The 72,089-nt window shown below is 40.4% G+C and overlaps 3 protein-coding genes across 3 annotated transcripts; 2 read left to right on the top strand and 1 right to left on the bottom strand.

Moving 5' to 3' along the window:
* Positions 1–12,430: 12,430 nt before the first annotated feature.
* LOC114882244 lies at positions 12,431–17,686 on the bottom strand. Its single transcript, XM_029199128.2, has one exon. It carries the CDS (start codon positions 17,684–17,686, stop codon positions 12,431–12,433), a length of 5,256 nt encoding a protein of 1,751 aa, XP_029054961.2.
* Positions 17,687–40,559: 22,873 nt separating this feature from the next.
* LOC114882163 lies at positions 40,560–41,555 on the top strand. Its single transcript, XM_046289281.1, has 2 exons — positions 40,560–41,294; positions 41,376–41,555. Exons 1-2 carry the CDS (start codon positions 40,560–40,562, stop codon positions 41,553–41,555), a joined length of 915 nt encoding a protein of 304 aa, XP_046145237.1.
* Positions 41,556–41,568: 13 nt separating this feature from the next.
* Positions 41,569–48,237, top strand: LOC114882162. Its single transcript, XM_046289280.1, has 3 exons — positions 41,569–41,620; positions 42,763–43,840; positions 48,144–48,237. Exons 1-3 carry the CDS (start codon positions 41,569–41,571, stop codon positions 48,235–48,237), a joined length of 1,224 nt encoding a protein of 407 aa, XP_046145236.1.
* Positions 48,238–72,089: the final 23,852 nt, after the last annotated feature.

Here is a 72,089-nt window from a genome sequence, read left to right as displayed (position 1 = left end):
TTGTAACTACTGCGTTTCCCATGTATAACTGTGGGTGTATCTCAATTTTTGGTATAAAGCCTGTATTTGCATCTGTATTTTCTACTTTGATCGGTATTGTTGTTCTAGTTCTTGATGGTATGGTGATTAAAGGTTCTTGGAATGGTATGATGTAATTATTGACTATGAGTATAGATTTGGCATAGTCAATATTCGCTCCGCTGTTCTTGAAAAATTCCGTTCCTAGTATTCCATCGTGCGCTATTGGAAGATCCTCCACAACATGGAATATGGACTCTGTATCCAGCGCTTTTACTTCGATGTATCCTAGGGTTGAAAGATAGCCTTCGGTTATTCCATTTAATTCGAAGATGATGTTTGTATCAATTATTGCTTTATTTGATATAATATGTTTTTTTATAATATTTATATCTGATCCAGTGTCGATCATTAGTAATGCTACTCCTTGATGAAAGTTTTCACTTATGAGTTTGATGCTCGGAGGCTTTTTCGCGTAATTCGCTTTTAGACACAGGTTTGTTTCTTTACGTACCTGTGGTTCTTGAGTTGTAGCTTGTTGTTGTGGTTGGTTTTTAATTTTTTCTTGATATGCTTTTTTCCTGCATTGTTCAATAGTATGGCCAATGTTTTGGCAATAAGCGCATATTGGAGGTTGTTGCCTTCTCCAGTTTGCGGTGCCTTGGTACCAGTTATTAAGAGGTTGGTTCATCGGAGGTTGGTTGATAAGTCGGGTTTGCCGAAGGTTGATTTGCCGGATGTTGAAAAGCCGGTGGTTGTCCCGTTCCTTGGCGTTGATATGAAGGATTCCGACCCATATTTTGACGCTGGTTCACCGGGGTTTGGTTTTGTGGAACCCGGTTTGGTTGCATCCATTGATTCCTTTGTTGATTATAGTTGTTATAGTTGCTGTTGAAGTTATTGTTGTTAAAGTTGTTATTGTTGAACCAGCAATTTTGAATCGTATGTCCCGGGCGCTGGCAATGCTGGGAATATTTTGGCTGTCCCTGGATTGATGATACCTGCTGCTTTTGGAATGAACGGCTACTACAGGTGTTGGTACTGTGCCCGTATCCAAAACAGTTGCTGCATTGAACGGCCTGGGTATATCCCTCGGTTAGCTTCATCCTCATCATATTCTCTTTGTATTCTGCCTCGCCTTTGATAGCTGCGCTAATTGCTTCGTCTAAGGTGTCGAATTCGCAATTTCGCAATCGACTGAAGATTTCTGGTTTTATCCCAGTCAGAAATGCTTTGACAGCATTGGCTTCCGCAGATACATTATATTGCTGCGTATGATCAGGAACTTCGATTTCGTTGCAGTTCTGAATTTGCAGCAGGATACTGGAGACTCGGCTGCTATGGTTGACGACTGCTTCATTCTGTATCAGAGCCAATTTAGACATGTCTCCGTATAATTGTATCGATGAGTACAAAGGAGCAAATCGTGATTTTAATACCGTAATCAGCTGCTCGATAGTATTGTAGTCTCCACTCGATACGACTCTCGAAGCTTGTCCATATAATTTGTTTTTAATTAACTGGACTAGGCCGTATTCGGCGTTCGGTGAAATCATTCCTCTAGCATTAAGGCAATTCTTCGTGAATTGATACACGGATATGTTGTGGCCATCGAAAGGTGGCACTATGTCCGCTGCATCCCTTATGCTAATAGGTCGGTTGCCCTCGGCTGGTACGTTGGCTTCGTTATCCATCTTATAACTATTTATTAATGTATATATATATATATGTATATTTTTTTTTTATTTTTACGTATGTATATATATATATTTTTCTTTTGTTTATTATATATTTATTTTTTTTTTCTTTCTTTTATTTATTAATACTTATACAATTAATTGTATTTATGCTTACTTTCTAATTTGTTTTAAGAAAGGTACTAACGTCCGCTAAGAATTGTATTCTATTGCCACACTGTCGAACAGAAAATTTAAATGAACCGAACTGACTCGACGGATTCTACCTGTTACAATGATTCGACCAATCCCACCGCTGTCACTAAATTTTTCTACGTGTGACGTCCCGGAATTATTCGCGAGCACGCTACCGCACCGACGCGTAGGGAGAGCGGTTACCTAAGAGAAGGCGACTCGTATTTTTATATAATATAATAATAAAGGAAGGGATTATAGGTTCGGGTGGCACGCGGTAAAGGAGTAAAATCCAACGTTAATTCCTTTCTCAAATAATAAGTGAATTTATTCAAGAAATTATGTGTTGTTCGTTTATAATACGATAATAATAAAAAGGTAAGCAATATAAAAAGATAATATTGATTGTAATTAAATAATGAATGAATTGATGTAATTAAATATTGAATTGAATTAATGTAATTAATGTAGTTAATTAACAAAAGTTGCGCCCTGTTTTTAAAATACAAAAAGAAAATAATAGTATTAGTAAGGTACAATGAGTACGCCCTGGATTGAAAAATAGAAAGAAAATACAATAAAAGAAAATCAGATTATTAGTTACAAAAATAATTCAACCTAAAATAAAAATACAGAGGAAAATAAATTGATTAGTAAACGCGGCTCTAGATACGATTACAAAACTTTAAGTCTTGTAACGTGGTGACACCTGTGCCCCCCCGTTACAATCGCTGCGCTTCTCCCACCTCAAATCCCACCTAGAAATGACCCTTAACCCTTCTAACACCTCACCCCTTTTTCCCGCCCGCCGGTGTCGGGCCGATGGAGGCGACGGACAAGAGACAACAGGGATCACCCGCAAGAAGGAGCTACGAGGCCGGCGACAGACCTCCCACCCTCCAGGAGAGGAAAGCAACGCGGGACTTCGGAAAAAGAGACGAAGCGGCCCAGCAGCTGATACAAACGTCCACCTGGGGCCATCTGTCGCCGAGCCCGAAGACCTCAGTCCACCCGCCACGGCCGGAGATCCGCCAGCCCCATCGAACCCGAACACCGGCAGATCGACAATCGATAACCAATCTATTCCGTTGCCAGAAAAGGCCCCCTTCCTATTCCCCATCCCCTCCCCAAAAATCATCCCGCGACGGACCCGTCGTCGCGGCAGCGGCGACGAGCCGTCATTGAGCCTTAGGCTATCTAACTAAGCGAAAGCAGAGATTCCTGGCGAATAGCGATTATAGAGATTTTGGAAAGTACGATTGTGTGTGTGGAGTTTCAAGTAAGCCCTTCCGATATTATTGTAGAAGTTTGTGAGTTTCGGCAACGGCGATCTTCGATTGCGAACTTGTGTGTCCGCGTATCGCGCCGGTCATCCCCCGTTATATTTCTTGAAACCCTTTTGTCCAGCCCCCAACATTCCCGTTTAAAAGCATCCTCACGCGTAACGTAAACGAACTTCCAGAAACCTCCCTCACCCTGAGATCTTCCCTAACCCTCGACAAATCCTCCTTGCGTACTCCCCCGCGAGATTGTAAGGGCGTAAGTGCCACGAATCCCATCCCCTGTAACGACCCCCATTCTGTCCCTTTGTCCAAATTTTGATTGCCACCGCGAGTGGCTGGCGCCCAACGATTGTAACGAGTGTAACCCCAAATTTGGAGAATATAGAGTTTAATAATCTAGTGAGATTTTATAGAGTGAACCCCCGAAAGGGTCACAGTCTATAATTTGAATTTATAATATAATTTAATTTAATATAATTTAATGAATTTAATAAATCGATCGTTTGTCGGGAAATTGGCTAAGATCCGTTCTGACGCTGTAGGAGCTAGCTCGTTCGGCCGCAGTTCGGTTTCTGGGCAACTTAGCCGTCACTGAACAGGCCGCATCCAAGGAGCTTCGGCTTTCGCTCGCTCGTTAAGCTTGGTAGCGAACACTGCAGGACGGTATCCTCGCTCTAGAACCAGTGTACTAAATAGGCCGCATCCAAGGAGCTTCGGCTTTCGCTCGCTCGTTAAGCTTGGGTGCGAACCTAACACGTAAGAGAACCGCTGCGAACAGATAGTTGAGCGCTCCGGGTCCGAAGCGGAACCTATGCCGCCTTGCCGACAAAAGAATCTAAGGTTACTGAATTCTATATAAATCGTACCATAGACCCGTGTCGGACTACGATCAGAATCGAAGTGAAAAATCTTTGCGCGGCACGCTCGTATTTATACCGGAGAACTGCTGACGTAGCAGTTTTTTCTACCTGTATTTTTGATACCGAAAGTGTTTGGACTTTGACCTGCGCGTACGTGACTCCGTGCGTATCGCTATCTCTGTCTACGCGCTGTTGCTGTCTCTTTCTACTCTGCGCTTGTTCCTATCCCTTTCTACGCGCTGTTGCTGTATCTTTCTATTTATTTCGCGCGCTGTGTCGATCTTTTATCGACGCGGTAGAATTATCGACGCGGTAGAATTATCGACGCGACAATTATCGACGTATATTGTGAAGTATAAAAATTTTTGTGTTAAATATAAATATTAATAAATATAAGATTTTTAGTTATAAAATATAAATATAATTATTAGGTTAAATCATAGTAGTACAATAATAATTAAAATGAACTGTTACAAATTTTAATTATGTAAAAAAAAACGAAAATTGAATAAATATGTAATAAAGTTATCTTCGGTCCGATTGGTGGTGAGGAGATCGAATTAAAAACTTAACTGCGTTTCTCTGTAAGCCAAAAGAAACAACATTTACAGCTTTTAATTCAGGTACGTTAATTCCCTATAAACTAAATTAATACGTTTTCTGCCTTCTCTCTTCTCAACTGATTTGTCTCTTCTCTTTTGTCTCGAGACTCACTCCCTCTCTCTCCCTCTAACGCGGAAGATTTGAATCTAAGAAAGGCAACGACACTAGTATACGGGTGTCTTGATTTTCTTTACAAATATTTTAATAAATACTAATTATAAGGTTATTTCTTATTTATTCTTCTTCCTGCTGGATGTTGCCACAGTATCAACGATGTTGTTATCAAATGTACATTGATCTGTAGGAAGTGATCAGTAGATTACATTATATCTAATGTAGATATAGTAATAATGATATTGTAATTAAATGTATATTACATATCTAATGTAGATATAGTAATAACGATACTGTTATTATATATACATTGATCTGTGGGAAGGGATCAGTTTATTACATTATATCCAATGTAGATATAGTATCAAGGATGTTGATATCAAATGTACATTGATCTGTGGGAAGGGATCAGTATATTACATTATATCTAATGAAGATATAGTAATAATGATATTGTTATCAAATGTGCATTGATCTGTGGGAAGGAATCAGTATATTACATTAGATCCAATGCAGATATATTAATAACGATACTGTTATTATTCGTACATTGATCTGTAGGAAGGGATTAGTATATTACATTATATCCAATGTAGATATAGTACCAACGATGTTGTTATTAAATGTACATTGGTCTGTGAGAATAAATCAGTATATTAAATTCCATCTGATGTAGATATAGTAATGACGATAATGTTATAATCTGTGCATTGATCTGTGGCAAGGGATCAGTATATTACATTATATCTAATGTAGATATAGTAATGACAATAATGTTAGGATCTATGCATTGATCTGTGGGAAGGGATCAGTATATTACATTATATCTAATGTAGATATAGTAACAATGATATTGTTATCAAATGTGCATTGATCTGTGGGAAGGAATCGGTATATTAGAATAGATCTAATGTATATATAGTGATAATGATATTGTTATTAAGTTCTTATTACATATCTAATGTAGATATCGTAATGACGATAATGTAACAACCTGTGCATGGATCTGTGGGAAGAGATCAGTATATTACATTATATCTAATGTTGATATAGTAATAATGATATTGTTATCAAATGTACATTGATCTGTGGGAAGGAATCAGGATATTACATTAGATCCAATGTAGATATAGTAATAATAAAATCCGTGCGGGGTTACTGGTCCCCCATCGGACGCGTCCCCAGGTGGCGGATAGGGGAATGCTCGGCAGATATGCAGGGCAGTCGGGGAATAAAATACCGATTGCGGGCCAAAAACCATAATGTGAAATCCAGCACGCGTCTGTTCTCGTATCGAGCGGCGTGCTGGTAGACGCCTGTTCCTCATGTCTGTGGAGCGGCCGTTTAATGCAGATATAACTCCCCGGAAAGGTTAAACCATCGAAAGACTACTTAGCTGAAGAAGTAGTATATTTACCTGCACCTGTGAGGATGCACGAGAACCTGAAACAAGGTAAGGAAATTATCTGAATATACTTAGCTGATCGTGTATGCTTCCAGTTATGGTAGTTATGGATGGCTTTAAAGCTATATGACGAATACGGCTAGTCTTACTGGACAAACTCTATAAATTTATATTATGGATTATACACATAAAGGAGAGAAGCGTTACGGTGCAGCGGTACTGGGTAGCCCCAGTACCGGCTCGGCGGGAGTTGGGTGTACAGGCCCCCCCCGAGTCGTTATCCAGCAACTGTGCATCGCAGGTGGTGAACCGTCAGGCTCCTGCGATAGAAACTGCTACTGGCGAAGAGGACACTTGTCGCAGCACTCATAGGGAGGAAGAAGTCTTCCTTGACAAACCTAGGGTTACACGAACTCCTCCTGATAAATGGAATTCGAGATACAAAGAAAAGGAGAGAATCGCAGGAGGTAAAGACGAAGAAGAGAAAGAACGAGGGCAAATTGGTCGAAGTTCAAGGACGAAAGGCCGCGAGGACGAAGGAGAGGGTAGGAAGATTAGCCTCGAGGAAAAGATGGAGATAGGTTTAGAGACCATGGCGAAGATAATGGAAGCGATCATAGATCATAACGCCATGATTAAGAGTTTTATGTTGAAAAGTACAGATGTTGCCCCTGAAATGAGGGATGCATCCATTACCATGGGACGTTATCTAGAAAAAGTAGCGGAAACAATCGACCGTATGAGATTTGTAAACACTCAATACAAACAGAAAATGGTGAAAGAAGATGATGGTCAGAGTCAGAAAATCATGGGCATACAGACAGAACCTACATCACCAGGGATAGCTGCACAGACGTCGGGAAAGAAGAAACCTGTAAAGAAGAAAGACACCTATAAAAACGCATCGACACAGACGAACCCAGAAATAGAAGGATCACTCACATTGGTGCCTGAATCAAGCCTAAAAAGGAAGGACATTACTCCTCCAATAGAAAACGCAGGTAAAAAATCCAAAACTCAAGCAAGCGGCCGTGTACCACTGAGAAGAAATGACAGAAATAATGTTGCCGAGATATGCACACCTAGATCTGAAGAAGTGATAGAGGCAACGGACTCTGAATGGGAAACGGTGCAACCGAGGAAGACAAAAACGGGAGCCGGGCGCGGAAAAGTCATCGAAAATAACCTGCAGGTAGAGGCAGAAAAAACTATTATCACGGCGAGAATGCGTAATACCCCCAGTAGGAAATTTAATAGACCGCTGGCGATTGCGGTGCGCTTTAAAAAGGATGTTTCTTTTGCAGACGTCCTGAAAAGGGTTAAGGAGGCTGCCGGCCTCCCCTGAGGGTGTTCAATCGGTAAAACAAACCCGTGCTAGCAATCTCTTGATTGAGTTTACGCCGAACACAGATTTAGAAGGCTTCAAGAAAGTTATTGATGGAAAACTGGGCCCGGATATTGAGGTAGCGCGCCTCCAGCAGAGGATGGATGTTGAGCTGAAGATAGAGATGAGATTATGGAGGCTATCAAACACGAGATAGAAAATGACGTCGCGGAAATCGAACTAAAGGTTCTAAGGATAGATCCTAGGCAGAACAAAATCGCCATTATAGAGGGACCTGCAAACTTGATGATGAAATTAGTGAGGAAATCCAAAATAAAGATAGGATGGACCGTGGTATTTGTGAAAGAGATACCAAGGCTTCTTAGGTGTTTCCGATGTCATGACTTTGGACACGTGGCGATAAATTGTAAAAACGTAAAAAGCGGTACAGGCTACTGCAGAAGATGCGGTAGTATCGAGCACCAGATGCGAGAGTGTACGGCAAATCCCAGATGTAGATTGTGTCAGGAAGATAATTTACCGGAGGAGAGGCTAGCCCATGTTGCAGACTCTGTTAGGTGCCAAAGATACAAGGAGGCCTTGAGACAGAAAAGGCAAAATTAATATTTTGCAAATCAACTTGAACCACTGTAGGTCAGCAAATGACCTACTTCAAAGGACTGTGGAAGAAGTGGAAGCGGATGTAGCGGTGATTACGGAGCCATATGTTGTCCCGGACTACTGGTTCGCCGACGCAACTAAAAAAGCGGCAATTTGGGTCACTATACGCGGATTAAAAAATAGTAGGTGTATAACACCTATTGTGTCTGGAAAGGGCTTTGTGATTGTCCGGGTAGGAAACTTTTATATAGGTAGCTGCTATGCATCGCCAAATTCCTCAATAAATGATTTTGAAGATTTTCTTGCGGCACTCGCCACATCTCTAACGACCCTAAGGAAAGTAAAACTGATCATTATAGGAGATTTTAACGCGAAATCCCCGGCTTGGGGCTTGGATAGATGGTTGGAAAGAGGAAAAATACTGCAGCAATTTTGCGTAAACCTTGAATTGCTACCCACTATAACAAGAGGAGGTAATACTTGCGACAGGGGCGCAGGATCTAAAATCGACATTGTGTTATGTAATAGGGCTGCCCTAGAACTTCTGGAGGATAGCGAAGTGCTTTCTAAGTACTCCGCATCTGACCACCGTTACCTTCGACATGTTTTCAGATTAAATAAAGAAAATAAAGACGAACAAGAAAAATGCCCTTTTGACTTGAGGAAGGGTAAAATTAATGCAAAAAAACTAGTTGACCTATTTATCGAACACTATGCGAACGAAAAGTTTGAAGGCTTACCCGTTGTAAATACACCTGAGGAGGTAGACCAATTTTTAGAGAAACTTAAAATTATGGCGGACAAGTGCACAAGTTAGACAATACATTTGTCCAAGATAAAAATGCCAGTCCCTTGGTGGAACGAAGAAATTGCGCAAAAACGAAAAAATGCACATAGAACCCGTAGAAAGTTTACGCGTTGTATACGAAAAGATGACCCAGATGACCTAGAGAGAGCGCTAAATGATTATGAGAAGGCAAAAAAAGAAATGAGTAGTTATCAGAAATGCTAAAAGAAAGAGCTGGAATAAACTATTAAACTCCGTCGATAAGGATATATGGGGAAAACCCTATACTACAGTGATACGAGCCTTAAGGAAAAAGACACCGCCGGAAAAACTAGATAGGGAAAATATCCACAAAATTGTAAACAAATTGTTTATTACCACCCAAACGATAGGAAGTAGTGATTCCCCTGTGGCGAGTACAAGTGATTGTCCGGAGCCCTGTAATGAAACATCGGAGCTGACATAGTATTCCCTGAGGAAGAAGAGTGCATTACGGAAACGGAAGTAATTGCAGCAGCTAGACGCTTGAAACCAAATAAAGCCGCGGGACCTGACGGTATCCCAACAGAAGTTGCGAAAAAAAATAGGTATTTATGCATCTAAGTATCTTAGAACGGTATTTAATACATGTTTTAGAACAGGATATTGGCCAACAAGATGAAAAACGGGCAGATTGGTGGTGATACCGAAAGGTAAAGCAGACGCCTCCTCACCGAAAAAAGCGTACAGACCTCTTTCTGTTATTTCCAGCTTAACAAAGATGCTAGAGTATATCGTCAAAGAAAAGCTTCTCCGGTCGTTACAGAAATACAATTTTGGAAAAAACCAATATGGCTTCCGCAAAGGGCTGTCTACCCTGGATGCGATGACACAGGTACTGACCCTCTGGGACCGCGCCCGAAAGAAGAGGAAGCATTGCCTAATGGTTCTCTTGGATGTGCAGAATGCCTTCAACTCAGTCACCTGGGAAAGCATTGCAAAGGATGCGAAAAGGAGAAAATTCCCACCAAAACTTAGAAGATTTCTAAATAGCTACCTAGACGACCGATGGATCTCGTATGAGGCTGCAGAAGGTGAGACAAAATTCCAGGTGTACGGGGGCGTTCCGCAAGGTTCCGTCATTGGCCCGCTGTTATGGAACATGGTGTATGACGGCCTCCTGTGCATAAGATTACGAAGAGACGTCTACTTAATTGGCTATGTAGATGACATTGCCATCATCATTATAGAAAAGGACCTGAATAGGATAACGGAACTCGCAAGACTTACCATTCAAGACCTAACTGAGTGGTATAAAAAAGAGTGGTTGGTGCTTGCACACCATAAAACGGAGTCTATCCTACCAACGGGCAGAAAGGTGCCGCGAGACCTGACTATCTGGTGTGAAAATACTCAGATCCAAACAAAAAAGGAAGTAAAATATCTAGGTGTGACTTTTGAAGCAAACTCTACATTTAAGACACACTTAAAAATCGTTACCGATAAGGCATATGAGTACATAAACACACTTTCGCGACTTATGCCCAATACTGCTGGTGCAGGTACCACCGCAAGAACACTCTATTACAAGGTCATAGAATCTGTAATAATGTATGCCGCTCCAATTTGGGCTAGAGCCATAAAATTTAAGATAAATATAAAGCTCGTACGTAGTACGCAGAGGTCTGCGTTACTAAGGCTGATAAGAGCTTTTAGGACAACGTCGTTTGAAGCCCTTTGTGTACTGGGCGGTCAACTACCCCTGGATCAGCTGGCCTTGGAGAGGGAAAATATATTTGAAAAAGGGAAACAGTAAAACCAAAATGATAATGAGGACTCACCGGAAACATTCGACGAAAGAAAAAAATCCTTAGTAGTGTGGCCGAACGAGTGGAACGCGTCTATTAATGGTAGGTGGACGTACACCCTTATACCTGACATTAGAGAATGGCTTCTGTGGGGCCCTGAAATTTTAAATTACCACTTGACACAAGTGCTGACAGGACACGGATGTTTCGGTACCTACCTTGAACGGTTTAGGAAACAAAATAATAGTATTTGCTGGTTCTGCCCGGGGGTGGTTGACGATCCAAGCCATTTCCTTTTCTACTGTGACCGCTGGGAAGCAGAGAGAGACGCACTCAGAGCCCAGACCGGTGGTATCTTTACTATAAATAATTTGATGATACTTTTAAAAAACCCAGCAACGCAAACATTGGTGGTAGACTTTGTCACAAAGAACCTGAAAGAGAAAGAAGAATTTGAAAGAATGCTTAACAGAATATAACCAAGATAGGGTTATAGGATATTATGGTTAAATGCTGAAGCCGGATAGCTTATGCGGCCCTCTATTCTCTAGGAATTTTATATATTCGCCAGGAATATACTCTGTGCATATTACACTAAATGAGATAGACCAGTTTTCAGTTACGTCAAATGCAAATCCCGTTGGAACGGAACTGTAAGTAGAAAAGGCACATAAGTTTTCAGCTAAACAGGAAAACTGTTTTAATTCCTTTTCACTTTAAGCGCAAAATACGAAAACTGTTCAAGGGACACTGTTACGTCCGGGTTGATTTTCCATAACCCGATCTTGCCTTTCCTGTCTTGTGCGCAGCACTTGGAAGAAGTTCCCCTACGGGAGGCGCAAGGAAGGGCGCTTTCTTGATTTTTTCCCATTTTCGTATCTTGTTCGCGCTCCCCCTGTTTAGAACCGCGCTCGCTAATCTGCACGTTCTTGAATTATTGCACTTCGTGCCGTCTGAGGACTGGTTGAAGGACCACCCACTGATGTGGGAAAAATGCACTGATACTGATTTACTAAATTTAATCAAAACTATCCTTGGTCGGTTGCTCTGGCGTACAATGTGTCTGTTGGAAGGAAAAGCTAATTCTGAGCAAAAATCTGCCACGATGGCCTTTAGTAAAACTCGCTCTCCTTCCACCCTCGTCGAGTCGGCCTTAAGGGCGGTTCTTGTTGAGGTGGAACTGACCTATCCGGAGACACCCCTTCCAGTGCGCCCGAAGCGCGATATGTCCCTGGAGCGGGGGTGACTCCGTCGTTTGTAACAGCCGGGAAAATTCCGCTGGGTCGGCTTGGTGGTCTGGTGGTGAAGGACCGTTACCGTGGCTCAGTAATAAAAACCCTAACTAGGCGACCCTTTGGAAAGTGACTTTACGATATATTCGTCAAGCAAAAACTGCACAATGGCTGACCTCTATAAGCTGAAGGATCCTAAGTGCCACATCCTGGCTGCAGGCCGGCCTGCTAAAGAAAATAGTACAAGGGACTAACGGGCCCGAAAACTAAGAATATTTTGACCATATCATAAATTCAGTTCCCCGCTGTTTTCCAAACATGCCGCCCACCTTGAACATGTATCACATGTTCAACATTCTATCTCTATATAATGTAAATGAAATATTGAATTCTAACACTAACATGATACATTTGTTATACTACTACGCAAACTAAATATAGATAAACAATGGTATGTATATACTAGACTACAGGTAACACAAGGTTCACAAAATTTGCGTATTTGCTAATTATAGTTCGTGTACTTCACTGACAGTGCCCTGATAATGTCGTATCTTCAGTGTGGTCCGCATCACAATCCATAGGCAGGATGCACAGCTTTGTGACAGGTCGCTTGGTCGTTCCAGTGGAGGTTCTAACAGTTGCCACTCTCGCAATGCCGTCTGTACCTGGGTGCAGCTGAATGCGTGCCAGACTCCATTGAAGAGGTGGCAAATTATCCTCCTTGATGAGAACCAACCGATCCACCGCTAACTTGCTAGTGGACTTGCGCTGCCACTTGTATCTCTGTTGCATCTGATGTATACATTCATTTTGCCAACGTTGCCAAAAGTGCTGTAACATCTGCTGGATTAATTGATATCTGTTGAGGCGGTTAGTTTGGACATCTCGTAGATCTTGAGCTGGCAAGGCGTTCAGAGCAGTGCCAATTAAGAAATGACCGGGCGTTAATGGAGATAAGTCTGTTGGGTCTGAGGAAAGTGGAGAAAGTGGGCGAGAATTCAAACAGGATTCAACTTGCGTCAGTAATGTATACAATTCTTCAAATGTCAATTTCTGATCTCCGATAACGCGTTTGAGATGGTGTTTCGCGGATTTAACCGCTCCTTCCCACAAACCACCGAAGTGTGGTGAATGTGGGGGAATTAGCCGCCACTCTATAAACTCTTGATTTAATGCGTTCGTTATTTTTCTATTGTGTTCTTTATTTCTGAGTAACACTCTAAGCTCGTCTAACTCATTACGTGCACCAACAAAGTTTGTACCGTTGTCCGATACGATATACTGACACCGACCCCGTCGCGCAATGAATCGTCGAAAACAATTAAGAAATGCGTCGGTACTTAAATCGGTGGCTAATTCTATGTGTACGGCCCTGGTAACGAAGCACACGAAAATGCACAGGTATGCCTTTACTGAAACTCTACTTCTGACCCTTTCCTTTGTGTAGAATGGGCCTGCATAATCGACCCCGCAGGTGAAAAAAGGCCTTGCCGGAGTTACCCTAGAAGTGGGTAACTGACCCATTTGATAGACTTCGTTTGTCGGGTTTACACGAAAACACCTTATGCACCCTCGTATGATTCGCTTTACATTATTTTTACAAGCCAGGGGCCAATAACGATTACGCAATGACGCGATTACTGCCTGACAACCTGCGTGCAGCAATCGATGATGTTCGTGTATAATAATCAAATCAGTGAACGGGTGTTTCGATGGCAATATAATGGGTTGTTTTCTATCTTGACTTATCGGGGCATTTTGTAATCTTCCGCCCACCCTGAGCAAACCTTTATCGTCTAAAAATGCGTTCAATGATAGAAGAGAGGTCGACTTTGGAAGTGATTGACGTGATTGTAAAGCTATTATTTCCTTCTCAAATGCCTCCCTCTGCACCAGACGTTCAAGAAACGTTCGTGCCTGTCTTAATTCGTCTGTTGTTAACAGATCCATATTTGGAACTGTTGAGATGACTCTTTTCTCATCAAGTTTAAGTCGTGCATTCTTGATAAATCTCAAACAATATGCAGTCACTCTAAGCAAACGCGTATAGCTCGAAAATCTAGTAAAAATACTATTATGCTGATTCACTAAACTAACCATCACGCTCTTAACCGTTCGTTCTTCTGGAGGGTTTGTGCACTCATCTAAAAAATTGGGCCATAAGTTTGACTCCTTACTCAACCATGATGGACCCGACCACCAAATTTTCGCTTGCGCTAACGCTGTTGGTTTAACGCCTCGCGAAATAAGATCAGCAGGATTGTCTCCTGACGATACGTGCCTCCAGAGGCCACTCTCTGTGAGCGTTTGGATTTCTGACACTCGATTGGCCACGAAGGTTTTCCACTTATGTGGTGAACTTCGAATCCAAGCAAGCGCTATTGTTGAGTCTGTCCACAGATGTTCTCTAACGTTCACCGAATTCAATGCGACTTTAACCTTTTCCACTAACTGTGCTAATAATAGCGCACCGCATAATTCTAACCGCGGAAGGGAAATCGACTTAAGAGGTGCCACTCTAGACTTGGCGCACAATAAAGTTATTACCCACTGACCTGTCTTATTTCGGGACCGCAGGTAAACGCACGCACCGTAGGCCCTTTCTGAAGAATCTGAAAATCCGTGTATTTCTAACGGTATTGTAGTGTCCAACTCAACTGAGACTGCACAACGCGGAATTCTAAAAGATGATACCCTTTCAAGATCTTGACGATATTCCAACCATTGAGAAAACAACTCCTGAGGGATGGATTCGTCCCAACCTACTTGTACCTGCCATAAACGTTGAAGAATCAATTTTGCTGTAACCACAACAGGACCGATTAAACCCAACGGATCAAAAATCTGAGCAATATCCGATAATATACTTCGTTTTGTCACCCGCCTACTAGTAGTAGGCATAATTGTGAAGCCTAATTCGTCAGTGGTTGGTGCCCACAATAGACCTAATGTCTTCGGATCTTTATCTGCTGTGATCTCTTTACTATTGCCTACACCATCCGAAGCCATATGGATGTTTGGACAATTAGATGCCCACTTACGAAGATGCATACCAGCTTGAGACAACACTCTTGTAATTTCAGTTTTCAATTTTTGAATTTCTAACGCGCTTTGTGCCCCCGTCAGCAAATCATCCACATAGAAGTCACTGATTATGATTCTGCTGATCTCTGGGAAAGTCTGAGCACATTTTAGACCTATTTCCTGTAGTACGCGTGTTGCTAAAAAAGGGGCGGAAGCAGTGCCGTAAGTTACTGTGTTCAATTCGAATTCCTTGATCGGAGATCGAGGATCCGATCGCCATAAAATTCTCTGAAACCGCCTATCCTTTGGATTAATTAAAACTTGTCTATACATTTTGGCTATGTCGGCAGAAAGGACATATTTATGTTGTCTAAATCTGATTAAAATTGAAACTAAGTCACTCTGAATTGTTGGTCCCACTAACTGCGTATCATTTAATGATAGCCCTGATGAGGATTTTGCCGATCCGTCAAATACGACGCGAACCTTCGTTGTGGTACTGGTCGCTTTAGAAACGGCATGATGTGGAAGATAATATGTCGGTTCTTTGTTATCAGGACACTCTGAAATGCGGGACATATGACCTAACATCTCGTACTCCTTCATAAAATCAACATATTGCTGTCTCAAGTCTGGCTGCCGTGTTAATTTCCTTTCTATCGAATAGAGGCGCCGCACGGCCTGTTGCCGCGAATCGCCTAAATCCCTAACGTTATTCTTGAATGGTATACTAACTATGTAACGTCCATCTACGTCCTGATATGTCGTCTGTCTAAAATACGATTCACATTCGTCATTAAAGTTTTTTCTCTGTACATCTACCTCCTCTAGAGCCCAGAATTTCTCTACCTGCAATCGGAGGTCATTATACGTAACTAAGTGACACACGCTGGTCGCCGACCGATTGTGGTTTGGCCAGGTAAAAGCGCCACCGAGAACCCAACCGAGTTGCGTTTTCTGATAAATTATACCTGAGCGGCACTTATGCTGACCGATGCATAACAATGCCCAAAACAGGCCGGCTCCGATGAGCATATCTATTGGCCGGGTAGTATTAAATTCCGGATCAGCAAGTGCTACATTATTCGGAACTTCTATCAATTCCCGTGACAATGGAAGACTGGGCATGTCTGCTGTAATAGTGTCTATAGACAAACAATCTAAGCTAGCCTGATAATTATTATGTCTTGAATGAATTGTCATTTTCGTTCTACCTGTGATTGAATTTACAACCCTTCCTAAACCAGTTACAATTGATTCTATGGGAATCGGTGGGAAGCCGACTCGTTTACAAAATGCGTTCGTGACAAAATTCGCTTGAGACCCCGAATCCAACAACACTCTACAATCATGGACGTGGCCACGATCGCCCTTAACATGAACAATCGCAGTCGACAGCATTGTATGATTCGACGCACTGCTTGCTACGTGTGCTACTACATTAGGTATTTCGTTGGATTTGGATTCCATGGTCGAACTATCGCTTGATTGTATGCTCGAAATATTACTTGATTCTGCGGTCGAAATATCATTTGACTTCGCGGGTTTGTCTGGATGCCTATCAGCGCGATGCAATAATGAATGATGTATTTTACCGCATATTCTACAATGAGTACGAGTACACGCCTTGACCCGATGTCCGGACTGTAAACAATTAAAACAGACTTGGGCCTGCTGAACAGCTTTAGTCCTTTCATCCGCGTCAAACCCCTTGAACCTATCACATTGATATATTGGGTGGCTTCCCTTACAAACGCCACATACGTTTGTATTGATTACGTGTGAAACTAACGTGCTTGACTTCTGACTACCTGAAGCTCGGGGTCGCTGATCAACCCTCGGCGCTGTTACCTGAGCATGGATCGCAACATTTCCTAAATACTTAGATCGCTCTTCAACAAATTCTGAAAACTGTACGAAGGAAGGCATTTGAGGGTCAGAAGAAATCTTCTTTTCCCACTCCCTAATGGAGATTGCATCTAACTTCCTAGATAGGAGGGGAACGAGAAACGTGTCCCAACTATCCACTGCTTCCTCTAGTGATCGCAAAGCATTTCTGTGATTATAAGCATCATCTATGAACTGACGCAATGCAATTTCTGACTGTTTCTGAACTGGTTTTAAATCCATTAACGCGTTGACATGATGTCTTTTAAGATCCTTTGAATTCTCATAACGAGCCGTTAAGAATTCCCACGCGACCTTATAGTTTGCCTCTGATACGCCCAACGATTGGATGACTCGAGCCGCGACCCCTTGAAGCGACGAATTCAGGTAAAGAAATCGCTGAACATCTGATAAGGTCTCGTTTTGATGAATTACTGATGTGAATGTATCGCGGAATTTCACCCAATCACTATAGTCGCCATCGAACACGGGTAACTGAATTGTAGGTAATTTAATACTACATGGTGCGTTGTTGGATATAGAACTAACTGGTGTATCGCGACGTTGATTTGCACCAGATTTCTCAATATAAGTCTCTACCTCATCAATTAAATCAAAATATGAAGTCTCAAAAAGCTGACGCTCCGACTCGTGCAACGATTCGATTTCGGTTCCTGCTACAAGAGTTTCTATCTTGGTTTGAACTCTATCAAAAGCCGCAAACAATTTTGTATTCGCTTCTAATCGCTTCCTAAGTGACCCTATCGCAGTGTTACTCGCAGACTCATTAAAGAAGTTTTTAAATCGCGTAAGCACAGCCTTAACTGTACCGCGCTCGTTGACTAACGCTCTCAACTCAGCATCCATCCTGAATTACTGACACAAGTAGGAAAATTAGGACTCACTGTAAGACGGGATACTACTCTGTGCTGACGTCGATCCCCTCCACGATGGTTGACGTTCCTGGTATGCTGACCGTGGACCACGAATGATGTTGATCCGACTGGATCACAGCGTCCTGAATCTGTAGTTTTGTGTCTCCTGATTGAGACCCAATGTGCTTCTTCTTCTATATCATCGACCTCTGAGCAGCCTAATGGTGTTCGAATCCGCTGTTATAGCTGGACTGATGAGTTGTAATCCTTTCACTTTGCCGATGTATCCGACTCGAAGGACCAATGTTTAGAACCGCGCTCGCTAATCTGCACGTTCTTGAATTATTGCACTTCGTGCCGTCTGAGGACTGGTTGAAGGACCACCCACTGATGTGGGAAAAAATGCACTGATACTGATTTACTAAATTTAATCAAAACTATCCTTGGTCGGTTGCTCTGGCGTACAATGTGTCTGTTGGAAGGAAAAGCTAATTCTGAGCAAAAATCTGCCACGATGGCCTTTAGTAAAACTCGCTCTCCTTCCACCCTCGTCGAGTGGGCCTTAAGGGCGGTTCTTGTTGAGGTGGAACTGACCTATCCGGAGACACCCCTTCCAGTGCGCCCGAAGCGCGATATGTCCCTGGAGCGGGGGTGACTCCGTCGTTTGTAACAGCCGGGAAAATTCCGCTGGGTCGGCTTGGTGGTCTGGTGGTGAAGGACCGTTACCGTGGCTCAGTAATAAAAACCCTAACTAGGCGACCCTTTGGAAAGTGACTTTACGATATATTAGTCAAGCAAAAACTGCACAATGGCTGACCTCTATAAGCTGAAGTATCCTAAGTGCCACATCCTGGCTGCAGGCCGGCCTGCTAAAGAAAATACTACAAGGGACTAACGGGCCCGAAAACTAAGAATATTTTGACCATATCATAAATTCAGTTCCCCGCTGTTTTCCAAACACCCCCTAACTTGTGTCTCTTCGTTGAGTGCGCTGCACTTGAAAATATTCCACACGAGGAGCACAAAGAAAGGGGTTTGAGATTAAAATAATAATTCTTCTTTTTTTTTTCTTATTAGCTTCAATAGTTCAACCGTTAGTATACCAAGTTCGTGTACCTCGCCAGTGCGTAGCACTTGGAAATAATCCCAGGCGAGGCACACAAAGGAGGCTATATTTAGCTCTTTCAAATAATACAAAGTCAACCTTCCCTTGGGATGATTGCCTAGTCGAAACTGCGTAGTTCGAAAACTTAGAAAGTCGAAACCGTTAAGGGAGAGGTATCATAAACATCCTTCGCCGCGCGGTTAAACAGTGCGACGCACTTGGAAAATTCCCAGCTAACCGCGCCGTACAAAGAAAACTCTTGTTCTACCCTACTAGCGAGATACCTCTCCTACCTGCGAAGCATGCGTCAGCCGACCCTTCCACGAGGAATGAATGCAATTAAAATCGAAAGCAATTAGTATGAAACGGAATGAAACTGTTGTATGACTGTGGAATGCGAAGGTTTGCGTGACAACCGCTGACGTTTGAAATTGTCGACCGACGTTCAAGAACGTTCGAGGCGAAGATCGACCAAGGCAATAAACATCGACAACGAACTACAGCTAACCGTTAAACGTAGAACGTTTAGAAAATACGGAAATCGTTAAAAATTGATGTACGCGGAACTAATAACAATTAAATGCAGTAACGTATTTGCATACATCCGCGATTCGATAATAATTACAAACATCTATTGCCTTTTCCGTAAACCGCCGAAACGCGAATAAGAACGGTATAATTTAACATTATTCATTTATTAGTTATTCAATATAGTAAGTTAACCATCCATTAAAAAGGCTAGATGTTCTTCGTTACCGAAATATCATTTATAAATATCATTTATAAGAGCCTCTTTGATTAATAAATTAGAACAAATAAAGTCGTAATAGATTTCGAATATTCCAGAAGTATAGAAATTGCGACGCACTAAATTCACGAAGCGCTGTAGGGGTAAAAAGAGAAAGACAGTCTGCGATAGACAGAGTCGGAAGGAAGGTCAAGAAGGGATGAGAACTCGGGAAACGCGGCTAGACAAAACCAATACGCGCGGGCATTCCCCTTCGACACGTACCCTGATTTGCCAAATGATGTCCCCACTTTGGGCCCATGATCGCGGGTCGAACCCTGAGATACGATCGCTTGACTGAGGCAAATCACTCTTCGTCAAAAAATCGTGAGGTACGTGACGGGGAGCCCGTGTTCGCGTTAAGCAATAGTTGTCGCGTGAAAATCGTAGCAATTAGCTGTCCGGTAAAGTCCTTGCAAAAGGCAGAGTGCCGGGAGATTGCAGTTCTCGTTTCCGCGGCAAAGACTTCACGAATACGTTAAATTTCATACTTTTCAATATCTATCTTTTCTCTTTCGTTTTTAAATCGTTCGTTAATTAATATTTTTCCTTTTTCCGCGTCGCGTCGTTTTTCGTATATAATTTCGTAAATTATCGTTTCGTTTCCGTAACAATAATACCGTACAAAGGCCGATCGCGAACGCGTAGTGCGTGACAAGTTCTCATCTTTTCTTCGCCTTCCAGATTTCCAGACAACCAAGCAACTAGCGATTACCAGACAATTTATATTATCGTGCATTAATTTACATCGAGCTTGGTAGGTTATCTATTTCATTTTGTCCAATACGACGAATCTGGATTTAGTGAGGCAAAACGGGCGATCTTGAAACCGCGTGTTCTGGAAAATTCCCACGAGATCGTTCTGTACAACATCGTGTTAAGGTATCGAAGACATTTCGCAATTTTTAATAATAATTCCGTTTGCGATAACGAGAGGCGGCCCACGAAACCGTTGGTTTTGGAAGTTTTTCCCCTTGGGATCGTTTCCTCTCACCGCTTATTAATTGCTCATCGAAATCGCCGCTCGAATCATCTTAAAATTCTGTTTTACGATTCAGTAGATTTCAATATTACCTAATTTCGTCTATCTTGTTAATATATATATCTAAATTGCATTTTTCTGTATTTCCAACAGCTCGAACTCTGTAAACCAATTCATTTACTGTTATTCTTTTCTTTTTTAGAAATTATATTTCTTTTTGTTACACATAACTAGTTTCAGATTCATATTTAGTTTAACACACTTCCTTCCTATACATTCACGATAACCATCTTCGCACAAATTCGCACGAGGGGCCCGTATGGGACCAAGGCATTGCCGAACTCAATAAATAAATTCAGAATCTTATTATAGAAATTAAACGATTCTTTTTAATTGTTCCGATCGTTATCGACCTAACATCGTCGAGTGCGATTGGGACTGGTGGCAGCGATAATACCGTTCTCAACCGCGTATTAATCATCCAAAGGAAAGGAAATAATAATATAACTAAACACTTAATTAATTTCTTTTCTTTTTATATTTTGTACGTCGCGCGCCGTATCACGCTCGCGACGTAACAACACCAAATCTAAAATTCCAAATAGATGCAAATAGATGTAAATTAAAAAAAAATAGATGTAAATAGATGGATAACGTAGCGACGGCTTTGAGTACCAGTTGAAGATAGTGGAAATTATTTGGTTAAATTAGTTTTTATTATGGAATTACTTATAACTATGTTTTGTCTCTTTTTGACTAGACAGGAATTAATTTCTTTCACCTCTCTTTTACCCTTTTTCTATTAGTTTTCTTTTTTTCTTTTTAAAATTCTGACAAAATAGCCAAACGCAGTTTTCAGTTAGAACCTACTAGGAATCAGTACAGGATGGTTTTTCCTCCCTAACCTCTAGGGAGAGAGTAACCGGTAAAGGAGGAAGTACACCCACAGGAAAAGAGAGGATAGTAAAAGTAAATAAAAATATTAACAAAAGAGAGAAATAGGGTAGAAGCGCTTCTCTACACAATCACTATCGAACTAGCGAAATGGTCGCGAAAAAGGTAGATAGCCACAACAGAAATCCCCCTGAAGAAATGCTTGATAGCGGTACCGGGGGATGAGTATGGGCGTGCAGGAAAGTGAAATCGAGGAGGGTTTTTTAGTGGGCAAACCAAGGGAGCCTCACAGTACCGGCTACACAGCATCCAAACGGTCTTCGTAATGCATTTTTCCCCTCGTAAAAAAAAAAAAAAAGATATAGTAATAATGATATTGGTATTAAATGTACATTGGTTTGTGGGAAGGGATTAGTATATAACATTATATCCAGTGTAGGTATAGTATCAACGATGTTGTTATTAAATGTACATTGATCTGTGGGAAGGGATCAGTATATTACATTTTATCTAATGTAGATATAGTAATAGTGATATAGTTATTAAATCTATATTACATATCTAAAGTAGATATAGTAATAACGATACTGTTAGTATATGTAGATTGATATGTGGGAAGGGATCAGTATATTACATTATATCTAATGAGGATATCGTACTAATGATATTGCTATTAAATGTACATTGGTCTGTGGGATTAAATCAGCATATTAAATTACATCTGATGTAGATATATTAATAATGATATTATTATTAAATGTATATTACCTATCTAATGTAGATATAGTAATAACGATGTTGTTATCAAATGTACATTGATCTGTGGGAAGGGATCAGTATATTGCATTATATCTAATGTAGATATAGTAATAATTATATTGTTATTAAATGTATATTACATATCTAATGTAGATATAGTAATAACGATACTGTTATTAGATGTACATTGATGTGTGGGAAGGAATCAGTATGTTACATTATATCTAATGAAGATATAGTAATAATGATATTGTTATTTCATGTACATAGTCCTGCGGTATTAAATCAGTATATTAAATTACATCTGATGTAGATATGGTAACAACGATACTGGTATTATATGTACATTGACCTGAGGGAAGGGATTAGTATATTACATTATATCCAATGTAGATGTAGTATCAACGATGTTGTTATCAAATGTACATTGATCTGTAGGAAGGGGTCAGTATATTACATTATATCTAATGTCGATATTGTAATAATGATATTGTTATTAAATCTATATTACATATCTAATGTAGATATAGCAATAAGGATACTGTTATTATATGTACATTGGTCTGCGTTAAGGGAGCAGTATACTACATTATATCTAATGAAGGTATAGTAATAATGATATTGTTATTAAATGCACATTGGTATGTGGGATTAAATCAGTATATTAAATTACATCTGATATAGATATAGTAATAATGATATTGTTATTAAGTGTATATTACATATCTAACGCAGATATAGTACTAGTGATATCGTTATTAAATATATATTACATATCTAATGCAGATATAGTAATAATGATATTGTTATTAAATGTATATTACATATCTAATGCAGATATAGTAATGATGATATTGTTACTAAATGTACATTGATCTGTATGAAGGAATCAGTATAATACATTATTTCTAACGTAGATATAGTAATAATGATATTTTTATTAAATGTACATTGATCTGTATTAGGGAATCAGTATATTACAATATATCTAATGAAAATATAGTAATAATGATATTGTTATTAAATGTATATTACATATCTAATGCTGATGTAGTAATAATGATATTGTTATTCAATGTATATTACATATCTAATGCACATATAGTAATAATGATATTGTTATTAAATGTACATTGATCTGCGTGCACAGCACCTACGTGCATTTAGCGTAGAGAATTTGAATTGATCTATTAAACAAATTAAACTTTGTGGAATGAAATACTTGGATTAATAACAGCAACGGACTCCGAAAATAGATCTTTTTCTATATTTTCAGCATTCATTCAGACATTGATGAGGAAATTACAACCAAAAAATTATGCAGTAGAAAAGTTGAATAGATCCATTAAAGAAATTAAACAGTGTGGAATAAACTAATAGGACAAATAAGAATAACGTACCCTGAAAACAGATGCAATTGCTTTCTCGCAGGATATATCTGGAAATATGTTTGAGGTAAAAAAAATATTAAAACATATTTTTTTCAATACATTCTTTATTCCAAATTAATGTTGTTGAGTATAATGTAGCAATATATAATAATATGATTTCTTCTTCTTTATTTGGAATGTTTGATCAGACACGGAGGGGAAAATTGCAACAAAGATATTATGGAGTAGAAGTATTAAATAGATACAGTGGAGAAATTATTCAAGAGCAGTATTAAATTAGATTAGTTTGTCTTGCACGTTACAGACTTTAAATACAATGTAATACCAGCATATTTCAACAAAATAGTTTAATAAAAGTAGATGAATCCCTTAAACTTTAACTTCCTATTCTAATTTCCTTAATATAGAGTTTAAGTTACAATTCACAGTGTTTTCTTCTACTTTCAAATAAATAGTTTTACCAAGTAATAATTTATAAAAAAAATAATTTGAAACAGAGTTTCTATTTCATTATTCACTTGTATCTTTTTTATAGCGCTTGTATTGTTTACAAATCTTGAATTTGTCTCAAACGAGTAGAACAGTTGTATTGAAATATTCCATTGCTAAGTCTTATGAATATAAAGAAGACTTATGGACAGAACGTTGGAAACTCTTTTCCTCTCTAGTCAGTCATATCGTTATTGGTAAATATAATCTGAGATCTTCTACAATGTCATTCACGAAATTATCTTGAACAATTATACTAGATAATATTAATTAATGGTAGTCCAACAATGTAGTACGTTAACAACATTTTATTTTATTGATAATCTGGAGTACTTTTCATTTATTAAACGAGGAAAGGTGATTATCATGGTTGATAAGTTGCTACACAGATGACATAATGGAATAATAAAAACTGAAAAAAAACACGCATTTTCAAGAATGTTCCTTTTTTATATTGGACACACTATTATTATTGTAATAACATTATTGACATTATAGACATAACAAATCAGGCACCTTCTTACGAGCATTGGTTGAATTTCATTTTGAGAGACATTAAATTCTTAACCTTTTTTAATACTTCAGTAGTATTTGATGTGTAGAATTCAAAAATATCGATTGTATGCCATTGTTTATGCTATTATGATATTAAATCTATTAATCTAAATTAATACATCCATATATATTTATTCCGCGACCCGATCTCATCAACAGTATTTAACACGTAAATTCCAAAAACACTAATTTCATGCTTTGTAATCCACTGCTTCTTTTTAACCGACTTCGAAAAGAAGGAGGTTACTCAATTCGATCAGTATGGATTTCTTTTTTTTTTTTTTTGTGTGTTCACCGATTACTCCGAGATGGATGCACCAATCGGAACGAAACATTTTACATCTTGTAGGGTATGTCTTCCGGTTGGTCCCATTGAAAAAAGATTTTTCATTTTTTCATTGTTATTGCAAAATACAGGAAGTTTTCTATGTCAAGATTGGACGATTTCAATGACCTTTTAATATGTTGTCGGGGACATGATTCTGAACAACTTTTTCATTATGCATAATTAACGGAAAGTTTTAGTTTCCGAGATATTCGTGAAAAACTATTCATGAGTCAGCATGCAGTCGCCGATTCTCTACTGTTTCTTATATACATGGGTACTCTGCAAGGCATGTACCGATTGCGATGAAACCTTTCACATCTAATAGGAGATATTTCCGCGATATTTCACTTGCAAAAATTTATGTAATTTGTTATTGTTAATAACTATTCTGATAACTTGTATGGAACTTGTTATCGTTAAAAACTATCGTTATTGCAATTAACCAATAAGAACGGTAAACCACCTTACGGCATCCTACAAATACTGCTCGTTCCACTAAAAAGTGTGAAAGAAAATAATTTTTAACAAAAAATACAACCGACTTCGAAATGCACTAAAAAGTGTTACGTCGCGAGCGAGATACGGCGCGCGACGTACAAAAATAAAAAAAAATAAAAATTAATGATTGATACGCAGATGAGAAACGGTATTATCGCTGCCACCAGTCCCAGTCGCGCTCGACGATGTTGGGTGGATAACGATTGGAACAATTTAAAAAAAGAATCGAAAATTTAAAACAAGATTCTGAATTTATTAATTGAGTTCGTCAATGCTCTGGTCCCATACGGGCCCCTCGTGTGAATTCGTGCAATAAGGTAGGCGTGTTAATAAAGGAAATGAAAAGGGTATTTGAATGCAAATGATTAGAAATAGAATATAGGTAAGATGTGTATAATTCTGAGAAAAATAATTACAACAAAACGGTTCGGTTAACAAAATGTGTGAGCTGTATGGAATATATGAATAAAATGTTAGAAAATAATATGTTAGTACGGATATTAAATCAATGTGATTGAATGGAATGAACTTTTAACAGAAAATTAACAAGAAAAACAGTGTTGCCTCTAAATCGTGATTCGAACTTCGGTGTTTTATTTTATTATATTTTTACGATCCGAAAGAAGACGGTCCCAGTAGGATACTTCCAGGACTAACAGTCTCGTGGGCCGTCTTCATGCGCGTATAGACGGAAAATTATTTTAATATATAGATTCTTGGTTACCTCGAATTTTTGCGATTAGAACGGAACGATCTAGTTGGATACTTCCACGACTAGTAGTCTCTTAGATCGCCGTTTTGCCCTCACTCGACACCAGATTCGTTGTGTTAATAAAGATATAGAATGCAACTCACCAATTCGATGTAATATGAACGTATAATAATTGCAATGAATTTTGTATACGGATGCCGTGGTGATGGTCTAGAAATCTGGAAAAATCGAAGAGAGGATGAGAACTAATTGCACACGCACTACGCGTTCGCGTTTGAGCCTTGTTACGGTGTGACGGACACGAAATACGATTACTAATATACGAAATACGACGCGACGCGGAAAAAGAATATTAATTATTAGCTAACGATTTAAAATGAAAGAGAAAAGGATAGATAATTGAAAAGTGTGAAATTTAACGTATTCGTTTGAGTCCTTGACACGAAAATCGCGAATCGAAACACTCTCGACACACTGCCTCATTACACGGAGGAACTTTGCCGAGCAATCTAATTACACGATCCCGTAGACAACTCTGTCTCTACGGGCTCCCCGTCACGTACCTCACGATTTTTCGACGAAGAGTGATTTGCCTCAGTCAAGCGATCGCATCTCAGGGTTCGACCCGCGATCATAGGCCCAAAGTGGGGACATCATTTGGCAAATCAGGGTACGTGTCGAAGGGGAAGGCCCGCGCGTATTGGTTTTGTCTAGGCGCGTTTCCCGAGTTCTCATCCCTTCTTGACCTTCTTTTGACTCTGTCTAATGGTTGACCATCTTTCTCTTTTACCCCTACAGCGCTTCATGAATTTCGTGCGTCGCAATTTCTATGCCTTCTAGAATCTTCGAAATACTTCTATTTGATCTTATTCGTGTTACGTCCCTAGTTATAACCCATTTTCGTCTTTCGCCATTCCAAAGAGGTCTTGCTCTGGAATCCGCAAACCATCAGCGTTTTCTCGCTTAGCGACGACCGCGATACGAAATCAGGGAACTTGCGAAATGCGATGGCGAAAACCCTTTGCTTGCAGGTTTTCGCAAGCAAAGAGCGTGACCTACTCCCCTTTTGGGAGTATAAGTTATCGGTGCAACGCAAGTACGCCAGTTCCGTGATAGCGTCAAGCATAGACCGAAGTTCTGTCCGTTCGTGACCCGCAGTAGATCCGCGTTCAAGGCTACTCGAAACCAGGAAGATCATCGACGACGTGCTCGGCCGACGGTTCAACACGAGTGTATCGCCGCAATCTGAGATAGCAGATTCATAATTGGACCAAGTCCAGGAGTGCACCCGTGTGCTGTGCAGGACCACCACCAACCGCTTGTATCTCCAAGGTCGAGCCGTAGCCACGCGCCGCGAGTCTAGTGTAACGTCCGAACCGCGAACATAGCGTAAAACGAGACCTCTCGAGTGAATGAACTGTGAGTGAATACAAGAACGAACGAGTGACGTACAACACCTGAAGTCAGCAAAGGGTATGTAACGACAAACGAGAATATATATATTATTGAAAACCCATACACGTATCAACAATTACTAAACGCCCTATCCTGCATCCTTTATTACCCGCAAGGAAGGTCAAGGTACTGTAACCGTGCTCTTTCTCCAAGAGCACGTTTCCGTGGGATATAGATGGGGAGTGAAATAAAGAGGGTACGCTCAGATTGTGTGAGAGGAAAAATGAACAATAGATTTATTTCTTCCAGTCACAGTACAATTTATGATGAGTTATTGCATCGGAGCAATCCGATCGCCTATCGTTGTCGGTTAGCGCCACGGCGTGTATAAATAGACTTTAACGGCGCGACCGTCCTTGACATTCGAGGAGACGGATAATCATAGCTTGCACGCGAACGGAATTTTAACGGTTCTCGCAGAGCTACACTTTGTATAACGCGTTATTCAGCGTATGGGCACCTGACGTCGAGTTCCTTATTGACTCGAATATCTCTAGTGCAACGCGGGCACCGATTTTCTCACACTTCTCATGGCTCGCTCTCTCAGATTCTCTTACCTCGCGGATTCGTGAATCGGTTGGTCAGAGAAGCTGCGATCGGTTGCTCATGGGCATGGAGGTAATCTCGGAAGCGAGAGCAGAGCACGATGGTCGTAACTGCTGCTCTGCTTGCGGTGAGTGCGTCTGTTCGAGTGATTCTACAACGACCGAAATTGCGTCTGTTCGCATTGGAGGCTCGACGACAAGTGCTCGTCCCGCCGATCGGCAGGCACCTCGCTCAGTGCTCTAGGCAGCGAAGGGGATCCTGCGCGTGCGCTCTCACCTTTTTGGAACGGTGGAAGGGCGGCGCCTTAGGCCCCTACATTATGTGCCGATTGATGGGACATTGATCGGTTACAGTACGCTTTAGCGTTTAAATCGGCAGAACCCAAAGATCAGAGTAACAGAGTAAGAACCACCCGTAAGGTGGGACGTAACATTCGCTTCTTAATTAACTAACGAAGCTTTTAGGAACGAACTCTGGTGTCGATTAACGTCTTATTTATGTTAATTGTTATAATATTCGCGTAGATAATAGTATTAGGGCTTTTTAATTTGTTCGACGTATTTTATAATCGATGTTCGTTTCATTATACGCATTTTCCGGCTTCCGTGACAAGGAAATTGATGTTTTACTTTTAATTAAATTCGGGAGCATTCTATTCGCATTTTTAACGCAAGTTCACGCATTGAATAATATATATATATACGTTAACATATTCTTGGAATTTATTCCAGAACATTGCTTGTAGATGCTTGGCAGTTTTTGTTGCCTATTCGTGACAATACGCGTTTACGATCCCCGTCGACCGTTGTCTCGAACGTTCCTAAACGTTCGTCGACGTTTTCAAACTCTCAGTGGTTGTCACGCAAACCTAATATGCGACGAAGAGTTTTAATTTTCTGTGGTAATGTCTCTTTATAATCTATTAGTATTCCAAAAATTAGTTTATTTTTAATTTTATATTCTGTGATACTGTCTTGTGGTTTAGAAATTTTAATCTTTTCATTTTCTATGAACTGTCTTGACTGTGTATCATCTGGTTGTCCTTCTTTATTGAAAAATATTATTACTGTGCCTTTTTTCATCCATAGCTGGTCTTCAGTTTCCTCAATTTTGAATGTGACTGGTCTATTGCTAATTATTTTTGGTTTAATTTGTTTCATTGTAGATGATTGAGTCTTTTGTTTCTTAATCTTGATAGGTGTGATAGGAGCTGATAATGTGTCACTTGAGGTTTCTTTTTCTATCTTTCTTTTTACTATAGGAGATTTTTCTCTTGTTCCTGAGGAAGAATCAATTCTAGGTGGTTCTCTGAAGATGTGTTTAGGTATGATTGCCTCTTCATTGTATTCTTCTATTTCATCTCCAATTACTATTATTACTACTATTGTTCTTTTTCTACAGGTGGTTTTTGCGGAATAATGTATTTTTTTCTTGTGGTAATTGATGTACTTCAACAGTGACTTGTTGTTCGTTGGGTTTTCTCCTCTTCCTGATCTCTTCAGAGGAGTATATTTTTGTTCTTTTTCTTGGTTTTGGTGGTTCTTCAGATACATCAGTTTCGTAATATTGAAACTCGTCTGAACTTGTATAATCTTCCTTAATTCTTTTTCTTGCTGTTTTGTCTGCTTGAGATGGGCTTCTCTCTCGTATTTTATCTATCCGGTGTCTTTTTCTTATTTCGACATCTGTGGAGTCATCACGTGGTCGTGTTAAACGTTTGTGGCTGATTTTTCTTTTTTAATATCTCGTGAACTTGACGAGGTTGTTGGCCTTGGTCTTCTTGGATACTGATGCCATTCTTTCCTTTTCTTATGTTGTTCAGACTCCGTTGTAGTTGTTGGTCTAGGTCTGGTTGGATACTGGTGTGCTTCTTTTTTCTTTTTAACTTCCCTCGATTCTGATGTTGTTGTTTGCCTAGGGCGAGTGGGATATTGGTGCCACTCCTTTTTCTTCTTGTGCTCTTTTGATTCAGACGTGGTAGATTGTCTTGGGCGAGTGGGATACTGATGCCACTCCTTTTTCTTTTTGTGTTTTCCTGACTCCGAGGTGGTCGTTGTCTGTCTGGGGCGAGTGGGATATTGGTGCCACTCTTTCCTTTTCTTACGCTTCTTCTTTGACCCAGACGTAGATGAGTGCAGCCTTTTAGCATGTATTTGTAGAGCGTTTATATCTTCGACATGATTTCTAGATAGAGCATCAGCGTTTATGTTTTGTCTCCCTGGTTTGTATTTAATTTCGTAATCGTATTCGCTCAATCTTAATTTCCATCTCATAAGTCTCGATGTAGGATCTGAGAGACTGTTTAGCCATATTAAAGGTTTGTGATCAGTGATTAGATAGAATTTTCTGCCGAAAATATATGGTCTAAAGTGGTTTATTGCGAATATCACAGCAAGTAATTCCCTTTCTGTTGCGGAATATTGTGTTTCCGGCTTATTCATTACTCTTGAGGCGTATGCTACTGGCTGATCTTTTCCTATTTCTCCTTGACTTAGAACTGCTCCCACTGCTGTTCCAGATGCATCAGTGGTTATATTGAATGGTCTTTCGAAGTCAGGATATTGCAGGATTGGTTCTTCGCATAGCACGTTTCTTAGGAATTCGAAAGCTTGCTGTTGCTGGTTGGACCACTCAAATTTTTGCTCTTTTTTCGTCAAATCAGATAATGGTTTAGCTATTTTAGAGAAGTTTTTAATGAAACGTCTATAATATCCGCACAATCCTAGGAACTGTCTGATATTTTTGACAGTCTTCGGAACGGGGAATTTTTGGACCGCTTGAACCTTTGCTGGGTCAGGTTTTACACCGTCTTCTGTAATTATATGACCCAAGTATGCCACTTCTTTCTTCAGAAACTGGCATTTGTTAGGTTGCAAGCATAAATTTGTTTCTCTAAGCTTCGTCATCATCCTGTTGACTTTTGTCTCGTGTTCTTTTAGCGAGCTTGCATAAATTACAATGTCATTGATGAAAACGAATAACTCCAGTCCTTGTAATCCATCTAAAACGTTGTTCATCAGGCGCTGGAACGTAGCTGCAGCATTTTTTAGTCCAAAAGGCATTCTGTTAAACTCGAAATGCCCGAATGGTGTTAAGAATGCTGTCTTGTGCTTGTCTTCTGGATGCATTGGTGTTTGATGAAAACTAGATTTTAAATCAAACACGGAGAAGTATTTTGCACTTCCTACTTGATCCAGGATATCAGTGATGTTTGGTAGTGGATAGGCATCGCTGATCGTTTTTTCATTTAGTTTTCGGAAATCAATCACCAATCTCCATAATTTGTTTCCCTGTGAATCCTGTTTTTTTGGTACTATCCACAAGGGGGAGTTAAATGGTGATGATGAGTGTTTAATGATTCCTTTTTCAAGGAGATCATTTACTTGGTGATTGATTTCATCTTTTAATGCGTGAGGATACCTGTATTGTTTTACGTTTACAGGCATCTCATCTGTCGTGATGATCCTGTGGTAGATTTTATTTGTTGCTGGGAATCTCTCTCCGTCAATATAAAATCTGTCGGCGTGCTCTTGTACTATATCCTCTACGTTGGCAAGTTCTTCTTGATTTAAGTGATCTGTTTGTAATTTTTCTAGAATTTGCTGGGCTCGTTTAGGTTATTGATGGGTTGTTTCTTCGTTTTGTGGTGCCTCTTCGTATTGTTGTAATTCAACTGTTGGCATATTAATTTCGATATCTTCTGCTCCAACGTTGATCGCATACAGAAATGCTATGCCATCTCGATTCGTAACTACAGCGTTTCCCATACATAGTTGTGGGTGAAGCTGTAATTTTGGGACAAAACCAGTTTTGATTTCTGTATTTGATACTTTTATAGGTATCATGGTTTTTGTCCTAGATGGTATTATTACTGCTGATTGTTTAAATGGTATTATGTTGTTGTTTACGATTAATATTGATTTAGCATAATTAATGCTGGCTCCACTGGTTTTGAAATACTCTGTGCCTAAAATTCCATCTTGTTCAATCGGTAGTTCCTCGATGATGTGGAATATGGATTCTGTCTCCAGTATTTTTATTTTGACGTATCCTGTAGTGTAAATAGAGCTTTTAGTGATTCCATTTAATTGAAAAATTACATCTGTATTTATAATAATTTCGTTCGATATTGCTCGTTTTTTAATTATATTAATGTCTGATCCTGTGTCGACCATGAATAATGCTTTTTGATCACTGAAGCTTTCGCTTAATAGTTCGACACTGGGAGACTTACATATTTCTCCTAAGTTTAGGTACAAGTTTGCCTTCTTACGTACCTGTTGTACTTGAGGAGTCTGCTGGAGTCTTTGGTTTCTGTTACGTTCTTGATATGCCTTTTTCCGGCACTCCTGAATTGTATAGCCGATGTTTTGGCAGAATTCACAAATTGGAGGTCTGGTTCGTGTCCAATTTTGACCTTGCCTTTGCGTAGGCTGGTTTCTACAAGTTTGGGTTGGCTGCGCAAAGTTCTGAGGGGCCCCTGGTCTTGGTGGTTGGTCCTTAAAGCAGCAGGTTTCCACGGTGTGCCCGGACCTCTGGCAGTGTTGGCAGTGTTTTGCCGTCCAGCGGGCCCTTGACATTGATTGTCCTTGGAATTGCTGACTGCAGCATACACTAGCATTATGCCCGTATCCAAGGCAGTTTTCGCATTGATTGGTCATAGTGAATCCCTGTGATAACTTAGCCTTTGTCTGGCTTTCTATATTCTCTGCCTCGGCTACAATTGCTGCGCTTATTGCTTCGTCGAGGCTATTGAAATTCTGATTTTTCATCCGGTTATATACCTCCTGCTTTAAACCGGTGAGGAAAGCTTTAATTGTATTATTCTCTGAGGATCGGTTGTATCCTTCGATGTTATCTGGGAATTCTATTTCGTTGCAGCTTTTAATTTGTAATAGAAGTCCTGAGACGCGGCTGCCGTAGTCCACGACTGCCTCAGTTGGTTCCTGTGCGATCCTTGCCATGTCGCCGCATAGCTGCATCGAAGTGAAGAGCGGTGCGAACCGTGATTTTACTACGGCAATCAGTTCCTCAATGGTGTCGTAGTCTCCGTTTAGTACCACTCTTGCTACTTGCCCGTAGAACTTGTTCTTGATTAATTGTACCAATCCGTACTCAGCATTAGGAGAGATTATATTCTTCGCTTTGAAACAGCTCTTTGCAAACTGATAAACTGGTATGTTGCGGCCGTTGAATGCTGGTACGATGTCTGCTGCATCGCGAATACTGATCGGTCGGCTTCCTTCAGTCGATCCGTTAGCTGATCCGCTGGCTGATGCGCTGGCTGGTTGATCGGCTGTCCCGTTAGGCATCTTGATGTTTGTTTATTAATATAGTATATGTATATATGTATTTTTTTTTCTTTTTTTTTTTAATTCCTCTATCTTAACTTTTATTTGTCTTTATCTATTTCTAGGCTGACCATTAATGTCCGCAGAGATACGATTTCTCCTTACCACTCGAACAATCCCACCGCTGTCACCAAAAAATATATATATCTACGTGTAACGACCCAGAGTGAGTTCGTCACTGCACCGACTTGTAGGGAGAGCGGTTCCCTTAGAAGGCGACTCGTATTCTGTGTTTTAGGGATTACGGGTTCGTGTGGTGTGCGGTTAAGGAGTGAAATCCAAACACTAATGTGCTAGAAACCGAATGAAAATATGTTTATTCAAAAATAAAAGGTAAGTGAATATCAATTTATAAAACAAAATCGCTAGTATCACAATAAGTGCGGCTAGAAATAGGAATACAATAAGAAATTATGAATCGTTCGCCCTAAATTGGGAATACAATAAGAAATATGTAATTAGTAATTAATATATGTAAGTAGAAATTAATAATAAGTAATTAATTGTAATAATTAATTATAATCGATAGCGCTAAAGCGAATGCGGCGTGGTCTTCTATAACAGTCAATACTCTGTTTGATTTTCAATAATGATTATGGAAACTAAATTCCAGAGGTTTGTGCTAGACTACTAGAATCCAGTTAACCTTTCCTATGGGTCGCAATCGCTTTTTGGTTATACCAGAGCTGTGTTAATCGCAGGCCGTTCAAGGAGCTCCGCTCCTCGCTAGCTCTTTACACTTAAATGTTGGCTTAGCGTAACTCCTGTGTAACACGTTGCGAACCGTGGATAGGAGGTCCACTGATCTGCAGTACTGCACGCCACCAGTGGAAGAGTAGGAAATAGCTGTAACTCACGCTCTATCGCTGCCTAAACAGTTCAGCGCAAGCTTTTCTCTATTGTTCAGAGTATTGTCTGCTTCAGACCGAGGCCTGAGAAGATCTGCTCTAAACCGTGCGGAACGCCTCTATTTATACTCAGATCTTGCTGAATCGGCACTTTTTTTTTCGCATAGAGTTCTTGGGGTAGCTGGGTTTTCCCCATCACGTGGTAGTCCAGCATCCCCACTCTAAAATTCTACCCCACCGTATGCTTACTGGGGTTGCGCTGGCGCGTGCGCGGTCAGACGTCGATAATTTATCGATAAACTGTTTTACCGTCTGACTTATCGAGTAATATAACAAACTCGGTTATCGACGAAAATGAAAATGTTTATTACAAAAATTTTATACATTAATTAATAATAAAAATAAAATAAAACACTTTGTATGAAATATAAAAATTAATTATAATAAAGAAAATGAAATTAAAAGGTACTGTGTTTGGTTATTGGGTCGTTACAGATGTTTTAAAGTTCTCGAAAGTCGACTGTTTCGAAAATTGTCGTTACTAAGATGTCGATCACCTGGCGAGGTTGTTGACACAATGACGTCACCTGTCTATGACTGACAGAGACGACATCATCGGGTCGTTGGCCTAGCGGACAGCTGACAGCAGCTGACAGTTTGAAAAAGTAAACACTCTCGGTTTCGACAGGAGCATAACAAAACCTATCTCTGTGTTTCGCTAGAAAATTTTGAAATATTGGAGATTATCAAAAAAAAGAATTGTAACTGGCACAATATATTGTCGGATTACATGTAATTAATATTATCTAGTACAATTGTCAAGAAATTTAGTGAATTCCGTTTCGTAAGATTTTAGGTTATATTGGCCTATGGTGAAATAAAACTAATTCATAATAATTGAATTTCCTTTTCTATCTTTTCTCCATAAGTCTTCTTTGAACAAGATCGTTTCTAAATGTTTTAATACCTTTTCTGATTGGATTGAGTATTGGAATATTTCAGTTGGACCGTTGTAGTCGGATAAAATGAATTTGGGATTTGTAAATACAATACAAGTGATACAAAATAGATGAAAGTGAAGAGTGAAGTAATTACAACAATATTACAACTTCTTTTTTTTATTTATGTAATTTTACTCGACAAATTATTTATTTACAGCTAGAAGAAGACAATGCGAACTGTAAATTAAATTCTAAAGTAATGAAATTGGAACAAGAAATTACAAATTAAGTCTCATTTTCTCCTAATAATTTATTTATTTAAAATATTCTGACACTATGATCTACAACACAAACTTATCTAATTTAATAATCCTCTTTTTTTGATAATTTGTTCAATGTATCTATCAAAATCTTCTACTCCATAATTTTTTGGTTGTAAGTTTCTCATCAATGTATGAATAAATGCTGAAAATAAAGAAAAAGAAATCATATTATTATTATTGATACATTGTACTCAACAACATTAATTTGAAATAAAGAATGTATTGAAAAAAATATGGTTTAATATTTCTTTTACCTTAAACATATTTCCTGATATATCCTGCGAGAATGTAATTGCATCTGTTTGCATAGTACGTTTTTGTTATATGTCCTAGTATTTCATTCCATGCTGGAAAGTATCTGTAATGTATCTATTCAACTTTTCTGCTCCATAATTTTCTGCTTGTAATTTCCTCATCAATATCTGCATAAATGCTGAAAATATAGAAAAAGAAATCATATTATTATATATTGATACATTGTCCACAACAACATTAATTTGGAATAAAGAATGTATTAAAGATAAAATAATTTTTAACAAAGAAAACATCCGACTTCGAAATGCACTAAAAAGTATAAAATAATTTCTATTTCATTTATACCAATATTCCATAGCTATTAATAATATCTACTTAATCGTTAAATAGGATACCAATTACATTTCAAAGTTTTCGGAGGCGGCGCAAAATTAAAAACTTTTCCTCTACTAGGAAGATCCTAACTCCGGCGTCGGCAACCTATGATAAATCATCTATTTGATAGTTTCAAGTAAACAATATTCAATGGGAATCAACAAACCCATTGCGAATTAACTATACTGCAGTTCACGAGTGACCGCACTTAACTCGCGCAGCTAGTGGCCTACTGAAGTCTAGGGAGATTTTTAATAGTGCGTGTGATTCCCCTTTACAGCGTGCTTCTTGCTATGCGTTCACATCATTTTTTTTTGCGACAAATAATAGAAATTTCATTGTATCGTGATACTTTACCATATAATCACCGGTTATCAGTTACCGTACGTCATATATTTCTGCCCACCATTTATATGTTCGCAAAGTATAATAAGAAGCAAGCTGTAGAGAGGAATAACACACGTTATTAAAAATCTCTCTAGACCTAGTGAGCGGCGCGAGTTAAGTATGATCTCTTGTGAACTGCAGTATAGTGCATGTACATCAGGACTGCTGCCAATTTCTCATATAATCGTTACAATTACAAATGTTTTCAGCCGGACCTATAATTTTTCTCTTACGACTTATTAATTACCAAGTTTGCCATACCGTAATCAAATCGTTATTGGCAGCATCATTTGTTCGGGTATTTTTAATTTTGCGCCGCCTCCGAAAACTTTGAAATGTAATTGGTATCCTATTTAACGATTAAGTAGATATTATTAATAGCTATGGAATATTGGTATAAATGAAATAGAAATTATTTTATACTTTTTAGTGCATTTCGAAGTCGGATGTTTTTTTTGTTAAAAATTATTTTATTTCACACTTTTTAGTGGAACCAGTAGTATTTGTAGGATAGTGTAACGTGATTTTGGATTTCTGTTGCTTAGCTAATAACCATAAACCGAAAAAAAAAATTGACCGAATTTAAGTTGTTAATAAACAACAAATTTCGTAAATTTTTGCAAGTGAGATCATCGCGGATAAACCTCCTACTAAATGTGGAAGGTTCCATCGCTATCGGTACATTCCCTGCAGCATAAACGCCGGAAGATATAAATGAAGTATTACGTATTTTGCGATAAAAGTCGTTAGGAATGAAAAAATACAACAATTTTTTTGCAGGACCAATTAGAATATATACTCTACAAGATACAAAATTTTCGATCCGACTGGTCCATCCGTCTCGCGGTAATCGGTGAAAAATGTAAATCAAGCATTACGTTCTTGCAAAAAAATCGTTAGCAATGAAAAAATGCAAAATGCTTTTCTGACGGGACCAAGTGCGACATATACTTTACAAGATGCAAGGAGTTTCGTTCCGATTGGTCTATCCGTCTCGGAGTAATCGGCGAACGTACGGCGCACGTACATGAAATAGTACGCTTTTCTGCAATAAAAAGCGTTCGGAATGAAAAAATATAAAATGTATTTTTAACGGGACCAATCTGCACACATACTTTAGAAGATCCAAAAGGTTTCGTTCCGATTAGTTCATCCGTTTCGGAATAACCGGCGAACATACATTTAGAAAAAAATGTCGTTAGGAATGAAAAAATGCAAAATATTTTTTTACGGGACCAATCGGGAGACTTACTCTACCAGACGCAAGAGGTTTCGTTCCGATTGGTCCATCCGTCTCGGAGTAATCGGCGAACATACATTTAGAAGCAAAAATCATTAGGAATGAAAAAACGCAAAATATTTTTTTACAGGACCAATGGGGAGTTATACTCTATAAGACGCAAAAAGTTCCGTTCCGATTGGTCTATCCGTCTCGCAGTAATCGGCGACCGTACGCCGCGCGTACATGAAATAGTACGTTTTTTTGCAATAAAAAGCGTTCGGAGTGAAAAAATGTAAAATGTTTTTATAACGGGACCAATCGGGAGGCATACTCTACTAGATGCAAGAGGTTTCGTTCCGATTGGTCCATCCGTCTCGGCGAAATCGGTGAACATACATAAAAAAAAAAAAAAAAAAAAATATACACATCGAATTGAGTATCCTCATCCTTTTCGAAGTCGGATAAAAATTAGATTTAATATTTCTTTTACCTCAAACGTATTTCGTGATATATCCTGCGAGAATGTAATTGCATCTGTTTTCAGGGTACATTTTTCTTATTTGTCCTATTATTTTATTCCATACTGTTTAATTTCTTTAATCGATCTATTCAACTTTTCTACTGCATAATTTTTTGATTGTAATTTCCGCATGAATGTCTGAATAAATGCTGAAAATAAAGAAGAATAAATCATATTATTATATATTGATACATTTTACTCAACGACATTAATTTGGAATAAAGAATGTATTGAAGAAAGTAAGGTTTAATATTTCTTTTACCTTCAACATACTTCCAGATATATCTTGTAAGAAAGTAACTGCATTCAATTTCCACATGTTTTTCACTATAACCTATACTTGTCAAACGTTACACATAACCATTTGACCTTAGATATATGGAATCATATACTTTGGCATGCATACGCATACAAATAGCATCGGAATTTAAATCGACAAACAATACCACCATCTGCCGATTTCCAAAGGCATTGATTATAAAACATATGGCGTCCAAATGGCACGAATCCAAATGGCACGACGTCTAAACGGCACGGCGTCCAAACGGCACGACGTCCAAAAGGAACGCGTCCAATCTGTCCGGCGTCCAAAAGGAACGCGTCCAATCGGCACGGCGTCCAAAAGGAACGCGTCCAATCGGGACCGTCCAATCGGGACGCGTCCAATCGGTCAACGTCCAAGTGGGACACCCCCAAAAATGGCAGGTATGTCGATGACATTTTTGGTGGCGCAGATACCGCAGAACATCTACAGGACGTTGCAAATCAGCTGACGCAGTTGTGTCAAGCGGGTGGTTTTCCACTCGCAAAATGGCACTCCACGAGCAAATCGTTGCTAGAAGACGTCGCACCAGAGCAGATCAACGCAGCAATCTCATTCGACGACTGCGCAACCAAAATTCTCGGAATTAAATGGATTCCACATCAGGACACGCTCAACTTTTCAACCATATCAGCCACGCAGCGCACGCAGTTTACAAAACGCCTCATTCTCTCCGAAGTAGCTCAACTCTTTGATCCACTCGGTTTTGTTGCACCTGTAATTATCAGAGCTAAAATTCTTATTCAAGAGCTTTGGTTACAGGAACTCAGTTGGGACGACACGCACCGTCCACGGGTACCCAAGTTTCGCTTGTCTGCTCGAAAACGCGAGTGACACCACTCAAACGTCTGACCATCCCGAGGTTGGAACTCACCGCAGCGCTGCTACTCTCTAAACTGATACGGCATGTTCACGCTACTTTGAACATGACCGTCTCTCAGACATTTTTGTGGACGGATTCAGAAGTCACGCTTGCATGGATCAAAACGCACCCCTCCAAATGGAAGGATTACGTTCGCAACAGGGTAATCCAGATCCAGGAGATTACGCAGAACTTGCACTGGAGGCATGTACCAGGATCATCGAATCAAGCTGACTGCGCGTCAAGAGGCATGGCGACAGAACAGCTTCAACAGCACTCGCTTTGGTGGACGGGACCACCCTGGATCACGCAAACGCAGAACGCATGGCCCACTCAGACCAGTGTCGACGCAGACGAGCTAGGAGCTCCAGAAGCTCGTGCTATGGTTTCACTGCACACGTCTAACGCAAACGTAAAGGAATATTCATGGGATTTAATCTATAAATATTCTTCTTTTCACAGATTACTCAGAATTACATCTCTCTGCCTCAAATTCGTGGACAAGCTGCTAAAATGATAGGACGCTTCGCCCACACACGCTATCTCAGCAGCTGATATGGAAAGGGCCAGAATCTACTAGATTCAGGCCACGCAGTCCACATTCTTTCAAAACGAACTCGCTGCATTTGCCAAAGGAACAACGCTTCCATCGACCCATCCGTCCACGCGGCTCACCGCTTACCTCGACCATCAAGGAATCGCCAGGGTAGGCGGACGCCTCCAACATTCAGAACTCTCGCACGATGGCAAACACCCTGTCATTTTGCCTCGTGATTCACGACTCTCTGCACTTCTCATCGACCACGCACATCTTCAGACCATGCATGGAGGTACGCAATCCACCCTCGCTTTTCTCAGTCAACGCTACTGGATTCTCGGTGGACGAGTTCCAGTGAAAACACATATCCTGCGGTGCGTGAAGTGCGCTCGGCAGAGGGGGATCCGTGCTCATCAACTGATGGGCCAACTACCTCTTTGTTGGGTCACTCCATCGCGCCCGTTCACACACACTGGTGTGGACTACGCAGGACCGCTCACGCTGAAGACTTGGAAAGGCAGAGGAGCCAAGACGCCGAAAGGGTGGATTTGTGTATTCGTCTGCTTCGCAACATCAGCTGTACACTTGGAAGTTGTCACCGTCTACTCAGCCGACGCGTTCATCGCAGCCTATCGCAGATTCGCAGCAAGGAGAGGAACTGCAGCCTCTCTCTACTCAGATTGCGGCACCAACTTCCAAGGAGCGGACGCGCAGTTAAAAAAGCAGTTCAAGGACAGCACACGCGAAAATCAAGACATCGCAGCTCTACTCGCCAAGGATGGTACGCAGTGGCACTTCAACCCTCCTGCCGCTCCACACATGGGTGGAAAATGGGAGGCAGTGGTCAAGTCTCTCAAATTCCATCTGAAGAGGACGATTGGAGATGCTTTATTGACGTTCGAGGAATCAATAACATTGCTCGCGCAGATCGAAGCCATCCTCAATTCAAGACCGGTGGAACCACTCAGCGATGATCCAGACGACATATCAGCCCTCTCACCAGGACATTTCCTGATCGGATCGCAGATTAACGCAGTGCCAGAGTCCACGCTTCTAGACGTCGCAGTCAACCGGTTATCAAGATGGCAATTTCTTCAGCAGCGCCTCCAACAATTTGGGAGACTCTGGTCCACGCAGTATCTTCAACGACTCCAAGCAATTTCGAAGTGGCATCACCCGTCAAATGAGATCAAGGTAGGCACTCTTGTTCTTATTACTGATGAACGCTTGCCCCAGGGAAATGGCCCATGGCACGGGGTTCTCAAACTCCTGCCAGGCAACGACGGATTGACAAGAGTCGTTGAGCTCAAGACGGCCACCACGACGCTGACAAGGCCCATCGCGAAGCTGGCCCGTCTTCATCAGCCCTCTCAGGACAACTCGGACACGCAGACCACATCATCGACCAGTCGCTGATGGCCGGGGGGAAATGTTGGCGAAATTCCCCAAGTCTACGCAGAACGACGAAGGTGGCAACGAAAGTATTTCGTCGGTACGTCGTTACCGATAGCGGCAGCACCTCTCGGGCCCACTTTGTCTACGCGGTCCCCTCTCCACGCCGGAACCGCAAGATCGACGCCATCATTGATTTCCGCCTTCTTGATCGAACGCTTAGAGCATACGCACGTGCTTCGTTTGTCCACGCTCACGCATAGATCAGGTTTCAGTTTCGATTGTTAATACAACAAGTATTTGACCGCGCCTTGTCCACGTAACTATTTGTGACTATTTTGTATAATTGACCGCGCTTCGCCCACGCATTATCATTGTAAGTGTTCGTGCCCACGCAGTGTGATCGTTTCACGTGTTTCTTGTGTTTGTAATTAGCCGCTGTATATATTTGACGTACAATAAACGAACTGTGCTTATTGTCACCTGTGCCTCGTTTTCTCAGTCAGCTCAGCCCAGGTGAACACGCAAACATATCGAGATATTTAAAAGTTCCGAAGCCGCACCAACATTATAAAGGCAAATATCTAGGAAACGGTGCGAGCTATGGCAAAATGTTAAGAGACCTTTTTTGTAGGAAGTTAAATTTCTTACTATTTATGTTCTATGACATTTTTTGATCAGATGCGTAGTTTTCGAGATATATCGAGATATTTCAAAGTTCCGAAGCCGCACCAACATTATAAAGGCAAATATCTCGGAAACGGGAACATGGAAACATTTTGGTCCTTCGAGCCGGATAGAGGCACGCTCGTGAGTGACGGTTTCGAACAAATGTGTAACGGTCGAAGCCGCCATTACGCGTAACGGCCGCGCCCGTTCGAAGAACACGCAGTGCTAGTTCGAGTGGGGTGTGAAAGGATTTACAGTGACTCTATTAAGTTTCTGTGACGTTCTCGTGCATTTAGTGACCACGCAGTGATTTTCGACCATCAATATGCCGAAATCGCGAGACATCGCACCGGCTTCGCACGATAGCTCGGCCGGCTCCAGCAAGGCGGAAGAAGAATCGACCGCGGCGCCCCCGCTTTTAGAAGTGCCAGAAGAGACGACGCAGCCATTATACGACGGACCACACTTCTAGCAACAGCACTCGCAAGAGTGCACACTGACCTCGCAACGCAGCAAGTAAGAATTCTGGTCGATTCAGGCTCTGAAGTTTCTCTCATTTCAGAGTCTTCAGTAAATCAGCTTAGACTCAGACGAAAACGCTCCTCATTGGATGTCCACGGAGTTGGTGGAGCAAGGACCTCGCAGACTAATGGAGTGGTCAATATTACCCTCCATTCCAACTACAGACCACTTTCAGTCACCGTTCAAGCACACGTGCTCACAAAGGTGACTACTTGCTTGCCATCGGAACCACCATCTCAGTCAACGCTACCATCGCATTTGGAGGAATTGAATCTCGCAGATCCTCAATTTCTCGTATCCAGACCGGTGGACATCATTCTCGGAGCCGACGCATACGGGCAAGTCATCAAGCCAAACATTATTCGCAACATTTCAACACCGTTGATCGCTGAACTTTCGATCTTCGATTGGTTCGTAATCGGGCTCCTCGAGGGCACTCAGACTGATCGCCCGTTGAGTGAGTTACTCAGCCGCTTCTGGACGCAGGAAGAGCCACCGCAGAACACGGCACCCTTGCTCACCCCAGACAAGCAAGAGTGCGAAGATCATTTCAAGACCACGCATTCAAGAGACTCCGCAGGAAGATACATCGTGCGATTGCCGCTCAAACTTCATCCTCGAGCACTTGGCAATTCGTATCAGACCGCGCACAATTGCCTTCAACGGACTCTCAGACGACTCAGTAAGGGCGCCCAGTACAATCAGCTGTACACCAAGTTCATGCTCGAGTATGAGCAACTTGGTCATATGGTAAGACTGAACAACGACTCAATAACTAGTACGTTTCAGTACTTTCTTCTGCATCATGGCGTTATGAAGTTGGGCAGCACGATCACCGCATTGCGTGTGGTGTTCAACGGCTCCAATCTAACTTCTTCAGGATACTCGCTGAACGATCTTCTACACACTGGTCCAAATCTGATGCTGAACATCACAGATCTGCTCATTTGGATACGCAGATACAAACATCTGTTTGCATCTGAAGTCACGAAGATGTACCGACAAATCAAGGTGCATCCAGATGACTGGAGCTTGCAGCAGATACTCTGGCTTGATGACACGCAGAAGGAAACGCAGTACCAGCTGACCACGGTCACTTACGGGACGAAAGCTGCACCGTATCTCGCTGTGCGCACTCTCCTGCAACTCGCTGACGACGAGGGGTCGAAATATCCCCTTGCCGTGGAACGCATCAAAAATGAGAGTGATGCCCACTTGGACGTCGACCGATTGGACGCGTCCCGATTGGACGCGTTCCTTTTGGACGCCGTGCCGATTGGACGCGTTCCTTTTGGACGCCGGCCCGATTGGACGCGTTCCTTTTGGACGTCGTGCCGTCTGGACGCCGTGCCGTTTGGACGTCGTGCCATTTGGACGCCATATGTTTTATAATCATTGCCTTTGCAAATCGGCAGATGGTGGTATTGTTTGTCGATTTAAATTCCTATGCTATTTGAATGCGTATGCATGCTAAAGTATATGATTACATATATCTAACGATAAGGTCAAATGGTTATGTGCAACGTTTGACAAGTATAGGTTATAATGAAAAACATGTGTAAATTGAATGCAGTTACTTTCTTACAAGATATATCTGGAAGTATGTTGAAGGTAAAAGAAATATTAAACCTTACTTTCTTCAATACATTCTTTATTCCAAATTAATGTTGTTGAGTAAAATGTATCAATATATAATAATATGATTTATTCTTCTTTATTCTCAGCATTTATTCAGACATTGATGAGGAAATTACAACTAATAAATTATGCAGTAGAAAAATTGAATAGATCCATTAAAGAATTTAAACAGTATGGAATAAAATAATAGGACAAATAAGAAAAATGTACCCTGAAAATTACATTCTCGCAGGATATATCAGGAAATACGTTTGAGGTAAAAGAAATATTAAACCTTATGTTGTTCAATACATTCTTTATTCCAAATTAATGTTGTTGTGGACAATGAATCAATATATAATAATATGATTTCTTTTTCTTTATTTTCAGTATTTATTCAGACATTGATGAGGAAATTACAAACAAGAAATTGTGGATCTATATATATAAAAAGAAAAGACCTGACTCACTGACTCATCAACGCCTAGGCCAAACCTTTGGACCTAGAAAGCTGAAATTTTGCATAGAGGTTTCCTTTATGATGTATACAAGAAATAAGAAAGGGTATTTCGAAATTCCACCCCTGAAGGGGTGAAAAGGGGTTGCAACCTTTGTATGAGGAATACTTTATTTGTGGTCAGATTTGCTTGAAACTTGGTCTTAACGCTCTCTGATATATTTAATTAAACACCTATTTCAGCATTTTAAAGAATTCAACCCCTGAAGGGGTGAAAAGGGGTTCCAACTTTTGTATGAGGAATACTTTATTTATGGTCGGATTTGCTTGAAACTTGGTCTTAACGCTCTTTGATATATTTAATTAAACACCTATTTCAGCATTTTAAAGAATTCAAGCCATGAAGGGGTGGAAAGGGGTTGCAACCTTTGTATGGGACATATTGTGTTCGTGGTCGGATTTACTTCATACTTAGTCTTAATGCTCATCAATACAATTATTTCTCCTTAAAGTTGCCTTATTTCCGTAAATGTATCTAGAAACTTCAACTTTAACATGTAAGTACGTAATTATTATGTTATCACTAAACCGTTGCTTCAAAGTTATAAGGCCATTATCTTCCCACTGTAGGCGTTTAGTGGAGGGGGAGAGAGTGTTTCGTCTCCCCGGACGCCTTGAGTTCGGGTCGGGGTCCGCTAGGTGGCGACGAGCCTAGGTGTTCCTGCAAGCGGTACCCCGGCATGCGGTTCGGATATATATGAGATCCAAACGCCGGTAAGATAGGTGTCTGGGGCAGGAATCGTCTGTTGTTGCCCCACTGACAAGTCTGACAGACGATCCCGAGACGAAACACCTTTTTCTCCCCTCTCCTACACACCACAGTTGCGCGCACCGCCGCCGCTTCCCGGACAGTATATGAACAGCGAGATAAGGCGGGCCAACTTCTATTATTACTGCAACATTTGTGACGATAACGTTTGAAATCTAAGATGGTGACATGACGAAATTAAAACTCTATAGGGGTGAACAGGGGGATAAAATGTTTTATGGAGAAACAATATCAATTTCCGAGGGCATTAAACGGTTTCCTGTGCGAACGAAGCCGCGGACAAAAGCTAGTACAACAGAAATAGTAGGAAATATAATTTGCTACCAAAAAGGTCTCTTAACATTGTGCCGTAGCTCGCACCGTTTCCGAGATATTTCCCTTTATAATGATGGTGCGACTTCGGAACTTTTAAATATCGCGATATATCTCGAAAACTACTCAATCTCATCAAAAAATGTCATAGAACATAAATAGTAGGCAATTTAATTTCCTACAAAAAAGGTCTCTGAACATTTTGCCGTAGTCCGCACTCTTTTCAAGATATTTGCGGATTTACCTCAAGGAAATATGCGTCACGCACATATTCCGGGATATTTCTTCTTCTTCTTGTTCTTCTTCTGCACAGCTGCGCTGGAAGTGGCATTTACAGCTCGGAATAGTGAATACAGCTTAAAAAAGTGCAGAGTTACGTCAAAGAAAGGGGCCACAGTGTTTCTTCGTCCTTATAATTTTCGTGCGGCTTCGCAACCTTTGAATATCTCGATAAATCTCGAAAACTACGCATCTGATCAAAAAATGTCACAGAACATAAATAGTAGGAAATACAATTTCCTACAAAACGGTGTCTTAACATTTTGCCATAGCTCGCACCGTTTCCGAGATATTTGCAGATTTACCTCAAGGAAAGGAGCGTCACGCACATATTCCGAGATATTTCTTCTTCTTCTTGTTCTTCTTCTGCCCTGCTGCGGTGGAAGTGGCATTTACAGCTCGGAATAGTGAATACAGCTTAGAATAGTGCAGAGTTACCTCAAAGAAAGGGGCCACAGTGTTTCTTCATCCTTATAATGTTGGTGCGGCTTCGGAACTTTTAAATATCTCGATATATCTCGAAAACTACCCATGTGATCAAAAAATCTCGTAGAACATAAACAGTAGGAAATTTAGTTTCCTACAAAAAAGGTCTCTTAACATTTTGCCATAGCTCGCACCGTTTCCGAGATATTTGCAGATTTACCTCAAAGAAAGGGGCGTCACGCACATATTCCCAGATATTTGTTCTTCTTCTTCTTCTTTTTCTGCACAGCTGCACTGGAAGTGGCATCTACAGCTGGGAATAGTGAATACAGCTTACAATAGTGCAGAGTTACCTCAAAGAAAGGGGCCACAGTGTTTCTTCTTCCTTATAATGTTGGTTCTGTGGGAAGGGATTAGTATATTACATTATATCCAATGTAGATATAGTAATAGTGATATTGTTATCAAATGTACATTGATCGGTGGGAAGGAATTAGTACATTACGTTAGATCGAATGTAGATATAGTAATCATGATATTGTTATTAAATGTACATTGGTCTGTGGGATTAAGTCAGTATATTAATTTACATCTGATGTAGATATATTAATAATAATATTGCTATCATATGTATATTACATATCTAATGTAGATATAGTAATAACGATACTGTTATTATATGTACATTGATCGGTTGGAAGGGATCCGTATATTACATTATATCTAATGTAGATATAGTAATAATGATATTGTTATCAGATGTGCATTGATCTGTGGGAAGGAATCAGTATATTACATTAGATCCAATGTAGATATAGTAATAATGATATTGTTATTGGATGTACATTGGTCTGTGGGGTTAAATCAGTATATTAAATTACATCTGATGTAGATATAGTAACAATGATATTGTTATTAAATGTATATTACAAATCTAATGTAGATGCAGTAATAACGATACTGTTATTATATGTACATTGATCTGTGGGAAGGGATCATTATATTACATTATATGTAATGTAGATATATTAATAACGATATTGTTATTAAATCTATATTCCATATCCAATGTAGATATAGTATCTGTGCGAGGGATCAGTATATTACATTATATCTAATGTAGATATAGTAATAATGATATTGTTATCAATGTGCATTGATCTGTGGGAAGGGATCAGTGTATTAGATTATATCAAATGTAGATATAGTAATAATGATATTGTTATCAATGTACATTGATCTGTGGGAAGGAATCAGTTTAATACATTAGATCCAATGTTGATATAGTAATAATGATATTGTTATTAAATATACATTGGTCTGTGGTATTAAATCAGTATATTAAATTACATCTGATGTAGATATAGTAATAATGATACTGTTATTAAATGTATATTACATATCTAAGGTAGATATAGTGATAACGATACTGTTATTGTATGTACATTGATCTGCCTGGAGGTATTAGTATATTACATTTTTTTTTTTTTTTTTTTTTAAGAGGTGGGAATGCATTACGCAGACCCGCGCAGCATGTTGCGGAAGTACTGTGGGACTCTCCCTCCAGCAATTATACCGAAGGGCCTACCCACTAAAACCACCTCTGACCCCACATATGAGCCCAGACCGGAATCCGCTCATCGCATTACTTCGGTCTGGACCCGTGGCGTGCTGGCCTGCGCAGACAGCAGGCCTCCTCTATTCTACAGGACCTGGACGGGGGTCCTGTAGACACCCATCGATCCTCTTCGCCACCAGGACAGAGGTCGCGAACGCCGCGACCGCGTCCCACAGTTCTACGCTCCGCAGCATCACTCCCACGATGTTTTCTGGGGTGATGTCGTGGTCAGCTGCGTGGTCACTGCGGAGCATTCGTCGCTAATGCGAGCACAAACGAAGAACGTGTGGAACGCGTCGTCTCGCTCGGCGTCGCAGTAGTAGCACGTCGGGGACCTGACTTTGACCATCAGGTACAGGTAGTTCCGGAAGTAGCCGTGCCCTGACAGGAGCTGGCTGAAGTAGAAGTCTACCTCGCCGAGAGCGCGCTCCTGCCAGGGCCTCAGGTCCCCAATCAGCCGGGCTGTCCACCGGCCTGTGCCGCCCGCGGTCCAGCGACGCTGCCACTCCGAGAGAGTTTCAGCGCGCGCTATCCCCGCGGCCTCTGTCCTGTCCATCTCCGAGCTCAGCTCGAAGATCCTCCTTCTCTCCTTGGCGAGAAGATCGATGGGGAGGATCCCAGCGATCGCGAGCACTGCAAGTGCGGATACTGTACGATAACAGCTAGCTCCCCGCAGCGCTCCGCGCCGCTGGACGGAGGCCATGCGTGCCCTGTATTTCTTGATGTCCAAGGCCCCGGCCCATATCTCAGCTCCGTACAGAAGCATGGACTGGACGGTGGACATCAAGAGCCTACGTTTCCCAGGCCTCGGCCCGCCGATGTTGGCCATCAGCCTGCTCAGCTCTGCCGACTTTGGCGTCGCCCTGTCGGAGACTGCGCGTATGTGGTCCCAGTAGGTGAGCTTGTTATCAAGCATCACCCCCAGGTACCGTGCGCTTCTACGTGTCTGGACAGCCACGTCACCCACCATCATAGGCACGACGGTGGGTATACGCCTCCTCGTAAGCATGACGATCTCGGTTTTCGGGATCGCCAGCTGGAGGCCGTGGCTGTCCATCCAGTCTCCGACCCGCCGCATCACCTGGTTCAGCTTGAGCTGCGCCAGCTCGATGCTACGGGCGGTGATGACGACGGCGATGTCATCCGCGTACGCGACAAGGTACACGTCATCGGGCATTTCGATGCTGAGTAGGCTGTCGTACAAGACGTTCCAGCGGTCGGGTCCCAGAACGGACCCCTGCGCTGCCCCGGCTGAGACTGCGCGACTTCTGGAATCCTCTTCCGTCTCGTACGTAAGCCTGCGATCACGGAGGTAATCGCTGACCATGGCCAACAGATAGCTGGGGACTCGAAAACGCTCGAGCGCCCGCAGCATATCTATCCACCTCACCGAGTTGAACGCGTTGGGAACGTCCAGCGTGACGAGGAGGACCAGCGGGCGGGCCTGGTGGCACGCATTGTCCGCACGTCCGACAGCTTCGACTACATCGGAGATGGCACTGAGGGTGGAGTGCCCTCTCCTGAAGCCGTGCTGTCGGTCCGACAGGTCAGCGGCGGCTTGTACTGCCTGAAGCAGGCGAGCCTTCATCATCTTCTCCATCACCTTACCGGCTGTGTTTAGCATACACAGCGGTCGGTAAGATGATGGAGAGTCCGGGGGACCCTTCCCTTTGCTGATAAGTACAAGCCGCGCAACCTTCCAAGGCGACGGGAAGACGCTTGCCCGGAGGCAGGTGTTGTACATTTCCAGCAGGAGGTCTGGGTGGAGACGCGCCACCATCTTCAGTACCTCCGCTGGAATGCTGTCCGGGCCCGGGGCTTTCCCGGGCTTCAAGGAACCCACTGCTGACAGCAGCTCCTCCCGAGTGAAGGTAGGGATGGCCTCTCCGTCGCCCAGCTCCGGATAAAAATCCCTTGCTGGGTGGTTAGGAAACAGTCCGTCTACCACACGCTCGGCGGTAGCTGCGGCCATCGTGCTCTGTGCGGCGGGCGACCGGATCTTGCGGGTGAAAAATTTATAAGCTTGTCCCCAAGGGTCGCGGTTCACCTAGTCGCACAGCTCTCGCCAGCAGCGGGCTTTACTATCCTTGATAGCCCGGTTGAGCGTCTTCTTCGCCGCCTTGTACTCGGCTGACCTGTCGGAGGCCTCCGTTCTACCGCGAGCTCGTTGCGCCAGTCTCCGTAGCCTCAGACACTCCCGTCTGAGGCTGGCGATCTGGTCCGTCCACCAGTATGCCTGGGCTCAGCCTTTCCACGGCTTTTTCCGCGGGATCGAGGCGTCGCAAGCCCGAGTGATGAGCCGTATGGTGTCGCTGACCAGGGCTTCAGCGAAGCCCCTGTCGGGGCGATCACCGGGGGCGGATGGTATGCCCCCGAGGCCGCGACTCAAGCACTCGGCGAACTTTTCCTCGTCCAGCTTGGCCGTGTTCCAGCCAAGTGGGCGCTGAGGATTGCGGTGCTGTGCCGCCCTACCGGACGATATCTGGAAGGTGGATGATCACTACCAGTGAAATCTTCCATCACCCTCCAGCCCACGGCTCGGCGACCCAGACACTCCGAAACCAGAGTAACGTCTGGAATGGAATCGCCGAAGCCGGGTCGTCGGTAGGTCGGTGTAGTGCCGGTGTTGAGCACTATCAACCCCAGCCTGGATGCCATCTCCAAAACCAGTTTGCTCCTGGTGTTGGGAGCTGGCATCCCCCACTCTAGAGCCCTGGCGTTGAAATCGCCTGCCACAACGAGCCCGCCGTTCATGTCGCGGAGCGCGTCTTCCAGGTCGTCGAGCCTTTCCCGGAACACGCAAGTGCTATCGTTGGGGGAGAGATAGACATTCACGTATGTAACGTCCCGGGATTTGGCCCAGACGAACCTACGACCCGCTCCGCGACACACCACTGGGACCTTCTGGAGGTCCCTCACCCAGAGCGCGGCAACGCCCAGGTCGTCGACGTACCACGACGAGCAGTCCCGGTTCCGGTACTGCTCGCTGATTACTACAACATCAGCGCCCATTTCAAGGGACAGCTGTGTGAGCAAATTGTCGGCGACCTGGCTGCGGTTAAGATTGCACTGAATCACCGTCGCCATTGCGTCCTACGCTTCTGGGCACTAAAGACGTCTCGGAAGGCCTTACAGACCCCAGACCCTGGTGCGTGATCGAGCTGCTGCACGCCCAGCTCGGCGCAGAGCATGCAGCGAGGAGGGGAGGAGCAGTCGTTGGACTTGTGATTGTCCTTACCGCACCTCCAGCAGGCCTTGCTTCGGTCTGGGCCCTTGCAATCCCGCTTCGTGTGCCCATAGGCTAAGCACCTGAAGCACTTCGGGACTTCGGCCCAGCGCCTGACTCGGCAGTTTATCCAGCCGATCTTGATGCGATTTCTCGCGATCAGCTGGATGGAAGCCGTCTCCTCGGCATCCACCACTGCCTTGCGTTGCTCACTGCTGTTTGGCGCGAGCATGGTGACCTTCAGCTCCCCACTTAGCTGATCACCCAGAGCTCGCACCACAGCAGCGCGCACCTCCTCGCCGGTCGTGCAGCAGTCGAGATCACATATCTCGACGCGCATGCGCGGAACCAGGGTCCTGACTTCCGCGGCATCTCCCACGGCGGCTTTGCTGGCGTCCTGGAGGACGCGCTGATCCTTGCAGCGCGCCAGCTCCAGCAGGACACCGCCCCCCTGAGTCTTCCGGATTTGACCGAACTCCGTTTCCGTCTCCTCCGGACGCACCTGTCGCCGGATTCTGCCCAGGACGTCCGCGTAGGACTTCCGGGCTGCCGGCTGCACGACGACGGCTCTGCGTTTCGACCTCCGATGCTTGCCCTTGACAGGCGTCGGCGGAGGTGCCACGGACATAGCCGCGCCCGCCTTCGACTTACCCAGCGTCGTTCCGGGTTTTTTGGGGGCGGCTTTATCCGTCGTCGCCGTGGAGGCAACTTTAGCGGTGGTCTGGGGACACCTTTTGGGGTTCCCTCTGAGGGTTCCGCATTGTCGGTCCCTTTCCCCCTTTTCCGCTTTCTTTTGCCAGCCACAGTGGCCCACGACTCGGTCGCGGGAGCTGGCCTTTCCTTGCGCTTATCCTCCTCCTCCTCGGGGGAGGATGGCACAAGGGGTCGGGGCCTCTTGCGTGTACTGGCAAGCACCTCTACTCCTGCTGTTGACGCGCAGAGAACCTGGGTCAGGATGGCGTGGCTAGTCCGCATGACCTGGCGAAGTGCGTCGACGCACTCTGCCAAGTGTTCCATCCCGTTCTTGATGGGCATCGCCACGTTCCTCTGTTTCTCCGTGCTAGTATATTACATTATATCTAATGTAGATATAGTAATAATGATATTGTTATCAAATCACCATTGATCTGTGGGAAGGGATCAGTATATTACATTATATCTACTGTAGATATAGCAATAATGATATTGCTAGTAAATGAACATTGGTCTGTGGGAACAAATCAGTATATTACATTATATCTAATGCAGATATAGTAATAACGATACTGTTATTATATGTACATTGATCTGTCGGAAGGGATTAGTATATTACATTATATCCAATGTAGATATAGTACCAACGATGTTGTTATCAATTGTACATTGATCTGTGGGAAGGGCTCAGTATATTGCATTATATCTAACTTAGATATAGTAATAATGATATTGTTATTAAATCTATGTTACATATCTAATGTAGATATAGTAATAACGATACTGTTATTATATGTACATTGATCTGTGGGAAGGGATCAGTATATTACATTATATCTAGTGTAGATATAGTAATAATGATATTGTTATTAAATGAACATTGTTATATGGTAACAAATCAGTATATTACATTATATCTAATGTATATATAGTAATAACGATACTGTTATTATATGTACATTGATCTGTGTGGCGGGATTAGTATATTACATTATATCTAATGTAGATATAGTAATAATGATATTGTTATTAAATGAACATTGGTCTGTGGGAGCAAATCAGTATATTACATTATATCTAATGTAGATATAGTAATAACGATACCGTTTTTATATGTACATTGGTCTGTGGGGAGAGATTACTATATTACATTATACCTAATCTAGATATAGTAATAATGATATTGTTATTAAATGAACATTGGTCTGTGGGAGCAAATCAGTATATTACATTATATCTAATGTAAATATAGTAATAACGATACTGTTTTCATATGTACATTCATCTGTGGGGAGGGATTAGTATAGTACATTATAACCAATGTAGATATAGTAACAATGATATTGTTATCAAATGTACATTGGTCTGTGGTATTAAATCAGTATATTACACGATATCTAATGTAGATACAGTAATAATGGTATTGTTATTAAATGTACATGGAAAAATAGTGGAAATAATGATTTTTGCAATTTTTTACTATTTTATTGTGTCGTATTTAAAACAGCTTATTTTCCACGATAAGCACCTGTTCTCGCTTAGAAATTGGAAAGTATTTGCGATTTCCAGTAAAAAGAGTGGTCGATCATGTAAATACATGGAAAAATAGTGGAAATACTGATTTTTGCGATTTTTTAGTATTTTATTGCGTCGTATTTAAAATAACTTATTTTTCATGATAAGCACCTTCCCTCGTTAAAAAATTGAAAAGCACTCGAGATTTTCGACAAAAATCATGAAAATGGTGTTGATCATGAAAATGCGTGGAAAAATAGTAGAACTATCGATTTCTATCGTTTTCTACAGTTTTATCGCGTCAGCTGCATCACGCGTTTCATTCTGTCATGTGCTCCGTGTTTCGCCAAAAAATTGTAAAGGATCGGAAATTACCAGGAAAAAGAAATGTAATTGACACTATATATTGTCGGACTACATGTGATTAATATTATCTAGTACAGTTGTTCAAGAAATTAAGTGAATTGCATATTGTAAGATTTTAGGTTATATTTGCCTATGGTGACATAAAACTAATTTATAGTAATTGGATATCATTTCCTATCTTTTCTCCATAAGTCTTCGCTGAACAAGATTGTTTCTAAATGTTTTAATATTTTTTCTAAATGGTCTGAATAATAAAATATTTTAATTGGACTCTTATAGTCGGATGAGATGAGTTTGAGATTTTTAAACACATGTGATACAAAATAGATGAAGGTGAATAGTAAAGTAACAACTGCGATATTACAACTTCTTTTTTTTATTTAGGAATTTTGACACGACACATGTATTTATTTGTAAGTAGAAAAGGACAATGCGAACCATGAATTAAATTCTATATTAAGGAAATTGGAACAGGAAATTACAATTTAAGAGTTTCATTTTCTTCTATTAATTTATTTACTTAAAATATGCTCGCATTACATTGTTTTTATAGTCCATGATTTGGGAGACAAACTTATCTAATTTTATAATCTTCTTCTTTGGATAATTTGTTCACTATATCCATCAAATTTTTCTACTCCGTAAATTTTTTGTTGTAATTTCCTCATTAATGTCAGAATATATGTTGAAAATAAAGAAAAAGATATTATATTATTATAAATTGATACATTGTACTGCACAACATGAATTTGAAATAAAGGATGTATTGAAGAAAATAAGAATCCCTATTTCTTTTACCTTAAACATATTTCCAGATATATCTTGCGACAAAGTAATTGCATCTCTTTTCAGAGTACGTTTGTGTTATTGGTCTTGGTATTTCACTCTACGCTGGTTAATTTCTTTAATGTATCTATTCAATTTTTGTACTTCATAATTTTTGGTGGTAATTTTCCTGTCAATGTCTGAACAGATTCTGAAAATATAAAAAGAATAAGAAGTCATAACATTATATATTGATACTTTATATTCAACTGCTCCTATATTTGAAATCTACCAAATTAATTATTAAATAATGGCATTTTGATTTTGATTGTCGTATTCAATTAGTGAAAGGCCTCTATTATATGCTCTTTTTGTTAATGTGAAAAGATACATGCTACTTTAGAAGGAGTACCAAGAGTATATATGAATGTACGTACCATGCCATGCCGTATTGTCAACAACATATAAAGTTCAAATAAACTTAAATAAACTTGCACGTATTTATTATTCAACAATATTATTCCATCTTGCTTCCCATTTCCTGCTATATATGATTCATTCTGCTTGTAATTTGGTAAGTACTTTTAAGATGTGATTCACTCTAACCTATACCTGTCAAAAGTAATACGTAGTTTCCCTGACTGTATTTGCTTCATGAAACTTTGCGACCTTTTAGAGCTCGTCGAGTTGAATACGCCTATATCCCATTTTCGGTGTAGACGGTTAATTGTTGAAAAGATATTAACAATTAAAGTTAGTAACTAGTCATATTGAAAAGTATGACAAACTAAAGTATGTAAACGGTTAGCTTCGTGGTAGAATGCATGAGTTGCACTCTAAAGATCTAAGGTTCAAATCTCTGAGTACCCATTTTTTTTTTAAATTATTATTTGTCTCTTTCGAATAACTATTACAGCTGTGCTACAATCTCTTCGCATTTATTAATAATTAATTACATGCGCTGCAATTTTTATAGAATTTAAGTTAATTTTTTTCTGTCCAGTACGTACATTTGCATCGTTAATGTATTCGAAATTTCCAAGCGTTTATTTGTTACTACAGACGCACAATTATTGTAAATAGATACAAGTACTTGTACATAACTGTAAATAACTACATCTTGCTGTAGCTACTTGTCAATACTTGTAAATATGAATTATAAAATGGTACGGTAGTATAAATGAATGTATCCTTTTTGAGTAAATTGAACTTGTAAAAAATAATTGTCTGTGTGTGTAATAACAAATAAACGGGTATAAATTTCGAATGGGGTAAGGATGTAAATGTACGTACTGGATAGAAAACATAACTTAAATTCTATAAAAATTACAGCGTACCTAATTAATTATTAATAAATGCAATAATCATAGCACAGCTGTAATAGTTATTTAAATTATAATTTAAAAAGAAAGTTCAGGACCATGGATTTGAAACGTGGACCTTTAGATTGGGGGTCATGAGTTTTACCGTGGAGCTAACCGTTTATATGTGTGAGTTTGTCATACTTCTGAATGTAAGGAGTAACTAACTTTAATTGTTTATATCTTTTAAATCAATTAGCCGTCTGCCCCCAAAATGGGGTATAGGCGTGTTCAGCTCGACGAGCTCTACAAAGTGGCAAAGTTTATGTGAATAAGTGAACGTTACACTTGTGGGTAGTACCCCTTGTGGGACTTGTGTAGCTGTATAGATCCATTAGAGGTTTTGGAAACAGAAAACACACTAGAATTCGCTACTGACTTCGAGATGTACTAAAAAGTCTGAAAAAAAATACAATGGTCTGTGGAATGCACTAAAAGGTATGAAATAATTTTGTGTTAATTTGGATATATTACCACCAACTTTTGATAAAATTGGTTAAAATATTAAATAGCATATTGAATACAATGCCGTATTTTCGGAGGCCGACCAAAATTAAAAATTTTCTACATTGAAAATGACCAAAATCCTTTAATTCTTTGACATGGTTTTACATATTTTTCCTTCCTGCCCATTTATTACTAAGTCCACCATACTCCAATCAAATCATATTCAGCAGCATCATTCATTCATAAAATTTTTAATTTTGCGCTGCCTCCGAAAAGATTGTACTGTATTTAATATGCTATTTAATATTTAAATCAACTGAGCTGGTGAGAATTCATACAAATTAAATCAACATTATTTCATACTTTATAGTCAGTGTTTTTTCTATATTATTGTATTTCTCACTTTTTAGTGACGATCTGTATATTCTTTGCAGTGTAATAGCTATACATCGTACAACATTAGTATAACAACAGAGAATTGCAGCAAAAAGTTTGTTGCGAATGGGATTATCACGAAAACATCTTCTACAAAATGCGAAAGGTTTCATCGCGATTGGTACATTGCCTGTAAAAAAAACGCCGAACATACATGAAACAGTACGCTTTTTTGCAACAAAAAATGGTAAACAATGAAAATATGCAAGATGATTTTTTATGGGATTAATCGGGAGACATGTCCTACAAGATGCAAAGGTTTTCGTTCCGATTGGTCTATCCATTTCGGAGTAATCGGTGAACATAAAAAAAGAAAAGAAAAAGAAAAAAAACTGATCGAATTCAGTAATCTTCTCCTTTCCAAAGTCGGTTAAAAAAAATTTAGCTTAATCAGACAAACAGTTTCTAAGATAAAAATTCGTATCTGAAGCCCGTTTTCGCCAAAATGGGCAAAAATTGAAAACGTCGAAGGCCTGTAACTTCTAAACAAATCCTGAACTTGCAAAGTGATGATTTAATCCCCTCCGAATTTCACATGGACTACAACAAATTTCATTTAGAACAAAATCGCTGAAAAGTTATCGATTTGGCATGGAATAAACCGTATATAAAAATTAAACCGTATTTCGGCAGTTATAGCGACTGTCACCAAACCCACCATTATACCGCTATGGCTTTGACATCGGTCGTTAAAACTGCCAGATGTCGCCGAAACTGCCGATTCGTTGGAAAAAATGTCACCAAAACTGCCGTACAACATACATATACAGTGCTATATACATCTAATATATATAATAATTAAAAGAATCTAAGTAACTATTAAATTTAAATGTTTTTATATCGCGTGTAATGTTCGTGTGTTCTGATGCACTGCACTTTAAATTGTATAAAAACTGTTCTCTTTTCATTGCTGCCGTTTAACGATTCTGTTTTGCTGAGAGATTTCAAAATGCTGTCTGAAATCTACCGCCTAGTGTTTTATACATATTTGATCTGAGGGAGGGACTTTGAGTAGAACTTGTAAAATGGATGTTACCCAATGAAAATTACTGAAAGATGTAGGAGGTGGACGGGTCCTGTCCTCTGGACACGCCTTGAGCGAAAATCCCAAAATCATGACATGTTAGCGACAGCTTATTTTTAAGGGTTATTGAAGGCAATTAGCCTGGCGTATTTTGTTTTCGAACGATTTATGATAGGGTTTTAGCCTGCGTGTGACCCAAGAGGGACGTCTGCAAGGATGCAATCCAGACGCCTGTCGATGGCTGGAGACTCGAAGTCATGTAGCTATCGGGTGCCATAGGATTGATTGTTTGAAAGGAAATATGGAAATGTTTGGGAAAGGCAAGCGACTCGACGTTGCTTTGCTTTAAAGTATAAAGACGCTATTCTTTAACGATCATGCCACGAAGTGGAAAGGGTCTGGGAAGCCTCTGGCAAGAGGACTGTGTCAAAAGACACGGCACTTACCCGAGAACCTTGGATCGATCGTGACTTCTGAGAGACAGATATCGGTGATCAGGTAGTTTTATTTATTTTTATTGCCCCTTGCCCGTCGCAGATGAACGAAAGCGTTTTATGATGAGTCCATTATTAGCAAGCAGAAAACGGAGTCGAATGCTTAGACTCAATTATGTTTTAGGTTTTTCCCCGATATAAATTTTAAAAACATGCTGTTGAAATAAAGTTTATATCCCCGGATAGCAGGGAAACATGTGTGGGTTGGAAATTAATATTGTGCTCTTAACACGTGCACGGACAGTAAGAATTCTATTGAGCTACGAAAATAGACAGATGATTTCTTAGTAAACTAACTGTGATATCCAAATTTTGATTTAAAATAAATAACGCTATATAGAATTGAATGTTATAAATTTGATTATAATAGTTTATGAAAGTTATCAATTTCAATGTTATAGCATTCATGTAATTTTAGATCACAATTAAATCAAATTTTACTATTAAAAAGCAAATAGTTATTGAAGGATACCATAGGTATAGGATTACGCGTAGTTACGGCACTGGCGCGGCGAGGTGGGCATACAATAGCCGCCTGGCGGCAACGCGTCGTATTCACGTTGTCGATGGATATTTTCTTTATTTATTCCAACACCAAACCATACCAATGCTTTCTGTGAATGGTTTCTTCATCAGAAATGTTCATAGAATGCAATCCTGTATAGTAAATTCCTGCTAGATAAAAGATTTTTCATAGAAATACAAAAATAGCGCGTACAAACTACCGACGGCACCTCTTTTTCAAATTTTGACAAGCACTTACAAATATTAAAAATCATCAAAAAATATAATTGTACATACAGACGTATAGAGGAAAGTCTCCTCTATCTTTTGATATAATCCTGAACTTCCTCGCATTTTTAGTTTTCATGTAATACTGCATTTTTTCCCACAACTATACGTTTTCACAAAAATGCCTGTTTCTCAAAAACTGTTCGTACAGGAGCAAAACGGTTTGCAGATTCGTAATCACTGAACAAAAGCCTATAAGAATCACGTAATGGATATTGCAGATCACAAAAAAAATTTAATTTGATGGACTGTGTAATATACCGATTCCTTCCCGCAGATCAATGTACATTTGATAACAATATCATTATTACTATATCTACATTGGATCTAATGTAATATACTGATCCCTTCCCACAGATCAATGTACACAGAATAAGAGTATCATTATTACTATATCTACATTAGATATGTAATATACATTGAATAACAATATCGTTATTACTATATCTACATTAAATCTATTTTAATATACTGATTCCTTCCCACACATCAATGCACATTTGATAACAATATCATTATTACTATATCTACATTAGATATAATGTAATATACTAATCCCTCCCCACAGATCAAAGTACATATAATATCAGTATCGTTATTACTATATCTACATTTGATCTAATGTAATATACTGATCCCTTCCCACAGATCAATGTACATTTAATAACAACATCGTTGGTACTATATCTACATTGGATATAATGTAATATACTGATCCCTTCCCCCCGATCAATGTACATTTGTTAACAACATCGCTGATACTATATCTACATTGGATATAATGTAATATCCTAATCCCTTCCCACAGATCAATGTACATATAATAACAGTATCGTTATTACTATATCTACATTAGATATAATGTAATATACTGATCCCTTCCCACAGATCAATGTACATATAAGAACAGTATCGTTATTACTATATCTACATCAGATATGTAATATAGGTTTAATAACAATATCATTGTTACTACGTCTACATCAGATGTAATCTAATATACTGATTTAATCCCACAGAACAATGTACATTTAATAACAATGTCATTATTACTATATCTACATTAGATATAATGTAATATACTGATCCCTTCCCCCAGATCAATGTACATTTGTTAACAACATCGTTGATACTATATCTACATTGGATATAATCTAATATACTGATCCGTTCCCACAGATTAATGTACATATAATAACAGTATCGTTAGTACTATATCTACATTAGATATAATGTAATATACTGATCCCTTCCCCCAGATCAATGTACATTTGTTAACAACATCGGTGATACTATATCTACATTGCATATAATCTAATATACTCATCCCTTCCCACAGATCAATGTACGTTTAGTAACAACATCGTTGACACTATATCTACATTGGATATAATGTAATATACTGAGCCCTACCCTCAGATCAATGTACATTTGATAACAACATCGTTGATACTATATCTACATTGGATATAATCCCAGATAGCACCGTACATCCCAGGGGCGTCCGTTTCATGTCCAGATTATGTCCGAACGTCCAACGTCCATTTTGAACATCCTTGGGATGTCCACAAAATGTATATTTCGTATGTCCTAGGAACGTCCGTCTTGAAAGTCCTACGGACATAGATGAGACATATGTCCAAAATAGGGTAGAATGACCCGTATGTCACCCGCGCGGCGAGAACGACCGAAGTTTGGGGCCTGCTGTTTTATGACAAGGCCTAAGCAGAAAACAGATCCCGGGCGCTGACAAACGATTGGCGGAATTTCCAACTTGGGAATATGACGAGCCACCATCGACACTTTTTCGTGAAACGTTGTTGCGACAAGATGTATAGCGAGTCTCCGTACACTTTGAGTGTGAATTTCAAGCGTTGACGATCGTCATATTACGAGTGAATATTAGTATTTCTTACTGGTGTTTATAGTGTGTTGACGAGTTTTTCTGCCATCTCAAGTAAGTGTCACTTTTTTCTTAATTAACTTAATTCCTTAATTTTTCTTAATAATAGGTAATTATGCCTTTTTTAAGACGACAACACATATGTTATTCGTATACGATGCATACCGATTTTTTATTTTTCTTTATGAAATGGTTGTGCGTACAATTCTATGTATATATATATGAAAAACATGTAGTCGGTATCCATCATACGTTATTTTTTATATTTATTTGTTTCGAATTGAATATATTATTGAACTGAATTTCTGTTGTTTAGACGCAGCACAAACAACAAAAGTCCATACAGACTTGGCTAAGGAGAGCTGCGGAACGCAACAAGATCATTGTAAAAGATTTGTAGTAGAAATAATAAAATAAATAATAGATATGTAATAAAAATAAAGATTATAAAAAAAAGTACAGAAAACGTTTTGTAATTTTAAATGCTCGGAACACATTCCTTATATGGCTTTCAAGACGTTAATATAGCGTTCTGCAACGTTTTGTAAACGTTCACACAACGTACAGAGAATGTTACTTTCGGACGTTCCGTATACGTTCCTTGTACGCCTTTCAAGACGTTAGTATAGCGTTCTGCGACGTTTTGTAAACGTTCACACAACGTACAGAGAATGTTACTTTAGGACGTTCAGAAAACATCCTGAGAATGTACGCACAGGACGTACTCTGCACATTCCACTTTTTAACAAGCACCTTCCTAGGATCTTTAAAGGACATAACCAGGACTTAGAGGGGACATATGGATGTTAACGGGACATTCTCCGTACGTCCGAAACGTCTAGCATGGACGTACGATGGACATACATGATATGTCTGTGCTATCTGGGTATATTACATACCTAATGCAGATATAGTAATAATGATATTGTTATTAAATGTATATCACATATCTAATGCAGATATAGTAATAATGATATTGTTATTTAATGTATATTACATATCTAATGCAGATATAGTAATAATGATATTGTTACTAAAAGTACATTAATCTGTAGGAAGGTATCAGTGTATTACATTATATCTAATGTGGGTGTAGTAATAATGATATTGTTATTAAATATAAACTGATCTGTGGTAACGAATCAGTATATTACATTACATCTAATGTAGATATACTAAGAATGATATTGTGATTAAATGTATATTACATATCTAACGCAGATATAGTAATAATGATACTGTTATTAAATATATATTACATACCTAATGCAGATATAGTAATAAAGATATTGTTATTAAATGTACATAAATCGGTAGGAAGGTATCAGTATATTACATTATATCAAATGTAGATATAGTAACAATGATATTGTTACTAAATGTACATTGATCTGTAGGAAGGTATCAAGATATTACATTGCATCAAATGTAGATATAGTAATAATGTTGTTGTTATTTAATGTATAATACATATCTAATGCACATATAGTAATAATGATATTGGTATTAAATGTACATTGATCTGCATGAAGGAATCAGTATATTACATTGTATCTAATATAGATATAGTAACAATGATATTGTTATTAAATGTACATTGATCTGTAGGAAGGTATCAATGTGTTACATTATATCTAATCTAGATATAGTAATAATGATATTGTTATTAGATGTACATTGATCTGTACGAAGGGATAAGTGTATTACATTGTTTCTAACGTAGATATAGTAATAATGATATTGTTGTTACACGTATATTACATATCTAACGCAGATATAGTAATAATAATATTCCTATTAAATGTACATTGATCTGTATGAAGGAAGCAGTATATTACATTATTTCTAATGTAGATGTAGTAATAATGATATTGTCATTAAATGTATATTTCATATCTAATGCAGATACAGTAATAATGATATTGTTATTTAAAGTATATTACGTATCTAATGCAGATATAGTAATAATGATATTGTTATTAAATGTACATTGATCTGTATGAAGTAATCAATATATTATATTATTTCTAGCGTAGATATAGTAATAACGATATTGTTATTAGATCTATATTACATATCTAATGCAGATACAGTAATAATGATATTGTTATTTAATATATATTACGTATTTAATGCAGATATAGTAATAACGATATTATTACTAAATGTTCATTGATCTGTAGGAAGGTATCAGTATATTACATTATATGTAATGTGGATATAGTAATAACGATATTGTTATTTAATGTACATTTATCTGTAGTAACGAATCAGTATATTACGTTATATCTAATGTAGATGTACTAACAATGATATTGTTACTTAATGTATATTACATATGTAATGCACATATAGTAATAATGATATTGGTATTAAATGTACATTGATCTGCATGAAGTAATCAGTATATTACATTGTATCTGATGGGGTGCAGGGTTTGAATACACACAAAGTTTTGTTTGTCAGTACTATTATAATGGATCTTGTTCAGCGTGTTTTAACATGCTTCTAGTTCGAAACAAAAAACATAATGCAATCATATATATCAGGAACACGGAAGTGACGCAACGAACATAGGGACAGTCGAGTCCAAAAAAAAAACTAAGATAGGTTTAGAATATATACTAACAAAAAAAATTCAGTAAGAAGATGGATTATACATACTAACACGCCCACTTAATCTAGCTTCTTATACAAAAAAAAGTAACGGAGTGAGAAAAATAAAATAAAAAAATTACTCTTTGGTCGAATAGCAAGAAAAAAAAATGAAGATAGAAATGAAAATAAATAAAAGTAAAGATAAACAACGAATCTCTATGTTAAGTTTAAACCAAAATTGGTCGTACAAAAATCGTGTTTCGCCTTGGGTAAAGGCTTTGTGAGCACGTCTGCAATCATTTTATCAGTGCTCTTGTATTTAATATTTAATACTTTTTCTTCTATTTGCTGTCGCACAAAGTGATGACGCACGTCTATGTGCTTAGTTCGCCTATGGTATCCATTATTGATGAGCAACTTCTGGGCGCTCTGATTGTCATTGTGCAAGGTGACGACGTCCACTCCTTGTCCCAATTCCTTTAATAGACTTTTCATGAATAAAATTTCTTTTGCTGCTTCGCTTATAGCTAAATATTCAGCTTCTGTGCTTGATAGTGCTACAGTTTTCTGTTTTCGGGACTCCCAGTTTATAATTCCATTACAGTACAGCATTGCAAAACCCGTGTAGGACTTTCTATCCGTTGTCGAGCCCGCCCAATCGGCGTCAGCGTACATTTCTAGTTTTGGATTTCCTCTTTTATATGTTATGCAGTGATCCATTGTACCTGCCAAATATCGAAGGATCCTTTTGGCAGCAATCCAGTGACAATTTTTGGGTTTTGAGTTGTACTGACTGAGTACACTTACAGAGTGGGATATGTCAGGTCTACTGCACACGGCAGTATACATTAATCCTCCTATCAACTCTTGATAGGGCTTATCACACGTGTCTTCACTCTTGTCTTCCTCCAGGTTGCCCTTCACGGCCATGGGAGTAGCCACTGGTTTGCAGTTAGTCATGTTGAACTTCTTCAGCAGCTCTGTGATGTACCTTTGTTGACTCAATTTTACAATTCCTTTCTCTTTGTCCCGAGTAATCTTCATACCCAAGCAATTGGTTAATTCTCCTAAGTCTTTTACGTCAAAGTTTCTTCTTAGAGTTTCAAATAGTTTGCACTTCACCTCTGCGTTGTTGCAGAAGTAGAAAATGTCGTCTACATACAGAGCTGCAACAGCAAATACTCCATTAGTATTTTTGATGAATACACAGGGCTCACACTTGCTTTGTGTGTAGCCATCTGACAGAAACACCCGTTTGATTTTTTCATTCCATGATCTACCTGCCTGTTTGAGGCCATATATTGATCTTTTCAGCTTACAAACTTTATTTTCAGCGTTCTGGGAAAAGCATTCCGGCTGTTCCAGAAAAATCTCCTCCGACAAATCACCATTTAGGAAGGCGGTGGCAACGTCAAAGTGATACATACCCAAATTCTCATGTGCCGCTAAGGCCAATAAAAATCTAATGGTTGAGTAGCGAACTACCGGGGCAAACGTTTCCGCGTAGTCCACTCCGTATTTCTGGGAGAAACCCCTCGCGACTAGGCGAGCTTTGAACCTTTCAAAATTACCATCAGGACCCGTCTTCACTTTGAAAACCCACTTCGATTTGATCACGTTTTTATTCTTAGGCCTATCCACCATTTCCCATGTGTCGTGCTTCATGAGCGAATTTAATTCTTCTTCCATGGCTTTTAGCCATTCTTCCCTGTGTTCCGATTGCATAGCATCTTCCACAGTCTGAGGCACACATGGCGATTCCGTCATAACAAATGATGTCTCATAATCGGCCATCCAGTTGGGTGCACGACGCGCTCTAATGGGTCTCTCCTGCATCGAAGCATCCTCGGGATCCGTGTCCTCATCTGCGGTCACTAGAGTGTCTTCATCAGCGGTCACTAGAGTGTCTTCATCAGCGGTCACTAGAGAGTCCTCATCATCAGTGGTAGATACAGAACTATTTTCATTACTTGAGTCATCCGGGTTGTCTTCATCCGCTTGCACGGTTTCTACGCGCAGCATGTTTGGGTTGGCCAGCTGCTTTTCATTTTCATTGTCCTCTGCCTCGTCGCGACTACGATCATCATTTTCGAGAAAGATTACCTCTCGTGATTTGATAATCTTGGTAGGTTGTCTCAGATCAACCATTCTGTACGATTTTGGATGTTCGCAGTATCCAAGCATAATGCATTCCTTGGATTTGCTATCCAATTTCTGTCTGTTCTCGTCCGGAACCATGACGTAGGCCCTGCAACCAAAAACTCTAAGATTACTCAAGTTTACTTTACACCCGGTCCACGCCTCCTCCGGCGTAGCATTCTCAATAGCAGTAGTCGGACTCCTATTTTTTAAATAAATTGCAGTTGTGAATGCTTCACCCCAGAATCTTCTGTCTAAGTTAGAGTCCTCCAACATGGATCTGGCTTTCTCAATTACAGTTCTGTTACACCTCTCCGCAACCCCATTTTGCTGCGGGGTGTACGGTGCAGTGGTCTCATGGACAATACCGCTATCTTTGAGTATCCTATCCATGGTCCTGTTGCAATATTCCTTACCATTATCGGATCTAAGTCTCTTTATCTTAAGGTTGGTTTGGTTTTCCACCTACTGTTTGAACTCAATGAACTTACTTGCCACCTGATCTTTACTCTTTAATAAATAACCAAAAGTCTTTCTTGAAAAATCGTCTATAAACGTAAGCAAGTAACTAGCGCCACCCCAGGTAGGCTGCGACATGGGACCACATAGATCCGTATGGATCAAATCTAATTTCTCTTGACTTCTCCTTGCGACACCCTTGGGGAAGGGTTTTCTACTTTGCTTGCCTTTGATGCAAGCGATGCAGTCTGGTGGAGTCACCTTATCGTCAAACTCTATACCATCCGCAAGTTTATTCTTCAGCCTCTTCATACCGCTTTCTCCAAGATGTCCCAAACGACGGTGCCAGGTATTCATAGAGACCGGTTTACTCAACATTGCAGTTTCCCTGGGCAAGATTGTCTTTGGCTTAAAATCTAGTTTGTACATTCCTCCAATATTTTTGGCTGTCAATGAGCAGCAACCAGATAACTTAAATCCTTTCTTATTATATATACAACATTTATCATTATAAAACACTACAACGTAGCCTTTTTCAGGGACTTTGCTCACAGACAAGAGATTTGCAGCACATCCCGGCACATATTTGACACCAACAAGTGTTCTATGTTCATTGTCGCCACCGACAACCTCAACGTCACCTATGCCAGTACTTGACATACACTGATCGTTGGCCACAGCAATCTCTCCACATTCAGAACTGGTGAGTTTCGTGAACCAATTCCTGTGCTTGGTTATGTGGCAAGTGCTGCCAGAATCTATATACCAATCATTATTATTAAACACAGAGGTACTCACAGCAGCAGCGACAAGAGTTTTGTCAGGTCTCTTGGTCTCGCTGCTTGAATCCTCATTTTTCTTCTGGTTCTTCAATAAACGACAATGAGGCCTGATATGGCCTGCTTTCTTGCATTAACGGCAGATCAATTGTCTAGGATCCTTTGACCTTTTCTGTACATTATTTGCGTGAGCACTTTTTGGTCGCCCACGAGTCACAGCAAGCACAGCGTCCTTCGCAACAGTTGTGTCAGCAGGTGATCCAATGGAGCTTTCCTGCAACAGACGATTCTTCACATATTCAGATGTGAGTCTCTCATGAGTGGCCTCAATGCCCATGACCAGAGGTCCATACTCGGTTGGCAAACCACCTAACATTATGACAGCGGCCTCCTCATCATCAACCGTATGACCAACATCTTCTAGTTGCAACACTAGAGATAGCACAGCATTAACATACTCTGCCATATTTATAAAGTCTTCCATTTTAATTCTCATCAGTCTTCTCATGAGGTTTATCCGTCTACTGATTCCCTTGTTAGCGAAGGCGCTCTGCAGGTTCGTCCATGCTTCTCGGGAGGTCTTTGCACTTCTAACATGAGAAAAGCACTGTGGTGAAACATTCAGGCATATGCTGGCAAGGGCTAGCTGATCATGTGTCACATCAGCATCCATCCCTGCGACGCAGTTCCAAACTCCTTCCTTGATCAGCATCATTTTCATGAGAAAACTCCAATTATTATAGTTTTCTGTGCCTGTAAGCTTCTCAATGTTAACGTTAGTCGTCAAGCTTCTAATTTGCGTGGAACAAGATACCGGTGCTGGTGACGCTCGAGCATCTCTATTGTTGTTTCTGCTCTCATCTGGCATTTTTTAATTTTCAATACAAAACAATATATGGTATTTACCAGGAATACGAGATAAAGCCACAGCTCCAGTCAAAGATGATTACACGCAAAATACTTCACCACGCGGTCACATAACCTCATTCATGTTTGAACATATTTCAGAATACGGTCGATAACTTCTTTAGAAAAATATACTATCACAAGCATTCCTGGGCCCATAACCTGATGGGGTGCAGGGTTTGAATACACACAAAGTTTTGTTTGTCAGTACGATTTTAATGGATCTTGTTCAGCGTCTTTTAACATGCTTCTAGTTCGAAACAAAAAACATAATGCAATCATATACTATATCAGGAACACGGAAGTGACGCAACGAACATAGGGACAGTCGAGTCCAAAAAAAAGCTAAGATAGGTTTAGAATACATACTAACAGTATCTAATATAGATATAGTAACAATGATATTGTTATTAAATGTACATTGATCTGTAGGAAGGTATCAATATATTACATTATATCTAATCTAGATATAGTAATAATGATATTGTTATTAGATGTACATTGATCTGTACGAAGGGATAAGTGTATTACATTGTTTCTAACGTAGATATAGTAATAATGATATTGTTGTTACACGTATATTATATATCTAACACAGATATAGTAATAATAATATTCCTATTAAATGTACATTGATCTGTATGAAGGAATCAGTATATTACATTATTTCTAATGTAGATGTAGTAATAATGATATTGTCATTAAATGTATATTTCATATCTAATGCAGATACAGTAATACTGATATTGTTATTTAAAGTATATTACGTATCTAATGCAGATATAGTAATAATGATATTGTTATTAAATGTACATTGATCTGTATGAAGTAATCAATATATTATATTATTTCTAACGTAGATATAGTAATAACGATATTGTTATTAGATCTATATTACATATCTAATGCAGATACAGTATTAATGATATTGTTATTTAATGTATATTACGTATTTAATGCAGATATAGTAATAATGATATTATTACTAAATGTACATTGATCTGTAGGAAGGTATCAGTATATTACATTATATGTAATGTGGATATAGTAATAACGATATTGTTATTTAATGTACATTTATCTGTAGTAACGAATCAGTATATTACGTTATATCTAATGTAGATGTACTAATAATGATATTGTTACTTAACGTATATTACATATCTAATGCACATATAGTATTAATGATATTGTTATTAAATGTACATTGATCTGTACGAAGCATTCAGTATATTACAATATTTCTAACTCAGATATAGTAATAAGTATATTGTTATTAAATGTATATTACACATCTAATGCAGATATAGTAATAATGATATTTTTATTAAATGTGCAATGATCTGTATTAGGGAATGAGTATATTCCATTATATCTAATGTAGATATACTAATAATGATATTGTTATTAAACGTTGTTGGCGAAATTCCCCACGTCTACGCCGAACGGCGAAGTTGGCAACGAAAATACTTCGTTGGTGCGTCGTTACCGATAGCGGCAGCACCTCTCGGGCCCACTTTGTCCACGCGGTCCCCTCTCCACGCGGAAGCGGCACGATCGACGCCATGATCGATTCTTGTTCTTCTTGTACGATCGCTTGGTGTGAGAACACGTGCTTTTCTGTCCACGCTAATCCTGTACAAGTACATAGTTTGCTGCCCACGCGACGCGTATTACCTCAGCCCACGCTTTACTCGTGATATTGTTACATCCGTAACCATATTCAGTCCACGCGTGTGTTTTATTGTAATAAGCTTAGTTTAAATAGTGTATAGTTTTGGACCACGCTTTACTCTTGTATATACTTTTCTTTTTTGTTAAATATATTTATTGTTATCGTTACGCAGGTGTGTGTTATTTCTGAACTCGCTGACCACGCTAAACACGCAAACATTTTGGTCCTTCGAGCCGGATTAACACACCCGGCTTGTGTAACGGTTCGCGCAGTGACGCTTAACGGTTTTCGCCGCCATTACGCGTAGTGACCGCGCTTCACGTGAACTAAGTGACTCACTTTGTGTGCGCGGAACACGATTAAGCAGTGACTGTGCCGTTCAGGTGACGAGGGTGATTTTCAGTGCATTTTAAAGGTACTTAGTGACACTTTTTAGTAAAATGCCTAAATCGCGTGATCCCTCCCCGGTTTCAAAACCGGAAGAGACGCCGGCGGCCATGATGGCGTCAGAGCTCGACGCAGACCACGCAACGGAGACGACCACGCAGCCATCGCAGGCCGCTCGTCCACGCTCGCCGACCACGCTTCAGGTTCCTGAAGAGACCTCGCAGACCACGCGCACGCGTTCGCCCACGCGCCTCACAGCGGAGCTCCAGGTGCGCTCCCGTGTCCAGGAGGAGCGTCTCGACACCCTCCTGGCCATGGTGGAGGATCTGCAGGTGACCCTCAATAAGGCCCCCGCAGACGTCGCGCCAGAAGAACCGGAGCTTATGAGGGACACGATTCTGGAGATTCATGTAGATTTCCAACGAGAACACGCAGCCCTCTCAAAGGTTTGGCCGTCCACGCAGCTCGACCACGCCTATTTCAAAGAAAAGGTGGCTTCTACCGAAGCGCGCGTCGTACTTTCTGCTCGCAAGTTGCTGGCGCAGCTTGAGCGGAAAATTAAGCAGAACGAGCAGCCCACGCAGACCACGACGGCCTCGACGACCAACGCGCCCATCGCAGTCATCGGCAAGCCGATCACGCCTCCCCGAGATCGCGCTCCCGAAGTTCGAAGGGGACTACAGCAAATGGGCAGAATTCAAGGCCCATTTCGCTTCTGTTATCAGCGAACGCGCTGACCTCGCCGCACACGATAAGTTTTTATACTTAAAGGGAGCCGTTACAGGCCACGCGGCAAATCTGATCAGCCATTTGCCCACGACAGATGGCGCGCTTGATCAAGCATGGCAACTGCTTGATGGCCGCTACGACAACAAGCGGCTAAACGTGCAGTCGCATATGGATCGGCTTGCCAACCTCAAGCCGATGAAGATGCGCAAGGCGGCCTCGCTCCTGAAGATGGTGAACATCATCCAGGAGACGCAGCAAGCGCTCCGCTCGTTCGGACTGGAGGACGTCCACAACTGTTTCCTCCTCACCATGCTCGTGAGACTGCTCGACGCGGACACGCGCGAGCATTGGGAGTCCTCGCTGGCCACGACGAAGGACTATCCTACGCTCGAACAGCTGACCACGTTTCTGCTCGCACACGCACGCACGCTCGAACAGCTGGAGCAGCTGAGCACTGCTCGTGCCGTACAGCCCACGCCGACCACGACATCCAGGACCACGCAGCCTTCGCAGCAACGCTCCGCTCCAGCACGAGCCGCAGTCCACGCAGGAACCGCTCGACCAGCTACATCAGCCCACGTAGCACCCGCAGCCAACGCCAAGTCCACGCAGTCCGCACTCTACCCGTGCGCTTTCTGCCAGAAAGATCATTTTCTTTCGGCGTGCCCACCGTTCAGAGCACTGACCCCGCACGACCGCGCCAACGTGGTCAAGGCCCACGCACTGTGCGTGAACTGTCTCGGCCACCACAACCTGCGCAGCTGCCGCACACGACAACGGTGCAAGATTTGTGAGGAGATTCACCATACCATGCTGCATGGTGCTGATATCAGCAAGGTGCTGGTACCAGGCCTTCCAGCAGCAGCAGCGCAGACCACGCCCACGCCGGCTCCAGCAGCCACCACGCAGACCACGTCAACTACTTCAACTACCACACATTGAAGTGACGGTGCAGTCGTCAACGCACCCGCAGCCATCGCAGCCCACGCACACAGAAATCGTTCAGCCCACGCAACCAGTACACGCAGACCACGGACCACGCTTTTAGCAACGGCACTCGCAAGAGTGCACACTGACCTCGCAGTGCAGCAAGTAAGAATACTCATTGATTCAGGCTCTGAAGTCTCGTTGATTTC

Source organism: Osmia bicornis, chromosome 16, assembly GCF_907164935.1.
Source record: "Osmia bicornis bicornis chromosome 16, iOsmBic2.1, whole genome shotgun sequence".
NCBI lineage: Eukaryota > Metazoa > Arthropoda > Insecta > Hymenoptera > Megachilidae > Osmia > Osmia bicornis.
This window is presented reverse-complemented; position numbering and strand designations above follow the sequence as displayed.

Excerpts from the sequence above, each read along its gene's own strand:
- LOC114882162 (XM_046289280.1), top strand. The coding sequence starts at position 41,569 with ATGTTGGCGAAATTCCCCAAGTCTACGCAGAACGACGAAGGTGGCAAC. Across the intron at positions 41,621-42,762 it reads CGACGAAGGTGGCAACGAAA|AGTCTTCAGTAAATCAGCTT; the intron begins GTATTTCGTCGG and ends CTCTCATTTCAG. Across the intron at positions 43,841-48,143 it reads TACGGGACGAAAGCTGCACC|AGGTGGGAATGCATTACGCA; the intron begins GTATCTCGCTGT and ends TTTTTTTTTAAG.
- LOC114882244 (XM_029199128.2), bottom strand. The coding sequence starts at position 17,686 with ATGGATGCTGAGTTGAGAGCGTTAGTCAACGAGCGCGGTACAGTTAAG.
- LOC114882163 (XM_046289281.1), top strand. The coding sequence starts at position 40,560 with ATGGGCCAACTACCTCTTTGTTGGGTCACTCCATCGCGCCCGTTCACA. Across the intron at positions 41,295-41,375 it reads AGTATCTTCAACGACTCCAA|GGAAATGGCCCATGGCACGG; the intron begins GCAATTTCGAAG and ends CGCTTGCCCCAG.